A 72,089-nucleotide genomic window follows, 5' to 3' on the forward strand; every position below is an offset into this window, starting at 1 on the left:
GAAAGAATGTAAGAGCCAACGGAAGGGTAGGACTCCTTACAATGCACTCTTCCATACACAAAATGGCCTGGATATCCATGACCTCACAGTGCCTGGCACTACCTACACAAGACCATCATAATAGAAGGAAAAGATGATGACATCAAGATAGAAGAGAGACTAATCGAGAGAGGGAGGGGGATATGATGGAGAGTTGTGAAGGGGGAAGTATGGGGGCAGGGAATTCTCATGGTCTATTGTCTATAATTGTGGAAGTTGTCAATAATAAAAAAAATGGATAAGATTATGTCACTGACAGAAAAATGGATGACCCCGGAGATCACCATGGTAAGTGAAATATGACTCAGAAGGACAGGTTGCGGAAATGCTGTAGCAGTTCAGAGAGCTTGCCACTTAAGCATGAGATCTGCGATAGACTGAGTTTGACTCTTCAGGACCCATGGAAAAAGCCGGGCATGGCCACATGTGTCTGTAACTCTAGCCAGGAAAAACTGCGAGGTGTTGCTGACTGAAAAATCAAATGGCAGCTCCATGTTGAGGGAAGACACCTGACTCTAGGAAGTACACCGATGAGCAATAGAGAAGGGTACCTCGAGTTCTTATCCAGCCCCTGCAAGTATGTGTATACATGCACACACATTTGAACCTGCAACACATATGTGTGCATACATCACGCATAATGCACCACACCACACACTCACACACACACACACGCACACACACACACACACACACACACACACACAGATCCAGAGAGAAAACTATTGTGTGTTTTGACTTATCTTTGAGGATCTAGATCCTTTCCCCGCAAAAAAGGCCATGAAAGTAGAAAGTGGACTATGTATGAAGAGGAGAAGAATTAGTGAGGGGCCAAGAGAGGACAGTTAGAGGTGAATGCGATCAGATAACTTATATATGTGTATGATGATGTCAAAATATTGCATGCAATTTTATGTCATAAATATATACTTATTTAAAAAAAGAACTAGGGGCTAGAGAGATGGCTTAGCAGTTAAGCGCTTGCTTGTGTAGCCTAAAGACCTTCGTTCAAGGCTCGATCCCCCAGGACCCACATAAGCCAGATGCACTAGGTGATGCATGCATCTGGAGTTCATTTGCAGTGGCTGGAGACCCTGGCATGCCCAGTCTCTCTCTTTCTATCTCTGCCTCTTTCTCTCTCTGTCACTCTCAAATAAATAAATAAATAAAAATAAGCAAAAAAAAACCTTTCCTTAAAATAAATGAAAAAGAAATTAGGGCTGGAGAAATGGCATGGCAGTTTTGGCCCTTGCCTGCTAAGACTAAGGACCCACATTTGACTGTCCCAGACCCACATAAGCCAGACACACAAGGTGGTGCATGCATCTGGAGTTAAATTGCAGTGGCTGGAGGCCCTGGCATGCCAGTTCTCTCTTTCTCTCATAAAGATAAAAACAACAAAAATGAAATTATAGGAACAATTTAAGGACAAAGTGATACAAAACGTGAACTAGCAATATTAACCCCGAAGTGTTTGTCTGACTGTGCACAGAGAAGCTGAAGTCTCCTGAAGTTCACCTCATAGGAGCTCACCACTATAGATGGTCCAGAATTCTTGGTCAGATATCCACCTTGTCTTATGTCAGTTGGATAGCTCCAAGGCATGTTCTGAGATCTTTCTTTCCAGTGAGCACACAACAGGATTAAGCTTTCAGTGCCCAGGGTGTAATAAGCTTATTATCATAGCCTTTAACCAGGATTTCTCCCATCTATACCTTCTCAAAGTTGTGTTTTCTGTAATCAAAAATAATCAGCTCTCATCCAAATCATCACTGGCTGCCTGTGAGGGATTCAAGCTAACATAGAATACCACATAGTCCCCACATACACCTTCTAAATTTGGCAAAAATCTACCCATATATACATATTGGTTTTTTGAGGGAGGGTCTTGCTCTAGCTCAGGCTGACCTGGAATTCACTATGTAGTCTCAGGGAGGCCTTGAACTTATGGCGATCCTCCTATCTCTGCTATCTGAGTGCTGGGATTAAAGGCGTGCGCCACCTTGCCAGGCTCAGATTTTTTTTAAATGTACTTCAGAGAGATGCTTGTAATACACACACACACACACACACACACACACACACACACACACACACTGTTAGACTTACTTTTAATTTATAGATGGCCTTACAATAAAATAATTGAAGAATAATCTTCATATTAACTTTCTATTTTCAATTATTTAAAATTTGAGTCCCATGGATTTTTTTGTCACTTTGTATGACATTTTACCTTTTTTTTTTTTTCCTTTTAAGTTTTATTTGGCATAGGCTTTTCTTGTCACATATGGTGAATGCATGCAAAGTCCCTCTGGTAGGAAGTTATTCTTTTATTTGATAATTTATTGTCAGGGCTTTCTTTGGAGTATGCAGAGTACCTCCTGGGGGTTCACTGTGGATGGCAAGATGTTTGAGAAATCTTATGTGGATCCATGCTGAGGTTTGATATTCTCTTATATATTAGTCTGGCTGAGAGCACAGAGTTGATACTAAACAAATGCTAATTAATAATAACCTAATAAAAATGGATTTGGGGCAAACAAATGCACTTCGTAATGACATCCTAGATCTTTCAAATAGCATTCATCATGTCTATTTTAGTCTTCTAAAACTCAAGCCAGTGTTTCAAGCCAATTCCGTAGGAAAGAGGAGGTTGGAGTTGGGTGTGTTGCTTTTTCCACAATGTTCCGTCTTGTGGATAGTTTCAACTGCTGGGCTGCTATGAAGTAGCTGGCAACTCACTGGGATTTCACACACCATTCTAAGAAATCATGTCATTGGAAGAGAAGATAAGGGTTTTATTTGATTAGTACCATCCTAGAGATAGGCTAGTGGCACACACCTTTAATCCCAGCACTTGGGAGGCTGAAATAGAAGGAATGATATGAGTTCAAGGCCCCCCTGAGACTACATAGTGAATTCCAGGTCAGCCTGAACTAGGAGCAAGACCCGACCTTGAAAAAACAAACAAACAAATAAAACCACCACCAACAACAAAAACATCATGGAAACAAACCATGGACTTTCCTGCATCAGGGCCAAGATCAAGGTCAAGAAAAAGAGAGCAAATGTGGCATTGACCATTTCTTCCCCATCATTCACTGTTTCAATTTTCACTCATTCCTTCTCTTCCATAGAGACCTCTAAGAATCACTTATTTCATGTCCTGCACCTCGTCCTTCCTAGACCTGCTTCTTGTCTCTGACCTGCCCTGTCTTTGATGTACTGAGTATCCAAGGTGACCTACATGGTATACATTCACTGTGGAAGGTTACTCAGCATTAAGAAGAACAGAACCCTATCATCTACTATATGACGGCTAAACCTGGAGGACACTGAGCTGAATAAAATAAGCTGGGTGCAGAAGGATAGCTATTGCACGATTCCATATACATGAAGTACGTAAAACAGTCAAGCTCATACTAGCAGGTAGGGGATATATAACAGTATATAGTTACTGCCAGGAGCTGGAGAGAGAGGGGAAAATGTGAAGTCATCACTCAATTGATCTAGAGCTTCAGTTATGCAAGCTGACGAAGTTCTAGGGGTCTGCTGCCCAGCATGATATATAGCTAGCAATGCATTGTACACCCAAACATTTTTCCCTGGAAGATAGACATTATGCTAAGTGTTCTCACAACAATAAAAAATAAAAGTAATCAAAGGAGAGGAGATATTTATATTCCAAATCCACAAAGCTCTTCTTGGAGCTTGAATTGACTGTTCAGGAAAGAGGGATAATGCCAATTTGGTGTCATTTGGAGACATAAATATGATGATGTTTAGTGGGTGTCTGGCATGTCACCAACAGTCAAGGGACATCAGCTTTATTCCCAGGACAGAGTTGGCTTGGTGGACAGAGTCAGCCTTTGAGCCTGCTGGTGAGTCTTGATTCCTTTTTTGCTCCTGGCTCCTTGTAGGATTTAGTCTCTCTACCTCAGTTTTCCCATCAGCTAAACAGGGACAATAGTATGTCTAAAATATATTAGGATTTAATTTAATGAGGCAATGCACATTAACTGCTCCATAGATGCTACTTTATTGTTTTGTTTTAATCACTACTATTATTATTAGGGAAATGAGTAGCCCCTTCTCATTGGCTCTTAATTCAGTTCTAGAATTCTATTATTCTCTCTTCCTAGGTGGGAAAAATGGGTCTTCATTGCTAAAGTTACCAAGGAAAATGCTGATCACCCAAAATAGCTATTGAGCAGTAATTTTCAAAATACATAGTAAACCCAAGCTATACATGAAAGGCTGTTAAAGTAGGTCACTGCCAAGGGCTGCTTAAAGAGGGTGCTACTGGGGTGATTTATGTCTGGGGGGATTATTAATTAAACAAAAGAGGGTCTGTGTTTTTGAAAAATGCCTCTGCCACAGAAGAACCGTGCCTGAAGAGACAGAAAGGGATGGGTGCGATTAAAGAGTGTGTCTCTATCTATCTGTTTATTCCAAAGATTATGCATCGAACAGATTTTGTTTCTGTATTTATTGCTTTGGAAGTTTTTCACAGATCTCTGTGTTGAGTCTGGTCTGCTTTGGCAAACTTGCTGCAGAGCAACTGATTTGAACATGTGTGATTCCGTGTAAATAAGAGACAGATGGAGGGCCATGGACTCCCTCTCTCTCTCTAGCTCTCTCTCTTTCTCTCTCTCTCTCTCTCTCTCTGTGTGTGTGTGTGTGTGTGTGTGTGATGGGCAGAGAGCAGTTCTAGATAGGTGACCAATAGGTATCTTCTTGTATAGGATTTCTTTTGGGGAGCTTGGAAAGAACAAGGACTTAGGGGTATATGTGTCCCTCAGCTAATGAGTCTCTTACAGGAATGTGAAGTTTGAAGCTGAGAAGATAGCTCAGTGGGTGAAGTGCTGGCTCTTCAAATGTGATGTAAGATCATTCCTCAGTACCCATGTACAAAAGGGGGTAAGTGCTGGGGAAGCGGGGGCAGCAGTATCCCTCCATCTCGCTGACTAGCCAGCCCAGCCTAACTGGTAAGCTCCAGTCTACTGAGAGACCTTATCTCCAAAAGGAAGTGGACAGTATTCCTGAAGCTAATACCTGAGATTGTCCTCTGACCTCCTCATGCACGTCTCCACACGCGCAACCACACACTGACAAAAACACATACACATGAAGCCCCCCCACGCCCCACAGCAGAAAAAAAGAACTTGCCGTTACAAACATCACTGATGAAGTCCTCTCCTGTACCTCTCCCCTCACCCTTTGACATTGCCCCCTCAAGCTTTCTTTTTTCTTCAGACTTATGACCCCTAGCCATTATCCTTCTTGATTTTGTCTTGTATTCAGTGAAAAATACATACACTGAATTTTTTTCTGGTTATACTAATAAGACATAAGTGTAGAAGTTTAAATAATTCAGATATGTAAAAACAATTGCATTTAACACAAAATAAGCATTATTAATATTTTGGGCTACAGCTTTCTTAATTTTTTCATTTACTTCTACCCCAGGCTGACTTGGAACTCAATCTGTAGCCTAGGTTGGCCTCCTAAATTCTGGGATTAGAAGCATGAGCCACCATGTCTGGCTTTACACATTGACTATTTAATGAGTAAATCTAAAAAAAAAAGATATATCTGTGTTTACTTGTTTACTTTGAAATTGATAAGTGTGATTTCTATTAGTTAAAAATATTATATATTTTATGTCATACATATTATTTACCAAAGTTTTACTTACTAGTTTATCTTTGACTATATCTTTGTCCATAGGATGCTATAGTTTTTGTGAAAAATTTCTTTTAAGGTATCTGTGACCATTGCCACTTCATCTTGATAAAATCGAGTCACACAAATGCGATACTTCATATACACAGGACAAATGCAAAGTTAAGCGCTAAGGTGTGAGGGAGAAGCCACTCGATTAGGTCAGCTGATGACAGCATCCGCCCGGCCGGGGAGAGTGCTCTAGGCCGGTGGCGGTACCGCGCGTTTGCTCCACTTCCACGCTGGTGGTGTGGGACATCTCTCCCTTCAGAAGGCTCTGTCCTAGTGTGGTGAAGGGCCTTAAAAGTTTGGTCAGGCGAAACTTGACTGCAGAGAGCAGGACTTTTTTCCAGAAAAGGAAGGGCTCTTTCGGAGTATGGGCATTGCTTTTGATGTTTTGAAAAACCCTGATGTATGTGGATCAAAGATGAGATCGATTTGTGGTTTCCTCCAGGGATAAAATCAATGAGTGTAACATACAGAGAGGCTTCCATTTAATATAAGGTAGGACTTTCTATCCATCCATCAGAGGACCTGCTAGGCTGGATTGGGTGCTGTCAGTCCTTGGGTATTGGATGCACTTCAGTTTGAACTGTCTTCATATCATTGAAGGTTTCACAGTGCATTCTGAATGGTTGAACATGTTTTTTCAGCGGGAACTATGCCACCAACACAGTGATTTAACACTCTGTTGCTGTTTTATTTGGCTTATAAACACCCCTGCTTTCAGACCCCTGCCAATCTGCTCACCTTCACTTCTCACTGTGCCCTTTCACTCCTCTCAGAAGTAGCATGGATTAACAGAGCCCTTGGTGCTCAAGAGCTGTGTGTATGGAAGTGGGGTACAGTTGTATGAACTATTTGTGGGTCAAAATATCCAAGAATCAATCTCATGGGTATGCTTGTAGAGATGTGCATTCATTTTTTTCCCCTTTTGTTTTTCAAGGTAGGGTTTCACTTTAGCCCAGGCTGACCTGGAATTAACTATGTAGTCTCAGGGTGGCCTTGAACTCAAACTCACAACGATACTCCTACCTCTGCCTCCCGAGTGCAGGTGTGTGCCACCATGTCTGGCTTTACACTAATATTCTTTTTTTAGAAAGATACTGGGGAAAAAAAAATCTAAATATTCATCTTGCCCCTGCCTTCAAAATCACTTAAGGATTTTCTTTCTGATTTTTCCTTTTCTTCTTGGTGCATGTGTGTGTGTGTGTGTGTGTGTGTGTGTGTGTGTGTGTGTGTCTGTAGTGTATGAGCCTGTGTATGTACACGCATGCTCTAATGGGTGTATGTGCACATGCATGCACATGTGTTTGGAAACCAGATGTTGGTGTCGGATGTCTTCCTCGACAATGTTCCACTTTATTTACTGAGAAAAGCTAGGTCTTTCACTTGGACCCAGAGCCCTGGCGATCTCCTGTCCCCTTGTCCCCTACCTCCTGAACACTGCGATTACAGACAGGTCACGGTGGCCACCTGGCATTTACATGGGTGCTGGAGGATCCATACTCAGGAACTCATGCTTACATGACAAGCACTTTATCCAGAAAGCCATCTCCCCAACTCCAGGATCATCTTTCTGAATTTTGTATGTGTTGGGTGGGGAAGGGTCATGCCAGGAGGTCATATTCCCTCACCTCATGCTAGGCTTGTAAATAGACACGGCCATTTGGGTGCTAACAGAGACCTAATTTAAACTGCCAGTTCACACAAGCAAATCTTTAGGTTAAGAACTATTTAGAATGAGTCCTAAATCCATTCCTTCATCTCTCTTCTCTGATCCTTTCAGCCTGTCCACACTCTTCTTTCGTGTGGCCTTCCTTCCTTGGGCTGGAATTGTAACTTTCTGGAGTTCCCATGGCTCAGATGGATTGTCTCCAGTTTCTCTAGCCTCAGTTCATAAACAGGTGCCAGGACCAACGAGAGAGGCAGACAAGCAGGAGGGGGCTATGGGTACTGTTTCTGCATGCGGATGGTTCACTTCCAGGACATGGTGGTCCTTCAGAAGAAAGAGGATGGAAGCTGGGCCTGGTGGTGCAGGCCTGTAATCCAAGTTACTTGGGAGGCTGACACAGCTGAAGATCACAGATTCGGGGCCAGCTTGGGCTATAGAGGGAGATCTGAAAAAAATACAAAAAGAGGGCTGGTGATACATCTCAGTAGAGACCTTGCATAGCACAAGCCTAGGTTCCATTTCTTGTATCACAGGAAGAAAGGAAGAGGAGAGAGACAAGGAAAGGAGAGAAGAGGATATCACCACCCAGAAGTAGGATTGGGCAATGCAACACGTACCATGATGTCCCGAGCCAGTATGACAGATCAGCTATGCTACCATCTCCACTTAAACCACTGACATTTTCTTTTTTAAGAAAATCAAATTTGTTTATTTATTTGAGAGAGAAAGAAGCAGATGGAGAGAGAATGGATATACCAGGGCCTCTAGCCACTGCAAATGAACTCCAGACACATGCATAATCTTGTGCATCTGGCTTTACATGGGTACTGGGGAACTGAACCTAGGTCCTTAGACCTAGGCAAGTGCCTTAACTTCTAAGCCATCTCCCCAGTCCAACCACTGACATTTTATTCTTCATAAGGGAGTATTAATTTGAGGGCATGGCAAAAGATGTCCTACTCACTTTTGAACTTTGTTTGTGCCTGAAAGAGCATCAACCATGAAAGCAGGGGAAGAGGAAGTGGGTGGACAGAAGAAATGGGGGAGGAGAGACAAGAGAGAGAGAGAGAGAGAGAGAAATGGGGCAGTGCACAGGATCTGAGCACATTACCTATATTTATGAAAATATCATCATTAGACCTCTTCTTTTGTACAATTAATATGTGTTAATTAAGAAGCAGAACATACCAAAGCATACAAAACAGGAGAATGAAGTGTAATGTGTACTTTTATGGTTTGATAGTAAATGACATAATTTTCAAGATGCTAAACAAAGATACCGGAAGGGGAAGTGGAGAGACAGAGAGAGAATTCTCCACAGAGGCGATCACATTTGGTTTGTTCATTCACTCCTTACTGGACATCTTTAGGCATCTTTAAGCTGCATTTCCTTCTCGTCAAGCAAAGACAAGGGTTTTGTCAGTAATCCCCCTTTGCCTCGGCCTGTGAAACAGTCTATGCAGTGCATCACGGGCAAAATTTGTGTTAAAGATAATTGTAAATATGCTATTGATAGTAACTGATGTTTCCCCAACATTGCAATAATGCTTGTTTTGTTTGCTTGAGAGTTTATTACTTTTTGATCAATAGAATGTGAGATTTGTGGGTGAAATTAGCATAGTGAATAGCAATTAGGCAAAAAAAAAATCAATGACATTCAGACAAATAAGAGACATGGAAAAGTCCCATAGGCACGTAGGCTTCTCTCTCTCTCTCTCACACACACATACACCGCTTATTTAAAAAAGAAATGGAAGTGCATCTAATTTATATAATTCCAAAGCATGGGGGTGTGGGGGACATGTATGTGTGAGACTTACAAAGAGGAAAATGACAGGCACAGAGAAGCCATCTGCAGATTCTGTTTTTGAGGAAACTCAAGATTGTATTTGGAAAACCCTGCAATGTCAATATGCATTAATTCCATTTGCACTCTCTGTAGTTTTAGTTTAATTAAGAGTCACTGAATCTCCCTGCATTGCCCACTCTCTGTTCAGTCCTGGGGTTCAGAAGTGAAGCAGATGGAACTCCTCCCGTCATTGTTCCACGAGCGACCAGAACACAGTGGTTACTGCTATGCCATTGAATCAGCCAGTTAGATCAGGCAAGACCCCAGAACACCTTGTGATCCCACCAACTCCTGGGACTAGGACAGAAATCCCTGAAACTATACTTGCTTTTCAGTCTTTTCCCCATTTAAAATTTTTTTCTTCTTAATAAACTTTTAACTTGATTTTTTTTTTTTTCTGATTTTGTGAGGTAGGGTCTCACTCTAACCTAGGCTGACCTGGAATTCACTATGTAGTCTCAGGGTGGCCTCGAACTCATGATGATCCTCCTACCTCTATTTCCTGAGTGCTGGAATTAAAGGTGCGTGTGTGGTAGTGTACATACATGTGTGTGTAGATGTGACATTTGTGGTGGCCAGAGCAGAACATTGGGTGATCTTCCTCTATCACTCTTTTGTTTTGTTTTCTTAGGACGGAATCTCTCACTGAACCTAGAGCTGACATTTTAGGTCAGACTGGCTGTGGAACCCAGTAATTCTCCTGTCTGCCCTACTCAGGATTGGGGTAACAGGTCCAACTTTTTATTTGAGTGCTATGGGTTGAACTCAGGTACTCACGTGCAGTAAGAGCAAGGAGCAGGTTTTGTTACCCACTGAACCATCTCCACTGCCTCTGTAGTGTTTTCTGAATACTTACAAATGCAGGGAACCCATAACTTCCCATGGTAGAACATGGTAATGTAACATGGCTCTGATGGTTAGGATGTGGTTCCTAGCAGGAGAGACACCTGTTTCTTTCTCTGCCACCCTCTGTCATTGGGTTTGGTTGTTTGTCTAGAGTCAGACGAAATAGGGAAGGAAAGCAGGAGACTTACTCATTGTCTTGTAAACTTATAGGCCATTTTAATGTGTTTTCTTTTTTAGGAACAAATGGTCAAGACCAATTATTATCATAATAGTTTTTGAGCCTCATTGTGTTTCCAGGCAGTGGGGTAAGAATTTTTCATGTCTATATTATCTTACTAGCACTTACAACAATTTGCACAGAAACTTTATCATTAACCTCCTATTACACATAGGGAAGCTGGGAGATGATGAGTTTAATGAATAAGTCTCCCAACAGTGTTCGAGCTGGGATCTGAATGCAGAGAGTCTGGTCCCAGAGCCTATAGTTAGGAATCACTGTCTACGGGCCTGTTGCCCTTGATACAGGGAGTGGACTTGTGTATGTGAACCGAACCTTCCGTAGGATCAGCCTTGGGTTGCTCGGTCAGGCTTTTCCCTCTGGCTGTTGGATGTGGTGGGAACAGCCTTGAAGCAAACCATGCTGAGGCATTTTCACTTCCCTTTTCTTCTGCTCCATGGACAGGAGACAGGGGTTTAAATAATGGGAAGAATAATTTTCATTTCTTTTGTAGATTTATCTTCTTGGGAGCCTAGAGAAATCCATAGCTCTGAGCGCCTCATATGTTGTTTGTCTCCCTGCTCCCAATTCTGTGCAAGTCTCCCATCTGAGCCAAGTGCTGTGGCACGTGGCTGTGATCTCAGCACTTGGCAGGGGCAGGGGGCCAAGCTCGAGAGACTGAAGTTCAAGGCCAGCTAGGGCTACTCAGGGAGATCCTATCTCCAAAAAGAAGAAATAAAAAATAAAAGTAGGGCTGGAGAGATGGCTTAGTGGTTAAGCGCTTGCCTGTGAAGCCTAAGGACCCCGGTTCGAGGCTCGGTTCCCCAGGTCCCACGTTAGCCAGATGCACAAGGGGGCGCACGCGTCTGGAGTTCGTTTGCAGAGGCTGGAAGCCCTGGCGTGCCCATTCTCTCTCTCTCCCTCTATCTGTCTTTCTCTCTGTGTCTGTCGCTCTCAAATAAATAAATAAAAAATAAAAAAAAATAAAAGTATTCCCCCCATCTAATGTGCCACCTCTCTCACCCAGTACCTGCACGCCAGGTCCTCATCCATGCTTTGTGAAACACACCATGTGGAGTCTCAGCTTCTTGGTGGTAGTGGCCGTATCTCTTTTTGACTCTGGAGACTAGCAAATGCAGTTCAGAGAAGTCGCCAAGCACATAGTAGTTGGATTAAATGTAATGATGGGAATACAATATAGTTCTCAGCTCTTACATGTTGTGGTGTTTTGAGGAAATATTCCCCGAGAATATTAGTACAGTATATTTACACCGTTACACAGTCTCCCTGTGGACTCTGACAGTGTATCTTGGTGCTTGAGGATTCAGTGGGGTTCACTGCCATGTTTGAGAATCCTAACTATATATCATCCCATCTGATAATTCCTCACGGAATATCTCTGTAGCTGAGAATTTCCTTCTCTTGCATGCCTGTTCAGAAATCAATGTTTAGAATAATGGTCCTGCTTGCTTCTGAATTGGGCTGGTTAATAACCATTGCTGGAGAAATCAATCAAATCTATGATATCTTATTACTTACACTAATTTAATCACAGGGAACAGATCACTGTTCCAGTTCAAAGGGCAGAGAAAGTGCGTGCCTGTGTGCTTCTGTGTGTGTGTGTGTGTTAGAAAGATAGATAGATAGAGAGAGAGCCACAGGGATATCTTATGTAAAGAAAGCAATTAAAGCCTACAGGGAATGTTCTATTACTGTGTATCTCTATGACACATTATTATAGACAATATTCAGTTGAACTTTAATTTGTACCTAAAAGCATGCCACTTTTATTCCAATTTGATTATGAGAATATTTTGTGTTTTGAATAATCACTGAGATCAGAGAAGCCAATTGCTAATTCACTAATCATACACATTAATCAGTTTGATTTCAGAACAATTGCTGACATGTGATTACTGCAGCCAATCCAGTGGCTCAGTCCTAGGCAAACAATTAGATTATAGATGTGCAGGATGTGGACCGTGAATGGGAGGGATCACTGATGATGACAGCTGATTCTCTCCATGCACATCACTTAGTGTCAACCTGTTGTCCTCTCTCCTGTCACACCAGTCCTCCCCTTGATCTCTAATGCCTCAGCCTCCATGACAGCTTTCCTGAGACCCCCACCACCAACTGGATGGCAGCACTGGGCATTCCAGCTCCATTTCTTCCTGTGCTTCTGGGATGTGTAGAACTTCTCTGACTTACACCATGCGTGGCAGAGCTGTTTCCTTCTGACTGGACATGGCCATTGCTGCCTTGAATCAGAGAAACTGACCAGCCACATGAGACTCTCACATGATGGAATCTATTCACATTGCCTTATGGTGGGGGGAGGTTTATGAGGCTCACAAGGCCCATGAGATTCACTAGACTTGGGGGGCTTCATAAGAACCTGACGAGGTCTGCCACCCCCTAGCCGGAAGTCATATAAGAGGGACACATCGGACTGTGGTGAGATGATCACTTGGAGTCCAGGGCAGAGACACTCCTGAGTTCGCAGATGGCAATGACCAAGAGGCTTCAGTATGCATGCTGACATCCCTTCCTGTGTCCCTTTTGTGGCTCTGACTTAGTGCTTTCTTCATGTTTTAGGAAGTGCACTAGTCTCTGTTTATACATCCTAAGGCAGATATGCCAAATTTCATCTCAGGACCCTAGGCCTGATAGATTGGCAGTAGCTGCTAGAGTACCATGTTAAGAAAGAGCCTAAGGTCATGTGTGGGGTCAACAGGAAAAGAGATCTGTGACCAATTAGTTAGGTCTGATATGGTGAAGCGTGATCATAACCAAGCCAGGTGTTTGCCATTCTTTATCTACTGACAAATGCTGTTTCTTCTAAGTGATTGGTGTGAGTCCTGGCTTGAGGTAGCACCTTATTTCTATCACTTGTCACATTTGTCACCAAGAAAGCCACAGTGGCCACCTTAGGAACCTGTTCAGCCAGAGTTTTGCCCTTCAGATTTTGAAATTAATTCTTTGGGTCCTCAAAGGCCGGAGTCAGCGAGCAAGATAAACGATGTTAAAGAGTATAAATCCAAGTGGAGCAGAAACATAAAGATTGCAGGGAGAGATCAGCTCATGCCATTCTCCCAGATTCAGGCTGGGAACGTCACGATGCGCATTCACTTAAACGAGCCTTGTGGCTGTATCTTCGATAAATCAGGGCGGAGGCATCGCAGTTCAGTGGTGACGCTGTGCGCTCACGCGTGCTCAGGGGACACGCGTGTTTTCCTTGCTACTGTCTCTCCCATTGCCCACCCATCGTAACACAATAATGTTGAGTTTGAATAAGGAAACGAGCACATCCTTAAGTTAATGCTGCAGACCCTCCAGCTCCCTTCAGGACTCAAACCAGACAGAACTGACTGTAACGAGCCGCTGTTTCAGTTCAAAGTGGAACCATGCCGAAGAGACACGTTTTGTTTTTGATACTTAGGACACAGAATTGTTGGGACTTGGTGGCGCATAGGATGGCTACAGAAAGGGGAGCCATGGAGTAGATGGTGGTGGCCTTCCTCGTCAGACATACTCTTACTCTACTGTCATTGGCTTGTGATTTGTCCGTCTACCCTGCTAACCCAGGTAAAGCTTCAAGGGGGGCCCGTACTTGTCTTCCCCATTATCATACCTCCTGAACCTGGCCTAGATGCTGGTGCCTGAGGTTTGTAGTTGATACTGAGTCCATTCGTGGACTAGCATCCCTTATCCACCGATGATACAGCCATTTGAACAACACTCTACCTTCCGATTGAGGGCAGTAGAGAAACATCCTGCCCCAAAGCAAAATCTAATCATTTGTGATGGGGATAAGTTACCTCACCTACCTCAGAATTGCTCTCTGGTCTGCCGGGGGCCTGCCAGTCTTAGCGTGGGGACTAAAAGACAAGTTTTGCATGAGTTTCAATTACGGAAAGTCTATATGGAGTTTATGAGGCCTAACCCATAGCTGGTTCCTGTTCCCAGTCAAAGGCCAATGAACGGTCAATAAACCCTGCAAACAGCTTTCCATTATTCCTGATGGATTTCTCTGTAAGATGACAGGGTGTAACAATGATCAATAGTGGAACAGCCATTCCTGGAGACCCCTGGTGCCAGGTATAATATATTGACAAAAAAGGGAACATCAGAGTGGCTTGTCGGTGCGGTGTCTGCCTGTGGTTCAGGGTAAACAGAGGAAAGCCTCTTGCAGATAGGATCGACTATGTCTGAGTGCTTGCAGTAGAGCCTGGCATATGGAAATAAGTGCCTGTGACTGCTAGGACCACCGTGGGGCATAAGACCATCACATTGAACGGGTTAGGAAGAGCATGGTGGTGTGGATTAGAGCCTTAGAATCCAATTAGTTACTACCCTGTCCTTGCTTGCCCTCCCCTCAAATTAGTAGAAAAGGCATTTTTGATTTCCTGACTGATGAAGATAGCCTCTTCTTTGCCCCCCTTTTTTTTTTGAGGTAAGGTCTCATTCTATCCCAGGTGACCTGGACCTCACTCTATAACCCACGCTGGCCTCACACTTGTGATCTTCCTACCTCAGCCTCCCGAGTGCTAGGATTAAAGGTATGAGCTACCATGTGTGACTGGATAGCCCCTCTTATAATAATTACAGAAATGCCTCATGCTTCCTGTTCTATTCTGACCCTTAGAGAGTCATAATTGAAGATCTTTACTAGGTACGCTGCTGCCCAATGGGGGATGTGATGACCCAGGAGGGCACTCTGTCTGCACCATCCAACAACTGTCCGATTGATTTATTGGTTGGAATTGTCCTCATAGCTCACCTATTTTAGCACCAGATGGTGGTGCTATCTGGAGAGGCTGTGAGCTGAGGCCTGGCTGGTGACGTGGGTCTCTGAAGGCCCACACTTAAAATCCTACTTTCCAGATCCTGCTCTCGTTCTAACTTAGTTGCTTCCTGTCTGCCAAGACGCGAGGAGGAGCCTCTGCTCTGTTCTATTGCCGTGAGCTCAGCTGCGATGGATTGAAACTGAGCCAGGACACATCTTTCCTCCCTTAAGTTGCTTCTGCATGGTGTTTTGTCACAAAAATGAGGAAATTAATGCGATTAGTGTGTCTAAGATAGTCTGAAGACACGAAGGTTTGCATGTCTAGTTTTTAGTGCTCACAAGGAATGATTGAACACTGTTCCACTAACAGATATGACTGATCTACCTTTGGGGCTGGATTAGAATATGTACATGCTGTTACAGTTAGGATCATTTAGACATTGGTCTTCAGTCCTGGCTGCATGGTCATCAATGAATTAAATTAATTAATTAATTAATTGAAAATTAAATTTATTAATTAAATGAACTGGGAAAGTTGAAAATCACCAATGTCGAGGATTCACTCCCCCAAAATATTTTTTTAACTTGCTAAGGTTAGGCATGGAGTTGAAATTCACTTCTTGAGTTTAATAGGTAAATAGTGAAAATGGCCAGATACCTTTATATTACTGCTGTATTGAGATATAATCACCTGATAAGACAAAGAATACATATTTTATGGTGCATAATGTGATATTTTATGTATGCAAACATCAAAAAAGGATTTCCATCAATAACAAATTATGGTAATTAATAAATCCATAATCTAATATAGTTGCCATTTGTGTGTGTGTGTTGAAATCTTCTCTCTTGGCACATTTCAATGGCAGTTTAGCATTTGATGAGTGACCTGATACTTCAGATCTACTGAAGAGCATCTCAAAATACTCTGCCCCTCAGAGGCTTGTACCCCAGGTAGACCCTGAAAGGCTGCCGTTAGGTGTCAGAGCAAAGAGAAGTTTCAGAGCTTCAGGTTTTAGAAAGCAACCGGGGCGGGGGTGTCCCCAAAGTCTCTGACCCTTCTGAAATAAAAGGAAAAAGGGGTCTGTGAGATGGTTCAGCAGTTAGAATTCTTTGCTTGCAAATCTTGCTGGCTCTAGTTTGATTCTTCAGTGCCCACGCCTAGCCAGACGCACAATGTAAAGCATGTGACTGAAGTTCACTTGCAGTGGTAAGAGGCCCTGGCATGTCCTCTCTCTCTCTCTCAAATAAATTAAATTAAGAAACCAAGAAAGTAGTGGGTGGGAGGAAATGGTTTATGCTGGCTGGTGCACACAGGGTTAGAGGAGGAGACCAGTACAAATCACCCTGGATAGGCCTCACTTGATGCTGTGGAGAGACAGACAGACAGACAGACAGACAGACAGACAGACACACACACACACACACACACACACACACACACACACACACACAAATGGTCCTGTGTCCTTTCATATGGGGTCAAGCTCAAGATGCCTTTTTGCCCTGTAACAGGGTACAAAAAGAGAGCCATATACAACAAAACGTTAAAGGAGAGAGAGAAAGCGAGAACTTACTTGTTCATGAGGACAACAAATATTTCCTAGCTATCCAGAAGCAACACTTTATTTAGAAAAAGGGGCCTGCATTATGATTGGTGGGTATGAAGCAGGAAATGGAATTATTTCATTAAGTAATTAACTGACCTATAATCAAGAGAGATTGTTCAATTAAAAAGAGAATCGCATTTCTCTTAACACCATGAGTGCATCTGTGATCGTGCATACGCAGCTGTGGCTCTGACTTTCAGTCCCGTAAGAATGGTTATTTGACCAGTGAGTCCACTGAGACCTGGGGGAAGTAGCCAGAGACATATGAAGTAACATAGAATTGAAGCCAACACCTTGTCCCTGGAGTAGTTTGCAGGAAACCTATTGGAGTGCAGAATCTCGCTTGCTGCTGGAGAAAGTTCCATGAAGATCTGACGCTTGTCTAGAGGATGAGCAGAGAGGTTAGGGTGAGGCTTCTCGTTGCCCATTCTCCCTCCCAGTGTTCCCGAGAGCCCAGCTCTGAAGCTAGGTCTCCCACACTGCTGCCTGGTCCCCACTGCCTGGAGCCTCAATTGGTATCAGACTGAGACAGAAGCTATCTAGGGACCCAAGCAGCAATGGTACCATAAAATTCTACATCCTAGGGCTGGAGAGATGGCTTAGCGATTAAGCGCTTGCCTGTGAAGCCTAAGGACCCCGGTTCGAGGCTCGGTTCCCCAGGTCCCACGTTAGCCAGATGCACAAGGGGGCGCACGCATCTGGAGTTCGTTTGCAGAGGCTGGAGGCCCTGGCGCGCCCATTCTCTCTCTCTCTCTCTCTCTCCCTCTATCTGTCTTTCTCTCTGTGTCTGTCACTCTTAAATAAATAAATAAAAATAAAAATTAAAAAAAAATTCTACATCCTAAAAGGCAGACCAAATGGTTGAACCTTCACCAGGCCCTTAGAGGGAACACCTGAGTCACAAGGCACTGGAGAGGGCATAATGAAGACTGACCTTAATCTTCTACAGCTTCTCTCTTTCTCTCTCTCTCTCTTCTCTCTAACTCTTTTATATTAGTTATCTTTTTCTTCCTTCTCTTAGTGGACACTGCCCTGTAACTTCCAGTGCCAGCAGGTGGGTATCATCCACAATGAGCTTTTGATCAGAGAGAGACCTAAAAGGTTTCCTAAAAGAAAGACAGATTTCTGTCATTGTACTTGATGACCCACCAAGGTTCGTGGTAAGGCCCTACTGCTGAAGACACCATATGCGCTTGACACGAAAAATGGAATGACATGGCTGGAAATTGGAAGAGAGGCAGTCCCCAGACAGTCAGCGCGTCTAGTGCCAGAAGGTGCTACATGGGCGACTGGGGGAAAATGAACAATATCTGTCCAAGCAACTCATGGTCTAACCTACTTAGCAGCAAATAACCTGTCGTGATGCTCACACAAGTGCAATAGTGCTGCACAGCCATGGTGGGAAACAAACTGCTTGTGATTTGGCTAACTGATCTGCTCAGTGGAATGTGACCCATAGCTGGAGCTTGGAAACAAGTCAGAACCATATCCAAACATGAGCCCGCTCTCCATTATCAAGCTACCACCAATTGTGGACTACATGAGGGCCTACACCTATTAAATTCTGTATAAAAAAATAAGGGTTATTCCATTTGTCTGGTGCTAATTTTATTCTCTGTTGGAGAATCTGCTTCTCTTTATCAGATAGATGCAGAACCTAAGGACAGAACCACCCCATCATCACTCAAAAGGGCCCCAGCTGAAACTAAGAATAATTGGCAAAAGAAGCAAGGGTGCTGTTTTCTTGGTAAACCAGGTACCAGCACAAGGGTGTAGGAGATTGACACAGAGAACAGTCAACTCCTACCAAATCAGATATCCAGAGACCGAGAGGCCCCCAACACCTCATCACTGAAGCAGACCAAAAATGAACCCAACATGGCTCAGGACAATTTTTCCAAAGAGGAAGTGGAAAGAATGTCAGAGCCACATGTTGGGTCATGATGTGCAGAGACATTTATCCTACCCATAACTGTGGGCTAACTCCACAAGGCACGACCCATATACCTTAACAAGGAGGGGTCAGGGGGAGGACATGGACAAGCCTAACAATGGTACCAACTTGACTGTACTCACTGAGTACAAAACTAGTTAAAACTACTTGATAAAAAATAAATAAATCCATATTAATGTGAAAAAGAAAACAAGACGGAAGGGAAGTACTGACACCTGAGGTTGTCCTTTGACCTCCACACGGGCACTGTTGCACACACACATCTGCGTGCATGCTCACACACTTATGCACACACCCCTGAGTCCATGCTTGCCATAAGATAAAGGCTTGTCAGAGGACAACCTGTGCCTGTTTACTGAAGCTCAGAACCTGTGCTGTGGAAATTCCTCCTCCCTCCACACCCCCAAAAAATCTACCTGAATTTATGGAGCTTTTGGATTTTCTGAAGCCATTCCTTCCCTAAATTCATATTTTAGCAACATTTTGCCTTGAAGAGATTTTTTTTGTAAATTTTTCTTTCAGCCAAAAAATGTGAAAAAGTGGTTTATGTGGTAAGATGTTCTTATTGGTGAATTCATTAAGTTTTTAGAACTATTATGTCTGCAGATTCCCTTCCCTCTTCATTCCTTCTCTTCCCTTTCCCCATTTTTACTAAAATTTACATCCTTCCTGCCTTTTGGTGCTAAAATGCCCTGTCTTTAATGAAATAATGAGAGTAGCTTGTTTGCTTCCATGACTATTCTTGCTGCTAAAATCCTTACTAGGCAAAATAAAAAGTTGACCACTAAATGCCAGTCTCTCAATTCTTTAAAAAGTTTAGTACTTGAAATAAAAGTCACAGAGCCACCAGCCTACTTAACGAAGTCCAAACCACTTATCAAGGCATAAATATTTAACGCTCTATTAATTGAACCCTCCTTTTGTGATAATTCGGCCTACCCACAATGTGGTTCTACACTGTGTCTCTCAGGTAAATTAGGATCTCCTGAGAAGCTGGACACCTGGTGGAACATTGTTTCTTTCAGAAACATATTCTTTAAGACACAAACTATTGGGTTAGGTTAATTTTTAAAGCACAGCCTACTTTGAACTTAGGTGTTTGCTAATTTATAAATAATTAACACAGCCACGCATCCACTTAGACACACATGTGGCGTGCATGCTCGATCACATGGCAATTCTCCTGCTGGCATTAACTTCATCCCCCCCCAATCCCAACACACACTGGAGTGAACCCCATCCCCCATAGACACACAGAAACATGTGGTTTCTCCAGGACCCACAGCCCAAGCAACAGACTCTATGATGTCCTTAAGCTGAGACATTTTTGAGTGCTCACGGAATGGCATGACGCCCCATCCATCTCTGCATATCTGCTTTGGGGATCTCTTCACCCCAAATCCTTGAAATAAATGTGTGGTCTGATAACTGAGAAAGGGCCAACATGGGCACTGGTTACATATCTCATTTGTGCTCTACCTCCCCTGTTGAATTTGTCCATGGATAGATGCCCATCAGAGGCCCTCATCTGAGGAGGCACTTGTCTTGTCTCTGGGAGGGTATCTTGGACTTGCTTTAGTTACTGAGCTAGCTGGGATGACTCACTCTGGGTTTGGTGACATCTGCCTCTTCAAAGATTGATAAACAGGACTCATAAGCATATGGTGAATGGTTAGGACCAGCTTCTTGAGCATTTCAATTCTTTGCACTTAGGTAGCTAACCTGCAGGGAAGCCATGCAGGTTACATGACGCAGACTTACTGCTAGCTTCTCAAGTGTTCTTCCTTCAGATGACAAACTCTAGAAGCCCACAAGTTGTCAATTTAGGGTACCGCACAGGGGGCACAACCAACTGACTTCAGAAGAAAACCTTGTGGGGCTGGAAAGATGGCTCAGTGGATAAAGTGTTTGTCACACAAGCATGAGAGCCTGAGTTTAGATTCCCAGCACTGGTATAAAATGGGCACGACAGTGCATGCCTGTAATCCCAGTGCTGGGGAGGCAGAGACAGAGGATTTCTAGGGCTTGTTCGCTAGCGAGTCTAGCTGAGACGCTAAGCTCTGGTTAAGCAAAAAATGGTCTTAAAAAAATCGGATGGAAGGGACTAGGGAGATGGCTTAACACCTAAAAGGCACTTGCTTGCAAAGCCTGTCAGCCTGGGTTCAATTCCCAAGCACCCACATGTGGCCAAATACAAAAAAAAAATCGTGTATGTTTCTGGCATTTGTTTGTAGTGGCAAAACAGCCTGGCACACATATGTGCATACATGTGCACACACACAAATAAATAAACATTAAAAATATACTTTAGAAATAAGGTGGGAAGCAAGCAATTAAGGAGGACACCTGACATCAACCTCTGTCTTCCAGGTACATGTGTACACATATCCACCCACATATGTATGTGCACCCGTGCGTGGGCATGTGTGAACACATTTGAGACTGGGCAAGCTGGTGGGGGTGTTTGCTGATGGCCGCATTTTTCACCTGTCTGTCTTCTGTGTGTTGAGGTTTCCTTACTTAGGCCCAAGGATGCATGGCTCATCCTTGGAAATGTCTAGGAATCTTGGCGAATCTGTTGGAGTATCTCAGAACTTGTTCCTTCATGTGCATGTCCCTCTGCTTTGATCTGTCCTTAACAACAGGGCTGCAAAGCATGCAAAACATAGAGGTGTTTATTTATTTATTTTTAATATTTTTATTTATTTACTTGCAGGAAAAGTAGAGAGAAGGGAGAGGGAGAGAGACACAGAGAGAGAAAAGGGCATGCCAGAGCCTCCAGCTACTGCAAATGAACTCCAGATGCATGTGCCACTGTGCATCTGGCTTTATGTGGGTAATGGGAAAACAGGGTCATTATGCTTTGCAGGCAAGCTCCTGAACAGATGAGCCACATCTTCAGCCTTAGAGGTGTTTGTTATATTGTAAGTTACCTGCATATTGTTTTTCAAGGGCAAAAACCAGAACTCATGTACCTCCAATACTGACTGGCATGTTTTACAGGAGATACCTAGGAAGCCGTTTGTTGAATGCCTGTGCTTTGGACTGCTGTGGTGTTGGGGATGGCATCCTCACTTTATACTGGTTGAACAAACGTGGTAGAGGATGTTTCATTCCACGAAGAGGAACCTGGAATATCTCTGATTATTTTTCTTACTTGCTCTTCCTCCAGATAGGAAATTTATCTGGATGGTTGAGGCAGAAACTTGACTTGTTCTCCATCCATCGGAGCTCAAGTTCCCTTCTCACCTCCTTGATGTTCACAAAATGACACCAGCGCTGTCATAGGTGATAGTCCTGTGGCATTTGGGGTCATCTCAAAGTAGTATCCTAGATTACTTGATCATATGCATTTGCCAGTGACAATAACATAGTGACATCGGCTCTTCACTCTCTTTGACCATGCCTCCCAAGAAGCATGATGTTGAAGACAGGTTGGTCCTTATCCTTCTCCATTGTTACCCTGAGATAATCCAGGGGCAAAGAGCAAGGCACGCATACATCATGCTGTCTCTTGTATATGTTCCTCCAACAAATGGTATGTATACAGACTCTGATAGGAAGCAGATCTTTGAAGCTTAGTCCATTTTAATGATGCCATAAAATGGTGTTTATTATAGCACATATGGATTCTTTATGAAGACTTCTGGAAGAAATTTTTATCTGGTCCCAGGGCCGTGAAAGGTTAGCTAACTAGAGTAAAAGAGCTCTAGGCCCTTTATGAACTATGTAAACTTTCACATATGCTTCATTTATGTGTCGTGTACATGTGTTAATGTCTGTGTTTATTTCAGGAACTACTCTCCATCCTTGAAGACCTGTTTTAAATATATGCTCTGTGAGGAGACGTTCTCAACTTCTGCTAGGATGTTAGGAACTCCTCAGTCCAAGCTCCCAGATCATGTCTGTCTTTAGAGTCGTGGGTGTTGGGTTTACATGTCCACGGCTACCACTCTCACCTGGGAGCCTGTAGCAGAGAACAGCACCTTCTGAATTGTCCCCAAAACCTGGCACAGGACGAGCTGCACCATCACGCAGAAGTTTTATCTAAGCTGGTGATTAGTGAGTTTTCATGTGCTCTGTGTGAGTGTGATTTCATAATGCAGTGCTGGAAAGAGGCAGGTATTTGAGGACAGAAGGACAGAATGTGTTGTCTCCTGCTCAAGACCGTATCATTCTGTTTCCTCTTTCTGGGAGAGAGAGAAAGAGACAGAATTTCTTAATCAAGACTTATCTCAGTGAACAGAAAAAGACTGAGTCTTCTGACTTGGAAGTTAGATTTGACCCACACAATTATACCACTTTTTACTTTGCGAACACTTGCTCATTTGTATTCTTTTCTTAACAAATCTGCCACAGGGTCATTTTCATGTTTATATCTTGAAAAAGGTCTCAGAGATTTAAAAAAAAAAAACACAACTATAACTCTGAGGTTTGTTTTTGTTTTTTAAAACACAGCTGTTTCAGATTGTTTTAGTCCTGATTTGGTTTCAGTTCTGGCCTTTCTTTGGCCACTTCCCTTTTCCTTTCTAGGAGCAATACAAGCTTCAGACATGTTGTAAGGTTGAACTTTGTTGAGCTAAAGCTTCAGACATGTTGTAAGGTTGAACTTTGTTGAGCTAAGCAGAAAGCTGATGGTGTCCCTTCCTTCACACTGGCAATGAAGGGCCATGGTGCATGCGGTTTCCATTCTCCTGACCCATGATGCACCACCACAGAGTGGCCCATTACTGTTCCAGGTCTGTGGAAGTTCACGCAACGTCCCTACCAACAGCAGTGTAAAGCAGGGCTGACTTCAGGCCAATAGGATCTCTGTGCAGTCGTGGTTTGCTTTGGATTTTGAGCCTCTGGGTTTAGAAAATTAAGAGGTGGACACTTGGGGAGATCCACAGTGGAAAATACAAAATTTTTTCCCCCCTATGTAGTAGAAAAATCTCAAGTTACTTTTAATTTGAAGGGAAACATTTTGTAACATATTTCAATTTCAATTTTTTTAAATTATGTTTTTTAATTGGCATACAAAATAATAGATGCCATTATGACATTTCCATACATGTATATAAGCCTCTATTATCTGCTCTTCCCCCTCCTGCTGGTCCCCTCCTCTCTCTAAATAGTTAGCCTTTGCTCTCATGTTCCATATGCATGCATATATGTTTATATTTTATAGTTATTTTATAGTTAAAAGGAATTTTTTTTCATATAAAAGGAAGCATGCGATTATCCTCTCTTATTTCCCCCTTTTTATCCTTTTAGGACCCTACATCACACCCACAATTTGCTTTTCTACTTCCATGCCATGTCTCTCTCTGTATAGCTTGATTCTACATGAGAGGGTAAGCATGAGAGATTTGCCTCTATAAGTCTGACTTATTCTGTTCACCATGATACTCTCTAGTTCACTGTAAATGACACAATTGCATTATTCTTTTCAGTTTTGTACAACTCCATTGTGTATACGTACCATATGTTCTCTATCCATTAATCTGTTGATGGGCATCTAGGCTAATTCTCATATATGAGATTTGAGCTTCTTTTTTTAAAAATTATTTATTTATTTATTTGAGAGTGACAGACACAGAGAGAAAGACAGATAGAGGGAGAGAGAGAGAATAGACGCGCCAGGGCTTCCAGCCTCTGCAAACGAACTCCAGACGCGTGCGCCCCCTTGTGCATCTGGCTAATGTGGGACCTGGGAAACGAGCCTCAAACCGGGGTCCTGAGGCTTCACAGGCAAGCGCTTAACCGCTAAGCCATCTCTCCAGCCTGAGCTTTGAGTTTCTAAAGCTGAAATCAGTCATCCTGGTGGCTGCTGGTTTCTTTTTAAATCTGTCTACTTTGTATGGGCTGAATGTTCTTGTCCCTGGAAAAGTTCACACTGAAGCCTTAACCCTCAATGCAACCCTATTTGACAATGAGATAATGAGGGGGGAATAGGATTGGTAGGATTAATATTCTTTTAAGAGGAGATGTGAAAGAAGTGTTCAACTTGCTAAATGTTTTATCAGTGGACTAATGTGGTATATAACCATTAGATGTTTTAAACATTTTATTTATTTATTGGAGAGAGAGAGAGAGAGAGAGAGGGAGGGAGGGAGAGAGGGAGGGAGAGAGAGGAGCACACCAGGGCCTCCAGCCACTGCAAACGAACTCCAGATGCATGTACTACCTTGTGCATCTCGTTTACGTGGGTACTAGGAAATTGAACTTGGGTCCTTAGGCTTTACAGACAAGTATGTTACCTGCTAATCCATCTCTGCAGCCCCATTAGGTGTTTTATCAATGGAATAGTCTGGAATGTAACCATTAGAATATTCCATCAATGGAATAATATGGTATGTAGCCATTAGGATGGGCTTTTCATATTTTCTTCTTTTAAATCACATGGTTCTCTGGAAATTTGTACACACTATCTGTACAGATAGTTCATTTGTTTATAGCTGAGTAGTAGTGTGTGGTAGAGAGGCACCAGTATTCTTTATTGCCTATGCATTGAAAGCCACTTGAGTGGTCTCCAAATTTTGGCTATGATGAAAAAGTTTCTTTGAATATATTTGCACATGTTTTTTGTGTGTAGTGGATATGGTGGTGGTGAAAAGGCCTAAGTGAGGTCAGGGGAAGAGACTGAGTAAAGGAAAGGTGGAGGGAGGGCTAATCAAAATCTAAGAGGCTATAAATAAGACATATAGAAACCTACCTTTTTGGACAATGGAACACACCGGAACCATAGATTGTTAATAGAAAATTTTCAGTGCCAGGGATGGGATACCTTCCAAGGAGTTGTTGGCCAGGGAGGTCCCTGATGTCACCAAAACATTACAGGCCATTGCCAAGGCCCTTGGTTTCCCATGAGGGATAGATGGTAAGACCCTATTGCTGAAGACTCCACATACTTGGGCTACAAGCTCACTGAGAAGTCCTGCTGGAGCTGAGCTGAAAGCCTCCTCCATGTAGACTAGCTGACAGAAAGCTGGAAAAAGCCACACTACATATAGTTCAATGGGAAATAGAGAAATCAACAATGAAGATACTCTACAGTGGACACTGCAAGCCTTATATTTGGCTTGCCAGACCAAAATAACCAATGGGTGCAACAGTGGCACATTTGTTATGGGGGAAACCAACCATCCTCTAATTTGACTGGAGGCCTGCTCCATGGGAGAGAATATATCCCTGATACTTAAAACCTATAGCAGGGATAGTCATGAGTCCTAGGGGTGTAACCTTTGCTGCTGTATGGCTGAATGTATATACTATGCTCACTAAACTGCCCAGTAAGCACTTTTATTAATGTTCATATCCACATATTAATGCTACTTTCACTTTTGGTTAGAGAATCTTCTCTTTTCAGATGGCATTGACCTTGAGATGACTCAGAAGGCACCATGGTGCTGAGAAGAGATGACAACGGAGTGCTCAACACTGCAATATCTCTATCACACCTTCCAAGGCTCAGGGTCCATTGTGGAAGAGGTGGTGGAAAGAATGTAAGAGCCAAAGGAAGGGTAGGACTCCTTACAGTGTGCTCCTCCAGACACAAAATGGCCTGGATATCCATGACATCACAGTGCCTGACACTAACTACACAAAACCATCCTAATAGGAGGAACATGACATCAAAATAAAAGAGAGACTGATTGTGGGGGGGATATGATGGAGGGTGGAGTTTCAAAAGGAATATGGGGGGAGGGAGAGGATTACCCTGGGATATTATGATCATGGAAGTTGTCAATTAAAAAAATGTAAAAACCTAAAAAAATACATGTGCATAGCTGCTCACAAGTGCATGGGTTCCAGAAATATAGCTACATGGGAAAACTCAATATTGATAGAATGATCCAATATACTTTATTATTATCTTTAAGACTTTTATCTATTTTAGGGCTTACATATTTGCATATAAATTTTAGAATAAACTTGCTTATCACACATATTTCACAAATATTTTGACAAAAGTTACATGAAGCCAATTGACCAGTTTGAGGAGGACTGATACATTGATAATTTTGTCTTACAACCCATTAACAGAGCACATTATTCTGAATATTTATGTCATTTTTATTTTTTATTCAGCTCTTAATAATTTCAGAATTACTTATTATGCTTATATATTAATTTTAATTATTTTATGATGATTGTTAATGATATAATATTTTAAAGATTTGTTTCCACACATCAGCACTTTCATTTTATTACTTTTATGTTTTCATTTCTTAGGATTTTCTATTTAGTTAGTCATGCTATCTGTAAATAGAGGTAATTTTATTTCTTCCAATTTCAATTCCTTTATTTTTTCTTGAATTATTGCAGTGGTTAGAACTTCCAGATAGGGAAGCTGACCCAGAATATGATAAAAGGAACCTATGCAATCTAGAAGCTGAATCTTGTTAGTGCAAAGTTGCATAGTGGAATGCACTTCCAAGCCCAACGCATTTCCTTTAGTGCTCTTTTCATTTGATCAGTTGGATCTTCGGACACACTTTTGGGACAATGTTGTCTATACACAATTTTTTAATGCCCTCATAGCTGCATTTCCAGTGTAAGGGAATTTTCTAATGGGATGACAGAGGGGAATCAGCAGCTGCTACAAAAATCAGAGCTTCTCTCAGATCATAGAAGGAGCTGATATATCAGTGGATGGACTCAGAGGGGTCCAGAGAACTTGGATGATTTGGGCACATTTGTGAACTTATTAAGGTAATGAAAGATGTTCTTGATCAATTACTGACGCTTTGAATACTCACATATAGATGTATGTGTGTGTGTGTATATATATATATATATATATATATATATATATATATATATATATGTTTTTTTTCAAATATGCTGTTCATGAAGAGTCTATGACCAGTAAGACATGCATCATCTCAAGAGAATGGTACATGGGAAGATGAGTTCTTGAGTTAAAATACAAAATAAAACAGCTGGGCACATTTATTTTCAACAACTGAAAACAGAATGCAGGCTAATCTTGACATTTTAATAAATATTTCATTTTATTTATTTATTATTTGAGAGAGAGAGAGAGAGAGAAATAAAGAGAAAGAGAATGAAGACGGGTATGTCAGGGTCTCTAGATACTGCAAACAAACTCCAGATGCATGCACCACTATGTGCATCTGACTTAAGAGTGTACTGGGGATTCAAACTTGGGTCCTTAGGCTTTACAGGCAAGCACGTTAAGCACTAATCCACCTCTCCAGCTCTAACATTAAGTCTTTTAAAAATATTTTTATTTATTTTCTTTGAGAGAGCAAAAAGATGTATGTGTATATATATATATATATATATATATATATGTGTGTGTGTGTGTGTGTATATATATATATATATATATATATATATATATATATATATAGAGAGAGAGAGAGAGAGAGAGAGAGAGAGAGAAAGAGGGGAAGAGAATTGGCATGCCAGTGCCTCCAGCCACTGCAATCGAACTGCAGATACTTGTGCCCCTTTGTGAACATGTGCAACCTTGCATGCTTGTGTCATTGTATGTCTGGCTTATGTGGGACCTGGAGAATCGACCATGAGTCCTTAGGCTTCACAGGAAGTGCCTTAAATGCTAAGCTATCCCTCCAGCCCTGCATTTTTTTGAGAATTTTAATATGTTAAAATTATTCTCCCATGCCCCTTTTTTACTCTACCTTCTTCTCTTACCAAGTAGTCCTTTCTCTGTTATGATGCCTCATTCTTTCTGTCCTTCTCTGTCTTCTATGTCAAAATGTTGATGGGCATAGAAGTCCTCTCAAAACAATACAGGCTATTGCCAATGTTCTTGGTTGCCAACCAGAGCTAGGTGGTAAGACTCCATTGTTGAAGACACCAGATGATTCTGTTCTACAAAACAGAGAAATCAAGCTAGAACTGACCTGCAAATTTCCTATGTTCTGGCTAGCTGTAATAGTGCTAAGAAGTGCTATACAGGCTACCGGGTGAAGAAAGTCATGACCAGGCTTATCCAGCAGTGGACCCTGAAACCTACACAGCTGACCAGCCATGCACAATGTGCCCACTAGTGCCATGGTAAGATCTCTTCATTCCATGAACCTGACTCTATAGCAACTGCCCATACTTATTTGCTACCTATTGCCTAAGAAAATACTCCTGAAGTAGTTTCATGTCTTGGGAAATCCACTGTAGATTATGAATAACAGCCACAGAAAAGCTACGAGTGCCTGAGAGAAATCAAACGCTAAGCACAGCTCATTCACTCAATAAGAAATAATCAGTTTTTTTTTTTCTTCTTTACTATGGGTATACTTGCATGGACTCATCATGTGTTGGTACTGTCATTTCCCTCCTCCCTGCCCCCATTCTGCTGAGGGCCTTTCTCAGTGGGGTTGCTGGTATTCCCCACAGAGTTGTTGGTATAAGTTCTAAGAGTAGCCGTCAGTCACTGGGGAGGGGAGCAATGCTTCTGGGCATGATGTCCCAAAGTGTGGCTCTTACAGACTTTCTGCCTCCTCTTCTGCAAAATTCCCTGAGCCATGGTGGGTATGTTTTATGACTACTTCAGTGATGAGCTCTCAGGAGCCTCTGGGTTTCTGCTTTGCTATATGTTGAGTATCCTCAGCATCGGTTTCCTTCACCCTAGTGCTGACTGTCAGTCTCGCCATGGAAGCAGCATTCTTGCTCATCTCGCCAAATCCTCTATGGTTCAACCTGGGCCTTGGCTGAAGTGAGAGTCAGGTCTTGCTACCCTAAAACAGAACAAAACAGTTTCTCCAACAGAGAATGAAGTGAGCATAGGTTAAATGGGATGAGCATTGTTAATTTAGGGATATTTTGAGGACTGTAACCCTTCTTTTGGTCAAAGACTAGTGGGAGCTTGTTGGAGACCATAAATTTGGTCTCCATAGGATTCTGGCCTGGTTCCTGGTTCCAGATGTAGCCTCCTTTCCACTGAGCAGATCTCTTAGCCAATCAGGAAAAGCCATTGGTTACCCACCAAGCTGGGTGCCATCATTGCATCCTGTACATCTTGTTAGGCTGGTTGCTTCTGAGCCTTTTAGACCCCTGTGTGCTCACACCATTGTTGGGTACTTTCTCCTAGTAGCTCATGCAGCACTTTCCAGTACTAAACGGGCTCGCCATCTGGGGACTGGCTCCCTTCCGGATCCAGCCAGGTCTCTCTGTGCTCTGTCAGCAGCATGTGGTGTCTTCAGCAATACGGTCTTACCTTTTACTTCAGGTGTGTAATCACAGGCTTTGACAGAAGCCCATCTTGTTTTGTGGACCTTTGCAAACATGTCTTAGTCCATCTGTGTTGTTGTAACCAAATTCCACAGACCAGCACATTTATTTCAAAAATCCCAGAAATTATTTTTTTTTATCAGAGTTCTTTCAGCTTTGCAGTCTAAGACCAAAGAATAAGAGGGTAAAGTTATCCGATGAAGGTTGTTCTCTGCTTCCAAGATGACATCATATTCTCCAAGGGGGAAGAGTATTGGGTCTTTACCTGGAGGAAGGTTGCGGGGGTATCAGAATGAACTACCTCTGTCAGCTCTTTAATAAACACACCTAGCTTTACAAGAGACAGTCTTCACAACCTAATCGCTTTAAAAGACCCTATATCTTAACCTGGCACATTGGCAATGCCATTTTGGAAGGGTTACATTCATATATCATAGCAGTTTGGAATCACACAAACTTTGATTCAAATTTTGACTCCTACGTTTACCTAGTCAATAGAAACCTGCTAAGTCTATTTTCTTCCACCCTACATAAGATGGGGCTGACTATCCCCATCACAGAATTGCTGAAATAAATGAATGAAGTAAATCATAGGAGGCAGATTGTACGATGTCTGAATAAGGGTAAACACTTAGTACAGGTACCTGCAAAGAACAACCCTCAACCTGCGACTCACTTTTTTGTAAATAAAGCTTTATAGGAACACAACCATGCCCATTCGGTATCTGTCGTCTATGGCTGTGCTTACGCTGTGTCAGCAAAGTTGGATATTCATCAAAGGCCACATGGCCTCGAAAGCCATTTACTGAATAGATTAAAAATATTTTCCAGGGCTGGAGAGATGGCTTAGCGGTGAAGTGCTTGCCTGTGAAGCCTAAGGACCCCGGTTCGAGGCTCGGTTCCCCAGGTCCCACGTTAGCCAGATGCACAAGGGGGCGCATGGAGTTCGTTTGCAGAGGCTGGAAGCCCTGGCACGCCCATTCTCTCTCTCCCTCTATCTGTCTTTCTCTCTGTGTCTGTTGCTCTCAAATAAATAAATAAATAAAATATTTTCCAAACTCTAATTCTTAATAGATTTTGTTTAAAAAGTTTAAATGCTCCTCTGTGGGAAGATGAAAAATGATTAGCATATAATTTTAGTGAATCAATGATAGAAATTTGTGCCTATATTTTGTAGTTAAAACTATGTTAACTGGGTTGGAGACATGGCTTAGAGGTTAAGGAACTTGCCTGCAAAGCCTAAAGACCTAGGTTTGATTTCCCAGTACCCATGTAAAGCAGATACTCAAAGTGGCACATATGTCTGGAGTTCATTTGAAGTTGATGGAGGAATTGGCATACCCATTTTCTCTCTCTATCTGTCTTTCTCTCCAAAAAGAAAATAAATTAAACATTTTAAAAGTAAAAGAAACTATCTTAACTGTACAATTAAATATATAGAAAAACTTCAAAGAAAGAGAAAATAAACCCAATTCATTAAATTTGGGTAAATTTTAGATTTTCCTCTCTCAAAAGTCTTGTAAATAAATTTGTTGGTCAATAATCACTAACATTTAAATCATGCTACCTCTTAAAGAATATAGGTTTGTGCATCTTCTGTTGTGTCAGAAACATTTTTTAAGGATTCCATGGGTGCTTGGGGAATTGGCTGGCTGAGTAGTTGTTTTCTGAGTTCAGGCATGCATTGTTAAAAAGACAAAGGTGGGGCTGGAGAGACAGTTTAGTGGTTAAAGTGCTTGACTGCAAAGCCAAAGGACTCAGGTTTGATTCCCTAGGACCTACATAAGCCAGATGCACAAGGGGGCACATGCATCTGGAGTTCATTGGCAGTGGCTGGAGGCCCTGGCGTGCCTATTCTCTCTCTTTCTATCTGTCTCTCAAATAAATAAAATATCTTAAAACAAGACAAAGGTGCTTAAGTTCCTTCTTTCCTCTCCCATAGGCAGAGCTTTAACATTTCTGGATATAGGGTCTGCACTTAATATAAATTCAAAGTGAGAATCTACTCTGCTTTTCATAGAGCCATTCTTAGCTGTCAGAAGTGGATTTCTAGCAGCATCCTGGTTAGTTTCTGAAAGGCCTGTACTTCTGACAAAACTTCCTGACTGTACATAATGTTTTGATACATACACGCATACATGACATGACATTTGAAATATACATTGTATAAACATATATTGTTTCACAAAGGAGATTTAAAATTTTTTGCTAGTTATAGACATACTCAGTGTGTAAACAGCGCATGTTGGTACCATCCTTACCCTCGTCCATGACCCCCCCTAAAGAGACCCTTCTCATTGGGGATGCTGGTTATCCCCATGGGAATTGTGGGTCATGCATTGTGGGAGTAGTCATCAGTTATGGGGAAAAGGCAATGTCTCTGTGTGTAATGTCCCAACTTGTAGCTCTAACAATCTTTGCACTCTCTCTTCTGTGAATTTCCCTGAGCCATGTTGGGTTAGTTTTAGGTCTGCTTCTGTAGTGGGCTCTTGGGAGCCTCTGTGTCTCTGGATCTCAGGTTTGGAAGGAGTTGAGTGTTCTCCGTTTCTATCTCCTTCACCCTTGTGCTGATATCAGGTTCACCAAGAAAGCAGCACCCTTGCTCCTCAATAACTCTATGGTTTCAGCTGGGGCCCTGGTGAGAGGCGATGGGCTGATTCTCTTCTCAGGTTCTGTATCCATCTGAAAAAAAGAAACCTATTCTCCAATGGAGAGTGAAGTCAGCACAGGTTAAATGGGATAATCATTGTTAGTTTAGAGAGAATTGAATAGGTGTAGGCCCTCTTATAGCCCAAAATGGGTGGGAGCTTGATATTGGAGAATGAACTCTTTACTTGGATGTGATTCTGTCTTGTTTCCAAGTTTCAGCTATGGGTTCCTTTCCACTGAGTGGATCTGTTAGCCAGTCCAAGATCAGTTGGTTACCCACCATGGCTGTGTGCCACTATTGCACTTGGGTGAGCATCACCTCAGGTTGTTTGCTGCTGAGTATCTTAGACATTGAGTTGTTTGGACAGATGTTGGCCATTTTCCCCCAGTAACTCATGTAGCACCTTCTGTCATTAGACAAGTTAACTGTCTGGGGACTGGCTCTCTTCCAGATTCCAGCCAGGTCTTTCCATGTTCCTTACTGACAGTATATGGTGTCTTTGGCAGTAGAGTATTACTATTAACTTCTGGTAGGTAGGTAATCAAGTGCATTGACAGAAGTCTGTCTTCTTTTGGGAAACCTTGTAAGTCTTTCTGATCAACAGCTTGTTGTGGATGTAAACTGTGTCCTCTTACTGGGAGTTATAGGCCAGCACTAAGGGAAAAGAAGGAAGAAAAAGATAGGTAATATAAAAAAGAATGAAAGAGAGAGAGAGAGAGAGAGGGAGAGAGAGAGAGAGAAACAGGAGAAAATTAAGAAAATTGAGGTTAGGCTTCATCTTACCCTCTCTAGGGCCCTTTGATTCACGTGTTCCCTTTAAGGTCCTGATGAGGGTTCAAACTTTCAGTCTGTGTTCCAGGATGTAGGATTTTATGGTACTATTTCCATGTGGGTTCAGTTTTCACAAAGGAGATTTTAATGGCACAAATTCCCCTTTCCCTTGAATTTCTTTTAAGACTAAAATTATCTCTCAAACTCATTTTCTTCTTGTTATATTTAACACAATTCTAGTTTTAGGCACAATTTCTAGTCTTTTTCTGCCTGATATTCTCTTTTTTGTCATCAGAGTGTTTTAAACCATTATTTCCTCATATACATTTAATGTCTCATTTTCTCTCTCTCGTCCCTCTGAGAATCCAATTATACATACATTGGACTGTTTGATATTATTCCCAGAGGTCAGTGAAGCACAGAGAATACCTTAATTTCTTGATTCAAATCGGACAATTTCCATGAACTTGTCTAAAAACTTAGTGACTCTTCTTTCTGGCAAGCACAGTTTTCTACTGAGCCTATAGGTTTATTATTTTTAATTTCAGGTGACTTTTCTGATCTTAAATTTTATTTTATTCATTTTTATGGTTTTTATTTTTTTGGATTAAGGTATTCATTTGTCATCTCATTTTCTTTAAGACCTCAATAATATTTTTCATAATTATGTGAACATCCTTTTTACTGCTAGTTTCAAAATATTAATTAGGGTATTTTTCTATGTACAACTTCCTGAATCATTGTATGCATAAAGAGTTGTTTTGTATGTTGGATATTGTGTGATGATTTTTTATAACAATGTTGGATTATTTTTTTCCTCCCTAAAGACAGTGACATTTTCTTCCAGAAGGTATTTAATGGATCAATAGCTATATAGCTCAAATATTTCCTAATAATAAATAATTAACATTTTTATTTTAAAACAATTCTTTGGCATATAGTTTTAACACTTATTAAAGATAAATCCAAACCAAATTTACATAGTAATAGAGGAATGAGATTTTTATTTTTACATGAGATTAAATCTTATCTAAATATTTGACACTTCAGGATAGAGTATCTTCAACATCTTTCTGAATTGGTTAATATTTTGATTTTATAACTATCAGCAATGAAAGCATTGTCTCACATATATAGGTAGTGCAAAATTGGAAACGTGTATGTTCACAGCCATTTCAGAGATTGTTAGAAATTCTGTCCTCACTCTGCACCAAAATTCATGGAATTATTTCTTTTTTTTTTCAATGATTTATTATATTGAAACGCAAGTCATTAACTCATCTGAACATTTCTTTAAATTTATCTATTTATTTTTATCTTTTATTTGGAGAGAGAGAGGGAGGGAGGGAGAATTGGCACGCCATGGCCTCAGCCCTTGATATCGAACTCCAGACGCCTGCGCCACCTAGTGGGCATGTGCGACCTTGCGCTTGCCTCACTTGGGTCACCTACATATTTTAAAATCAAAGATTCAACACAAATGTTTTCCATAATTAAGTTATTATGCTTCTATGAGGACAGAGTACTTTGTGTGCATAGTAAAAAGAAAAACATTACAATTTATAACATACAGTGGGCCTGAATCTGAGCCATATGTTTCCGGCAGCACTCCCTGCGTCGAGGCAGCATGAGCATCGCAAAGCATTTTGTGGGTTCACAGCGAAGGCGGCAGCGAAGTCACGTGATGCGACCCTGGACAGTGCTGCGAGAAACCTCTCGGGCTCATTATGTGCTTGCTTTTGGGTTAATTGTTGGTTATCGCATGCTCAACACTTTTGTTGTTGCCCAGTATTTTGCGACCCTCAGTTACACGATTCCATCAGGTGCTGCCATTCACAGAAGACAGGAGATGGCCCAGTGGTTAAAAGCACTTGCCAACTAAGCATGGGGGCCTCATGCTTGGGCTGGAGACTGGCAAGTCTGACTATCCATAACCCACGTAAGAAGCTGGGCATGGCCCAGCACGTCCAGCACTCAGCGGGCGGGGTAGGAAGATCACCGGGGCTCGCTGCCAGACCGCAGCTCTGCGCTGAGGGAGACACCTGTTTGAAGGACAGAAATACACTGCACGTATGAGCAATAAGAGGACACGGATGCTCTCCTCCGGCCTTCACACACATGCACTTGGCGTGTTTGCCTCTTCACACACATGTGGACACACCACACACATAATCTACACACACTCACATGCAAAACTTAAGACGCATCTGGGTTCTCGGGTACGATAGGGCAGGCCTTCCTTACAGGGTCAGATAAGAAATATGTTAGGCTCGGTGTACTGTATATGTCATCAGGCACATGGTCTTATCCATTTTATCTTACAACCTTTTACACGTGTAAAATCCAGTCCTTTACCAGAAAAAAAAAAATCAGGCTGTACAATTTAGGCCTTAGTATAATGGTCATTATGATATTTCATTTAAATATCTCAGCTGTTAGGAGACCTCATTCTCACTGGACTGGAAGATAATCTCTAAGCATTGGGTCAACGGTCATGTTTCTGCTTCATTCTCAATCTCTTGGCACCTACCTGTTTCCCTTGATAGGCCTCATGAGCCCTGCCCTTCACCTGTCCGGCTGGCGTTCTAGCAGGGTGCTTACATGAACCCCTCCTATTAAGCTTTCGGAACACCTTCATTTTGTTGTCATGGTACATACACTATAACTGATTCAAACCCTGAACATCATTGTCTGTCTTCCTCCGAGTCAGTTAAGACCATCCTACAAGTTGGTGCCCGTCTTGTCATTCAGTTAGGACTACCCTGTAAGCCCCTCACGCCCTCACTCAGGTCCACCCCACACGCCGGTGTCCGTCTTCCCACTCAGAGTGTGTCAGTGTGTGTCTCCACTCAGGACCCTCCTGCTCTACGTGAGCTCTTCCTCCTGTTCTTCAGAAAACCATCCACAGGCAGAGATCACAGACGTATTTAAGGGTCCCTCTTGTGTGTTTCCCTTACTTACTATCCCACGAGTAAAAACAATTGCATCATATGTGGCTCTCCACTTCATGGTATGGGGGTGAGTGCAGTGCTGATTGCTGTGTCTTCACAGCCATGGAAATCCCACAGTGGCGAACGAAAAAAACGAATTCTGAGTTTATCATTCTCATAGTTTACATGCTCAAGGGGCCCCCATCAAACCAAGGATTGAAAACAAGCTCCTAAGCTTTCTATTTAAGATTCTTTGTAATCTGTTGCCCATTTACCCCTTTTGTTCCACATTTTATCAGGAACCCTGTGCTTCAGTCTTACTGCACTTTTTTTGTTTTGTTTTTCAAGGTATGGTCTCACTCTAGCCCAGGCTGATCTAGGATTCACTGTGCTAGTTTCAGGGTGACCTTGAACTTGTGGTGATCCTCCTGCCTGTGCCTCCAGAGTGCTGGGATTAAAAGAGTGTACCATCACACCTGGATTTTGCTGTGCTTTTAACCAGTATTCAATCATATCTTCTTTTTTTTTTTTTTTTTGCCTCTGCGAATTTGTTTGGCTGTTATGTGGTCATACCCTTTATTCATTCTTTGTCTGACCGAAGCCCATCTCACTCTTCCTTTTCATGTCACTGCTTTTGAACTGATTTCCCGAGCTCCCCCTCAGGTAAGTTAGCTGAATCTATAGTTTCCATTGCCAATTTGCGCATCCTGAAAACACGACTCTAGTCACAAATATTGGCTGCAAATTCTTTCTCTTCCTGTGGGTAGAGAACTGCATGATTTAGTTCTGGTGTAAACCCACAAAATTCACTGGGCACTGCTCCCTTGAAGCACGTGTACTCTATTCAAAAGGGAGTCCCATTTGAACTGATCACTATATGGGAATGCAGACCCAGTGCCATTAAATCTGATTTTTCAAGAGAAGCTGGAAATCAGGATTTTTACTTGTGATTTGCTGATATTGTGTGTGTGTGTGTGTGTGTGTGTGTGTGTGTATACACATGCCTGTATGTGAGTGAGTGTTTGTGTGTGGGGTGGGGGAATTCTACATGGAGGCCAGAGAGCAACCTTGGGTTGATCCAATTTTATTAGAAAAAGGTCAGCAGGGTCATTCTGTGGCCTGGAAATCACCAAGGAGGCTAGCCCTGTGGCCAGCAGGTTTGAGGGATCAGCTTGTCTCCCCTGCCCCAGTGCTGGGATTACGAGTGTGTCAACACACCTGACATTGTGTGTGTGTGTGTGTGTGTGTGTGTGTTGTGTATGCACATATATGTCCTCTTGTGATACCCATATGCTCGCCCGAGGTGGGGATGCTCTCCTGGGTAGGCTGGAGCGGAATGCCAGGTGAATCACCCCACTGCTCTTCTGCCTGGTCTTGTTTGGAGTTTGAGGGGCTCCCAAGATTCTAAGTATCTGCTCACCTGTGGGGCTGGGGTTATAGAAGTACATAGCGACACCCGGCTGTTGTATATGTGATCTGGAGATCTGAACTTTGGCAGTCTCAGACCTCCGTCAGGTACTCATCCTTGCACCGACAGACCACTTAACCACTGAGCCATCTCTCCAGCCCAGCATTCTTTTATTGTTACATTTTTAATGTGTGTTTTGGGGATTGACCTTAGATCCTCATGCTTTAAAGACAAGTAATTTGCCAACTGAACTACCTTCCCAGCCCAGTTTCCTGATTTTTAAAGTATACACATGCGCCCCCTCCCCCTCCATACCAAAAAAATGACTCTTTTTTTTAGCTCTGTGGGTTCAATTTATCTCTCAGATTGGAAAGTGTTTTTTGAGGTAGGATCATACTCTAGCTCAGGCTAAGCTAGAATTCACTATGTAGTCTTGGGGTGGACTGAAACTCATGGCAGTCCACCTACCTCTGCTTCCCAAGTGCTGGGATCAAAGGCATGTGACACCATGCCTAGCTTTCATATTAAACATTTTAACCTCTTCCCTAAGAAATTGGTGAGATAGGGCTGGAGAGATGGCTTAGCGGTTAAGCGCTTACCTGTGAAGCCTAAGGACCCCGGTTCGAGGCTCGGTTCCCCAGGTCCCACGTTAGCCAGATGCACAAGGGGGTGCACGCGTCTGGAGTTCGTTTGCAGAGGCTGGAAGCCCTGGCGTGCCCATTCTCTCTCTCTCCTTCTATCTGTCTTTCTCTCTGTGTCTGTCGCTCTCAAATAAATAAATTAAAAAAAATTAAAAAAAAAAGAAATTGGTGAGATAACTCAGGAGACGCTTTACATTTTTTAAAAAAATAATTTATTTGACGGGGGGGGCGGGGGAGAATGAGCTTGCCAGGGCCTCCAGCTATTGTAGATGAACTCCAGATTCATGCACCCTTTTGTGCATCTGGATAACGTGGGTCCTGGGGAATGGAGCCTGGATCCTTTGGCTTTGCAGGCAAATGCCTTAACTGCTAAGCTATCCCTCCAGCCCCACATTACATTTTAAAAAAATATTTATTTATTTGAGAGAGGGAAAGAGGGATATATATATATATATATATATATATATATATATATATACACACACACACCACACATATACATATACATATACATATACATATACATATACATATACATATACATATACATATACATATACATATACATATATATACACACATACACACACACACACACACACACACACATATATATATATGTATGTATGTAGAGAGCGAGAGCGAGAGCAAGAGCGAGAGAGAGACAGAGAGAGAGAGAGAGAGAGAGAGAGAGAGAGAGAATGGGAGTGCCAGGGCTTCCGGCCACTGCACAGGAACTTCAGATGTTTGCTGTACCTTGTGCATCTGGCTTATGTGGATCCTGGAGAATCAAACTGAGGTCCTTTGGCTTTGTAGACAAGTGCCTTGTTTCTGTATCCCAACATTACATTTTTAGATTGGATGTAATGCTGTTGGCAGTATTAACCATTCGGCAAGCATTGGTTAGAGCCTCGCACTAAGACCATGCTCTTCAGGGGTGTTCACTTACCTGCACCAGATGTGATGTGTAACTCCATGACACTAACCACCTATTTGTAAGTTTACAGAACTTTGAAATTTGAAGTGGTCTGAGAAGCTGTTCTCAGAGTCTGTGGGAGAGATAGAGAGAGACAGAGAGAGAGAGAGGGAGGGAGGGAGAAAATGGTAATGGGCACACCAGGGCCTCCAGCCACTGCAAACAAAATTCCAGATGCATGTGGCACCTTGTGCATCTGGCTTACGTGGGTCCTGGGGAATCGAACCTGGGTCCTCAGGCTTTGCAGGTGAGTACCTTAACCACTAAGCCGTCTGTTCAGCCCCTGGGTGTCTCTTTTCTCCATGACCACGAACAGTTTACTTTTATACAGAAGAGCAAAGTACCTTGTAAGGCGATTCACTTCATTACTGACACCTTTGTTATCTGAGAGGTTTTCATTATATTAAACAAATCTAATTTCCCTGGTAAGTATTCCTGTCGACTCTTTGGAATTTGATGGTAGTATCTTAACGCCTCTTCTGCTTCAGTATGCTAATTATTTCAACAAAGCTACCAAAGTGTCCTCTGATCCAGTGTCTTGTGAACGCCTTGCAAAAAGAAGCAGTGTCTCCTGTCCTTTCCTTTTGTTGTGGTTTCTAGATGCTTCCTTTTCCCCCAAGCAGATTCTGTGCTTTTTATGTGCAGCACTGTTGCAATGTGAATAGAACCCTCCAGACATTTATGGAGAGCACACGGAACAAGTGTGAAAGGGACAGTCACACAGCCATGGCTGGTAAATGCAGCCTCAGGTCTCACCCTTGGACATTGCTGTGGTGTGAATGCAAAATGGCCTTCCTGCCTCTGCCCTCAGGTTCATGGGTTTGAATATTTGGTCCCCGGGTGGTGGTGTCAGTTGAGAAGGTTGCAGAGCCTTTAGGAGCCAGAGCCTTGCAGGAGGAAGAGGGCCCCCGGGGGCGGGCCTTGAGTGTTTAAAACCAGGCCCCATTTCCTGTTGCCTCTCTGCTTCCGGATTATGAATGAAATGTGGCCTTTTAGTCTTCAGTTCCCATCGGCCCAAAAGACTATATTCTCTCAAAATGTAAGCCAAAATAAACCTTTCTTGCTTGAAGGTGCCTCCAGTTGGGCATGTGTTCACACTAACGTGGTGGTTACACAGAGCAAGCCAGCAACCCTCTTCCTTTCCTGTTGGCTCAGTTTTCTTTATCCACGGTTCCCATTTTGCTCTGTGACTGCTGGCTTACTGACTTAAGTGTCGCATGTATACCTCTGTTCTGTAATTGTATTGCATTAGGTATGGCCCGTTCTTCAAATCCATTTAAGTATTTTTGTCACTTTTGACTTATTTGTGAATTCATTCATTCAACAAACATGTATCAAATACCCTTTCTTGTGTCAAATACTGGGCCTATGAACGTAACGGTGCTTGGAGATTAATTCTAGTTATTTGTTATATTCATGGCACAACTTCAAACCATGTTTTATTTTTTTTTTGTTTTTAGATAGACAGTCTCTAGACAAGGCTGACCTTTAACCCTCTATGTAGCCAAGGATGGCCTTGAACTTCTGATCCTCCTACCCCACCCAAGTGCTGAGATTATAGGTAGGCCTGTACCACTGCACTCAGTCCCAGATATATACAGATGAAAATTCCCTTGTGTCTCTTAATTTAACACAGTACAATAACATAATTTAAAAGGAGAAACATGAGATATTGTATTATAATAATGCTGTAGCTATCTTTGTGTTGCTGAGACAAAATATAATTAACCAAAAGTAGCTGATGGGAGAAAAAGGTTTAATTTTACAGTCTTGAGGGTAAGCTCCACCATGGCAAAAGCTTGGTAGAGCAGTCAATGGGTATCACTTTTGGCCACAAAAGCTTTCAGGAAGCAATAAGAGTGAGCTGAGCTCTGGAAAAGAGGACCCTGCTAGAATACCCCTAAGCCTGCCCCAAGAAACACATTTTCTCCAGTAAGGCTTCATTTGCCAAATTGCCACCAGTTAGGGAGTAAGCGTTCACGGCCCACGGATCTATTTGGGACATTTGATTCGAACCACCACAATCAAAAATAAAATAAATAATTATAAAGTAATTACATAGTATACTAAAAATACACATTGAAATAGAGTTTGATAAAGTAATTCACATTTATTATTTTTTTATTATTTATGAGAGAAAGAGAGGGAGGGAGAGAGTGAATGGGCACACCTGGGCCTCTTGCCACTGCAAACAAATTCTGGACATATATACCACTTTGTGTATCTGGATTTATGTGGATACTGGGGAGTTGGATCCAGGCTGTCAGGCTCTGAAAGCAAGCACCTTCAACTGTTGAGCCATCTCTACAGCTCTGCATTTCCTCCTGTGTTAAGATAAAACACTTCTCAGTCAGGAAGACAGTTCTCGAACATGATAAGTAGCATCTTCTGACCAGTGGCAGCCAGCATTGAGGTAAAGTAACTGACATGGGGACATTCTAGGTTTAAGAGCACACCACCTGGGAAGCTTCAAGCAGCACAGTAGCGATGAGCAGAAGTAAATGTGGCCATGTGGGAGATGGCTCAGCAGTTAGTGGCGCTTGCTTGCAAAGCCTGCCAGCCCAGGTTCCATTCCTAAGCCACCCACATAAGCTGGATGCGAAAAGTGGCCCAAGTATCTGATATTCATTCGCAGTGGCAAGAGGTCCTGGCATGTACACACACACACACACACACACACACACACACACACACACACACATATTAAAAAGGAGTAAAAGCTTTAAAGATTGAAAGACGGGCTGGAGAGATGGCTCAGCACTTAATGCACTTGCCTGGAAAGCCTAATGATCCAGATTCAATTCCCCAGTACCCTGTAAAGTCAGATGCACAAAACAGCACATGCTTCTGGAGTTTGCTTGCAGTGGCTAGAGGCTCTGGCATACCCTTTTTCTTTCTGTCTCTTTTCTCTTTCTCTCTCTCTCTCTTTCTGATTTCAAATAAAAAAGTAAATAATCATTTTTAAAAAGATTGACAGGGAAGAAACCAAAAGATCATTATTTTATTTTATTTTTTTTTGTTATTTTCAAGGTAGGGTCTCACTCTAGCCTGGTTGACCTGGCATTCATTCTGTAGTCCTAGGCTGACCTTGAACTCACAACAATCCTTCTACCTTTGCCTCTTGCATACTGGGGTTAAAGGCTTTAAACAATATGATTGTTCATGTTGAAATGCTAGTAGCATAATGTACTTATAACTATTACAAAGAATAAGAGATAACACTGCCTATAAACCCAATGTATAATTTTTCTTTTATGAGAGAGAGTGTGTGTGAAAGAGACAGAGAGAAATTGGTGCATCAGGGCCTCCAGCCACTGCAATCAACCAGTAGACATGTGCACCGCCTCTTCAGCATGTGTGACCTTGCATGCTCGTGTTGCTGTGCATCTGGCTTATGTGGTATCGGGAGAGTTGAACGTGGGTCCTTAAGCTTCACAGGCATGTACTTTAACCACTAAGCCATCTCTCCAGTCCATATATATTTTTTAAAGAAACACACACACACACACTCTCACATACACACATCATGAACAATTAGAAATTGTGGCCTGAAGTATAATTTATAATAGCAATAAGATTGTAAATGGCTTAGGAATAATATGTTCAATACTTAAGGGAACATTACAATTTACGGAGAGTCATAAATGGAAATCTAACAGGAAGATGTATTCTGTTCATGGATAATAAAGATCTATAGTATAAAGGTGTTAGGTCCAAAGAATTCTGACTCTGGGGAAAAAAAAAAACAAAAAAACAAAAACAAAAACAAACAAACAAAAAAAAACATTGCAGCAGAAACAATGGGATCAGCCAAGGACTGCATTGCATCATGGTCTGAGGAAAACGGGAGGAGGGACCTCATTGGCTAGGATCTATGATGGGGTAAGACGGTGGCTTGTTGAGTGAAGGAAGGCAATTTAGTGTACATGGTAAACTTTTAATACCCCTAAGAAAAAAAAAGAAGGTCAAATTGCAGGCTGAAGAGACAGCTTAGTGGTTAAGGTACTTGCCTACAAAACCTAATGACCTTGGTTCAATTCCCTAGTGCCCATGTAAAAGCAGATGCATAAAGTGGTGCATTCATCTGGAGTTTGTTTGCAGCGGTTAGAGGCCCGGGCATGTCCATATTCAACCTCTTTCTCTCTCTCTCAATCATAGGGACTTTGTATATTTAATGGAGTGAACGATAAAAGCTACTACTCCGTTGCCCCGGTGAGTATCGCTGGGGCTCTGATAGAAAACAGAAGACGCAGTGCAGTGGAATAAATGGTGCAGGAGAAGCTGAAGGGCTCTGTTTAGGGATGAGAGGAGGGCAGGGAGAGACCATTAAAATGGTGGTGAAACTACTGTGGAAAAGCAAGTGGAGGAAGTCATTGCAAGCTCTAGAATGAGGAGTCGAGGAGAGAGCATTGTTAAAAGAAACCAGTAAGAAAGCCTTCACTATGCGCAGGTCAAAAAACTGTATGTTAGGACCTTTGGAGGAGGCACACAGGTGCCGAAGTGAACCACAGCCCAGCATAGAGCGATCTGGTGGAAATTAGTACTATAGTCTTCCCTCTTACCCTTTAGTCACCTATGCAAGCCTTCCGCTGCATAGCTCCTATTGGATGTGAAAAAAGTGATCTCATTGGCCAGTTCTCACTGCATGTCTGAGAGGTCATCCCACTGGGGTCACCCACAAAGACCAGCAGCACTGCACAGAGCCAGGGAGAAGGACAAATCAATGAACTTGGAGAGGCAAGGAGAGACGATCCAGCTCACAGCTGTGGGTCTCCACACAGCTTTTGCAGTAACTGCTGTGCTAGTTTGAATGTGGCAGTGTAAATGTGGACTAGATGTTTTATTCAAATGGACTTTGCAACTGCAGTCCCCCACAAGGGCGGTTCCTGCTACAGTGGGGAGGGTCGCTGGGGATGGATTGGGTTCCAGCCCAAAGGCATGGAGAGAGAGCAGTTTGGGTTCTGGCAGTTCGGTGCTTGCTGGCTTTTGATGTTTGCTGGCTGCTTGGTGATTTCTCTCTGCTTAGATCTATGGCAGGTAGCCAGCTTCTTACATTACTGATGGAACTTTGCCTGGACTTGTTAGGTGAAGAAAACCTGTTCCTCCCATAGACTGTGTCTGATGGGATGTTTGTCACAGCAGTGAGAACTGACTCCAAGAAACGTCTTCTTCCAGGCCTCATTCACAAGTGAGAATCAACACTGAGGAAAGGTCATAAAAAAAAAAAACATTCAGGGCTGGTGGTCTTGCTTAGTGGTTAAGGCATTTGCCTGCAAAGCCAAAGGACCCAGGTTCAATTCCCTGTAACCTACATTAGCCGGATGCACAAGGGGGCTCATACAACTGGAGTTCATTTGCCGTGGCTGAAGGCCCTGGAGTGCCAATTCTTTCTCTCTCTCTCCCTCTTTCTCTGCCAAATAAATAAATAAAATTAAAAAAAAAATTCAGAACAGAATTTTATGGAGAAGAGTCCTTTCCTGAACTGCATTGAAAGAAGCAGAATTTGACTTGAGAATCAGTCCATTGATGAACCAATATGAGCACCTATTGGCTTTGATAGTCTCTTTGTGTACTGTAAGGGACCAAACTGATCTTTTTTCTTAAAAAAATTAATTAATGTATTTATTTTGAGGGGCTAGAGAGAGAGAGAGAGAGAGACAGAGAGTATGGGTGCACCAGAGCCTCCAGCCACTACAAAGGAACTCCAAGTTCATATGCCACGTTGTGCATCTGGCTTACATGGGTACTGGGGAATCAAACCTGGGTCCTTAAGCTTGGAAGGAAAGTGCCTTAACCACTAAACCATCACCCCAGCCCCAATGTGATCTTTCAAAATTCCACTTTACTATATACCTATGTGCCTATGTAACTCCAGCTACAAGGAGCCACTGAATTCGGCATGTGCAGTCCCCTCGTTCCATCCTCCTTCCTATGCTGTAGTTAACTGCTGTGAGGAATGGAGCTTTGTGCTAACTTGCCTCACTTGGGTCTCAGGTGCGCCATCATTGAAGAAATACTTACTGAGAACCTGCTGTGCACAAGACACTGAGTTAGCGCAGTGGGAGGCCAGCAGCAAGTGAGACATTCTTGCTCACTAGAGCCTCCAGCTTCACAAGAAAACAATAATAAAATCCTAAGAATACAATGCTGAAGTTGTTATCTTCTTTCCTACCCTTATAATTCAGTAATTTCCCACAAACTTCTGTCTCTTTATTGAATGTATGTATATATGCAGGGATGTAAGTATACATATGTGTGCATAGCATGTGTAAGCCAGAGGTTGGCATTAGATGAATTCCTCAATTGCTTTCCACATTATTTTTTAATTTTTATTTTATTTATTAGAGAGAGAGAGAGGAGGGGGGGGAGGGAGAGAATGGGTGTGCCAGGGCCTTCAGCCACTCTAAATGAACTCCAGATCCATGCACCACCTTGTACATCTGGCTTATGTGAGTCCTGAGGAATTGAACATCAGTCCTTTGGCTTCGCCGGCAAATGCCCAAACTTCTAAGCCATCTTTCCAGCCCCTCTCTACCTTATTTTCTGAGGCAAGGCCTCTCACTTGAACCCAGAGCTTGCTGGTTTGTCTAGTCTAACTAGCCAGCTTATCCCAGGAACGCGGTCTCCACCTCCAGAGGAGTAACCTTATAGGTGGGCTGCTGCACCCACCCAGCACTTTCATGGTTGCTGCAGATCTGAACTCTGGTACCTATTTTTGCACAGAAAGGTCTCTATCCACTGTACCATCTCCCCCGTCTCCCCCACTTTATTTTTGGTTATCATTGTTACTTGGATCTTCTTTTATCTTGGTGAGTACAATTCTAAGACCCTGGGAACTGGGAAAAATGGTTTAACTAATATGTTGGTGCTTATTCAGAGGTCTCTTAACTATATATGCTTTTGCTGGAGGGAGAGGTAGGATTCAGAATGGAGACTTCTTGTGCTGCCATTTAGTGGCTGTTTATTACTCTACCCTGAGTGGCTTCAGGCTGAGAGACACCATTCACAGGACTAGAGGACTGAGCATATTTTTAAGGTGTGATCTGTGGGACCCTCTACACATTAGCTTGAGGACGCATAGCTTATGGCATTTAATGTTCTCTGTTCGGGACTCTGATCATAACCAGAGGTTGCAGTTTTGACCTTAACCTTAACCTCAAAGCATCAGAACCCACCTATTCACAAAGAAAGAAGATGCCGAGGAGACCCATGGGACTTGGTGAGGAGAGGACTATCTTTCAGGTGGTTATACATTAAGATCCCCAAGTCCTGGGGGTGTGCTGTATAGTGTACAGATCCCCTGGGCTCAGAACCCAAGGTTTAAGTAAAGGATCCTTAACTGCTTCTGTTCCCCCCCACCTCCCCTGCAAATTCTCCAGCTTTCTAGCTGTGGGCACTGGCCAAGGACTTAGGTAGACAAATTCCCATCAGCTGTGTGTTCATCCTAATCCAAGCGAGCTCCAGAGGAGGGCCCACAGACACGGCAGGTTGAGTCAGAGGTCAGTTCATTGTCTGTTTCACCACAAACCTAAATGCTGCCATGTCAGGGCAGATACTGGGTCCCTTACGAAGCCCTGGATTTAAACATCTATCATCTAAGGTCAGCCCAGCATCTCCTAAGAGTGGTTAAGTGAAGTCTGGAATATAATAAAAATTAACATCCTTTTAGAAAATTTCAGCATGCGTGTACGATGTGTAAGTGCACACATGGAATGGCACACAGACGGAGATCACACGGCCACTCTCAGGTGTTGGTCCTCACCTTCCTCCTTGTTTTAATCAGGGTCTGTTGTTTGTCCTTCTGGGGCTACTGGCTGGCAAGCTTCTAGCAGATTCTTCTGTCTCCACCCACTTTATGGCTATAGGCATGCTGGGATTACAGATCCTAGCCCTGTAGCAGCTCTTGATCTTTATATATGTTCTGTGGGTCTAACTTGGGGGGTAAGTGGCTTATCCACTAAGCCATTCCCCCAAATTAGATTTTTTTGACACCGGCCTCACTCTATCCTAGGCTCATCTAGAACTCACTGTGGAGCCCAAGACTGGCCTCAAACTCATGACTAACCTCCTACCTCAGACTCTCTGGAGTGCTAGGATTGAAAGTTTGTGCTACCACACTCAGCTCAAATGAGCATTTTTAAATGGAATTTGGAATAAGAAAATTAAAAATAGAGGGGGGGGGGTTGGGGAGATGGCTCAGGGGTTAAAGGGGCTTGCTTACAAAATCGGAAGGCCCAGGTTTGACTCCCCAGTAGCCATGTAAAGCCAGATGCACAAATTGACATGTGTCTGGAGTTTGTTTGCAGTGGCAAGAGGCCCTGTTTTGCCCATTAATTCTCTCTTTCTCATGGCAAATAATAAATAAAAAAGAAGGGGATTCAGTAGTGAGAAAAGGTAGATCCTGTGCTTTCTCCTCTTCTGAGGGATGAAATGCTAATTTGTACACTGAAAATTCTGAGAAATCTTACAGTTTTTTTTTCTTAAATTTTTATTTTATTTTTATTTATTTATTTGAGAGCGACAGACACAGAGAGAAAGACAGATAGAGGGAGAGAGAGAGAGAGAGAATGGGCACGCCAGGGCTTCCAGCCACTGCAAACGAACTCCAGATGCGTGCGCCCCCTTGTGCATCTGGCAAACGTGGGACCTGGGGAACCGAGCCTCGAACCGGGGTCCATAGGCTTCACAGGCGAGCGCTTAACCACTAAGCCATCTCTCCAGCCCAATCTTACAGTTTTGACAGAAAGAAAAGAAAAAAACCAATTTGATGAAACCCATTTTTTTGAGGCAAGCACAACAGACTGCTTTTAAAAAGTTTTATTTATTTTTATTATTTTATTTTATTTATTTATTAGAGACAGAAAAAGGGAGCGAAAGAGGCAGATAGAGAAGAAAATGGGCACCAGGGCCTCTAGCCACTGCAAAAGAACTCCAGATGCATGCACACCGGCTTATGTGGAGCCTGGAGTTCTTAGGCTTCTCAGGCAAGTGCCTAGACCACTAAGCCATCTCTCCAACCCCAGACTGGCCTTTTTTATATGAGAGTGAGAAAGACAGAGAGAGAGAGAGAGAGAGAGAGAGAGAGAGAGAGAGAGTGAATTCACATGTCGGGGCCTCCAGCCACTGTAATTTAACTCCAGATGCGTGCTCCACTTTGTGCACAGGTGCAACCTTGTACTTGCTTCACCTTGTGCGTCAGGCTTACTTGGGATCTGGGGAGTCAAGTGTAGGCTTTGCAGGCAAGTGCCTTAACTGCTAAGCCATCTCTCCAAGCTAAGCCCACTTCTCACACAATTACTTTCTTATACCCTACCTTACCTCACACATATAAACCTAAAGGCACCGAGTTGCCACTCAGCAGGCAAATGTAGTTGCTGTCGACTGTGGGTCACTGTGTGCTGTAAAGCTTTCAGGTCAAGGGCTTTGGAAGCCGCCTTCAGAGAGCGTCTCTTGCAATCCCTCTGTGTATCCCAAAGCTTTGATGGACATGTAAGCAGCCCTGGCAGCTCTTTCTAGAGCGTTCTTCCTTCATGCACTGGAAGGGTATGGACAGTGAGCAGAGCGGGCAGGAGGTAAGTATGAGGCCCTGCCTTGGAGAACAATTTCCATAGATGCCGCCGGGACCCCAGCTCCCCGAGGCACACACAAGCATTTACATCTGTTTTTCCACACGGCTTGTTCCTTCAGGCCCAAAGCTGGGGTCTGGGGATTTCCATCTGGGCTCTGCCTATAATGGATTATGTGACCTTGGGGCAGTTACTTAACCTTGGGGTCTTGTTTCTTCAGCTGTAAAATGAGGGGAAATCATTGGGTGGTCCCAGTGGGCCTTCTTGCTTTGCTACTCTGAATTTTGTGAGCATAAAATTCCAAAATCCCTTTTCTACACCTCAGTACCTTTGTCTTGCAAACAAGAGACTATGGGCATTGGGGAAAAATGAGGTGGCCTGTAGAAAAGCTGGACGTAAGACTGTTGGAGCTGGAGGTTCAGTTCGTGCTTGCACTTGTACCTTGTTTCATTTTAAAGCTGAAATATGCTCTTTGCAAACATCCAGAACGCATACCAAATCAAAGATGTGAGTGTGAAGTCAGAAGCACGGAGGCTGGGCCTTAAGCAGTGCTTACAAAATAGAGTATCAACGAGGCTGCGGAGGACTGGAGCGATAGCTCAGTCCCTTAAGTGCTTGCTTTGCAAACATGAGAACCTGAGTTCAATGCCTAGAACCCACATTAAAACAAATAAAAGGGGCCTCCAAGAAAAGCAGCAGAGCAAGATCTGGTTTGAAACCTGGTCACCAACCTCACTTGAGCTCAGTTTCTTAATCCTGAACTCCTTCCTCGCCAAGTCATCCTGAGAGTCAAATGAGAAACAAGGCTGTGGGCTCAGACAACCCAGGTTGATGCCCTTCATCACAAAATACCAGTCCTCTCCCTTCTTCTGTGCTTCCCTTGCCAGGGTCTTGTGAGGAAGTAGTGGTCCAAAGCTTAAGGCCAAGCTCATTGTAAACATCCTATAAACATCAGTGAATAGCAGCAATGGTCTTGTAGTGTCTCTTTTCTTTTTTTAAAATTTTTTTAAATTTTTTAAAAATTTATTTATTTATTTATTTGAGAGCGACAGACACAGAGAGAAAGACAGATAGGAGAAAGAGAGAATGGGCGCCCCAGGGCTTCCAGCCTCTGCAAACGAACTCCAGACGCGTGCGCCCCCTTGTGCATCTGGCTAACGTGGGACCTGGGGAACCGGGCCTCGAACCGGGGTCCTTAGGCTTCACAGGCAAGCGCTTAACCGCTAAGCCATCTCTCCAGCCCATAGTGTCTCTTTTCTACGGTTATCACTGCTTGCTGCCCACACTCTGCTGGCATTCGTTTTCCCCAGCCATCTTTACCCATTAGATACTTTTTCAAAGTCACAGGATCACCAGCATTGTTGTCCGGCTTCTTGCTTGAAACAGGCCAGAATTCTTGACCTAAAGAAATCAACAAGCCAAAACAGCTCATCAGTTAGGCTAAACGGGCCAGTGACTCCCAGGGATCCTCCTGTCCAGCCCTGGTATTATCTGGGCACATCATCAAGCCCAGTATTGTTACATGGTTCTGGGAGCTGAATTAAGATCTTCATGCTTAGAAGACACACACATTTACCAACCACACATTTATGTTCTCAGCCCCATAACCTGATTTTTGGGAGCCATTTGTAAATTATTTTTTTGGCAAATAAAACCATCTCCTGAACTATCTTTGATCCTTTCAAACTTGGCATGTATTTGCCTCTGTGATTAAGCCTCGTTAGGTAAAACCAGAAAAGGGAGCTATTGTCAGAGAACTTTCTCCAAGTGCCTCTGAGCCAATGGCTCTGAGGGCCAAGACTCCTAAGAGACCGCACGAAGGGACGTCCAAATACTAGGGTGCAGGGGAGAGCAGATGGATGTCTGAGCCCTGTTCTGCCCCAGCAAAGACCTGCCAAGTGAGTATTGACACACTCTGTAGAAATAAAAGTGGTGGGTGAGTAGCTGCTGATTGGAATGGCAGCGTGGGTAGTGGGGGCGGGCCGGGCCCAGCAGAGTGACAGCTGTGGTACCCAACATTGTCACCGCAGACACTGAGGGCCTCTGTTCCTCCTGCCTGCCCACATTTGTGCACCTTGTCATGGCAGGGTGACAAGCCCAAACACTAGGGGCCTCCCTTTCTTATGCTAATGCTCAGTAATGACAGCTTCCTCAGCCCAACCAGGTATGACAGCCACCACAGGCAGCCACCACAGGCAGCCCGCCCCTGCCGCTTCTGGGCTCCCAGCTCCCAAGTCCCGGGCCTGGCTCAGGACAGAATGAGCAGGTGGACAGAGTCCTCTTTGGCAAGGGGTGGTGGTCTTAGGCCCCATGGAGCTGTAGCTCAGCTCTTGACCATTATCTACAGAGGGCCTCGCCGCGTCACTGTCTGTCTGTCCGCATCTCCTTCCGCCCTCCGTCTATCTACCTGCAACCATTTCCTTATGTTCTTTCAGCACACAGCAACCTTCCACACTTCTGTCTTCGGTCTTTGGACTTCCCTCTTCCCGGAACCTTTGTTTTTACGTGCTTTTTTTTTTTTTGTTTCATCTTTTTTATATAATTTAAATTTTACTGGCAGCTTTACTATACAGAACATATTGCAAAATTGGTCATATTCCCATGGGTTTATCTATCCTCTTGTCTCCTCTTCTCCGTCCCCTCCCCTGAAGGACTTTCGCGGTGGGGTATCAGCAGTTCACTGTGGGGTCAGGCTTGCGCAGTCACTTCCTGTGGGAAATCTTTGCTTTCTTCCCTCGATCCTTTTCTCAATCTTCAGAAATCTGCAGTGTTACCCACGTTCATAGTCACCTTATTCTTTTTTATTTTTTTTTAAATTTTGGTTTATTTTTATTTATCTGTTTGAAAGTGACAGAGAGAGAGAGAGAGAGAGAGAGAGAGAGAGAGAGAGAGAGAGAGAGAATGGGCACGCCAGGGCCTCCAGCCATTGCAAATGAACTCCAGATGCAAGGGGGTTTGTGCATCTGGCTAACGTGGGTCCTGGGGAATCAAGCCTCGAACCGGGGTCCTTAGGCTTCACAGGCACGCGCTTAACCACTAGGCCATCTCTCCAGCCCCATAGTCACCTTATTCTTGACTGACTGCTGCTCTCACAACTTTCAACCCACAACCCCAGGAGGAGGGTCCTCAGTGGAATGGGGGCAGAGAGGAGGGAAATGATGGTACCAACACACTATGTGTCGACGGCATACAAAGTTTCTACTTAATAAACATAAGTAAATTATTTGCAAGGAGACAGAGGGGTGGGAAGGCGTGCCAGGGCCTTGAGCCATTGCAAACGAACTCTAGATGGTTGGGACACTTTGTGCATCTGGCTGGGGAATCGAACCTGTGTCCTTAGGCTTTGCAGGCAGGTGCTTTAAGCACTGAGCCATTTCTCTAGCTACCATAGTCACTGTGTTCTGTAGAGATAGCTTCAGATTGGCTCTCCTATTGCTTATTTCTTATATCATACTGATTTCAGTCTTTGATATCTTGCCTGCTAATGGATTTCCTTGTTTGTTTCTTCTACTCACACAGAAACTGAAGTAGGCCCCTCCATCCCCAGGGCCTCGATGACTGAGACACAGTAGCTACTCAACGCATGAAAGCTTGGAGATAAGCAAGTATGAAAATGCCCCTGTCAGCATAGCGCCCCAGGCACTTAGTCTTGTATGAGAAGCCATGACTCCGAGAGCGTACATCGTCGCAGAAAAGCTGCTCACATGATTCCCCTGGCTTCCTGGAGGAGCTGGTGAACTCGTGTGCAACCCTCTACTTTTTGGTTTCCACTAAATCCTATCTGTCTAATCCTGTATTCTGTTTCCTGCCAACTCTGGTTATAGTTAGCTAAATGTTTAACATTTGCTCCTCCAAGCTGCTCCAGCCTGAGGGCTATGGGGAAAAAAAAATCATTTAAAAATCGTGTTTTCTTTCTGAAAACTTGTAAGGCTTTCTCTTTATCTTTGAAGTTTGGGAATTTCACAAGACACCTGGAGCCCGTGTCTTTGTTCATGAGTTCTGCTCGAGGCTCTGCAAACCTTCCCAGTCTCAAGGCAAGACCAGCACAGGCTCTGAGGTCCAGTTCTCTTCTATTTTCACTATCACTTTTCTCCATCCCTTTTCTTTGGTCTTTTTGAATGTCCCACTTGTTTCTTAGGAAGTCTGCTGGGTTCATCCTAAGACTCATGACTTCACCCTTGATTCTCTATGCATTTCTACATTTATGTGTTTCTGTGTGGTACCGATTTGTAAGGTGTTTATTCTAAGAACTCTTTCCAAACACGTCAAGTCTCAAGAGCAGTTCTTCATCTTTTCAAATCAAAATTCTGAAAGCCAATTTCCCCCAGAGAGACTGTTTCTTGATTTAATTGCATTTCTTTTTTATATTAATTTAATATAAAATATAATATAAATATAAATATTTATATATAATTTTTTATAATTGCTTCTCTTTTTTGTATTTGTGGATGTGTATGTGCTTATGTGCTATATGTGTGTGAATGTACATGTGTATGGTTGTGCATTCATGTGTGTGTGTGTGTGTGTGTGTGTGTGTGTGTGTGTGTGTTTGTGCACATGTATGTGGAGGCCAGAGGTTGATGTCAGGTCACACTGCACCTTCACATAATACCACTTTTGGGACTGCGTCTTTTAAATATTTTATTTATTTATTTATGAGAGAGAAAGAGAGGGAGAGAGAGGGAGAATGGGTATACCGGGACCTCTAGCTACTGCAAACGAACTCCAGACACAGGTGACACCATGTGCACCTGGCTCAAGTGGATTCTGGGGAATCAAACCTGTGTCCTTAGGCTTCTCAGGAAAGCACATTTACTGCTCAGCCATCTCTCCAGCCCAGGGAACATGTCTATGTAGCATGAGCATAGTTCTTTTTTTTGGTTCATTTTTTTTATTTATTTATTTGAGAGCGACAGACATAGAGAGAAAGACACATAGAGGGAAAGAGAGAGAATGGGCGCGCCAGGGCTTCCAGCCACTGCAAACGAACTCCAGACGTGTGCGCCCCCTTGTGCATCTGGCTAACGTGGGACCTGGGGAACCGAGCCTCGAACCGGGGTCCTTAGGCTTCAAAGGCAAGCGCTTAACCGCTAAGCCATCTCTCCAGCCCATGAGCATAGTTCTTAATAGAGGAGCACAGACGTTGGGCATTTGTCCTTGCTGAGCACTAGATTTCTGGAGCTGCAGCTGGATCCTCCCATTGTGCTGCCCTCCTGTCTAAGGCCACTCTTCTCTCTGCGCATGCTTCCCTGACACCTCTTTACGCCTGCCTGTAGCTTTCCAGAGGCAGTGGACTCTTGCCCTCACCTCCACACTGATACACAACTCTCTTTCTGTACTGCTAGTTCAGAAGGGACACCATTGCTCAGAGCTGGTTATTCCTGCTGTGCATGGCCAGTGAATGCTCAGAGGATTATCCTAGCCCGCTCTCCTTCAATGAGTGTGGCAGAGCTCTGTCTTTTTCTAGGCTGGGCTCAGAGTGGTGGGGTCTAGGCTTCTAGGAGTTCATGCAGTTGAAACCTTTTCCCCAAGGAGACAAAGGTTTTTTTTTTTTTTTTTTAATCTTTCCATTTTCTTTCCCCAGTATGCCATGGGATTTTCAAAGACCACTTCCCTTGTCATAAGGTCACTGTTCTGGTGGCAAATGGGATGTGTGAGTATATATCTTTGTCTTTATATGTGTTTCTGTTTCAGCATTGAATATGGTATCAAGCCATATAATCAACATAAACACAAGGTTATTTTTTTTGATTCGCCAATACTTTTTTTTTAAGCAGAAAATGATCCTAAACCAAAAAGGTTAACCAATGCTGATATGTTTGTCTCCTCAAGAAATATCACTGAGAACTTGTTGGCCAGACCCTGCTTATTATGGATTATGGGATGGGAGAGAGAAAGAGAGAGAGAGACCGAAACCTTTGTTTTAAGGACATTGTAACTGGGGCAGCAAGTAATAAAAGTTAACAAATACAGAAGGTAATTTCAGGTGGCCATTAGGACAATAGAGAAAAAAAGCTGGAGACAGAGTGTCAATGCCAGGTGTTGTGAGGGTACTTGGGGTATGCGTGTCTGTCAGGGCCTCTACCTGGGTGCTGAAGTTCCAAACTTGGGGTGTCATGTTTGCACAGAAAGTACTTTATTGATCAAGTCATCTCTCCAGCCCATAACATCACTTTTAGGAATATGATCTAAATAGAGGTTTTACTATCTCACCATTTCCCACTGACTCATGTTTGATAGCTTAATCGTCTGCTGGTAGGTGTTGGGGAAATTGCTGAATTCTGAAGGCTCTGACTTAACCAAAGGACTAGTCTTCTGATGGATTCGTAATTTGATATGACCAGGAGCTGATCAAAGAGTGGAACTGAGTCCTACTTGGAGGATGTAGACCTTCAGGAACATATTGTTGGTTGGTCTCTTACTGTTTCAACTTCTCTTTTTCTTGTCCTGTCAAGAGTTGGGAACTTTTTCTGTTCTACTTGCTTCCACTAACTGGATCTCCCCAAGACCTGGGGTCAAGAGACCATGAGCTGAACCTTCTGAAACCATAAGCCAAAATAAAATAAAACCAAAATAAATCTCCTTTTCAGTTGCTTATCATCACGGTGATGATGCAAAGTTAACAAATACCTGTAGGCAGCTAAATACATATAGCCAAAAAAGACACGTAGCTGACTAATACATCCAGCTAAAGCACATGCAGCTAATTGTTTTTCAGGAATGGTGGTTAAGAACATGCATTTCATAGATGGTGCTTGGAAAATTGTATGCAAAGAATGGAGCTAGAGCCTAGTTTTCATCAGCGATAAGAATCGATAAGAGCCAGGTGTGGTGGCGCGTGCCTCTAATCCCAGCACTCGGGAGGTAGAGGTAGGAGGATTGCCATGAGTTCGAGGCCACCCTCAGACTCCATACTGAATTCCAGGTCAGTTGGGGCCAGAGGGAGACCCTATCTCAAAAAACAAACAAACAAACAGAATCAACAAGAATGGGTTAAAGACTTGAGTGTAAAGCCTGAAATCATGAAAGCATTAGAAGTAGGCAGAGGAAATGCTCCAGGAATTGGTATAATCAGAGATCTTCTTCTGCAAAAACCCCAAAGCAAAAGACACAAAAGCAAAATACAGGCCAAAAGGGTATCATCAAAATAAAGAAAAGCTCCTCACAGTAAATGAAACCATCTAGAAAGTGCAAAGGCAGAAGGGAGAAAAAAGCAAACTATGCAATTGACAAAAGTTTCATATCCACAGGGTAGAAAGGCTAAAAGCACTCAACCCAACAAACCAGAACATAAATCATCCAATTAAAACGTGGGCAACTGACCTTTCTAAAGAAATTTTCAGAAGAGAACTTTCTGATACTAAACATGGATATGAAAAACTGCTCAACACCACCCAGCATTGGGAAAATGAAATCAAGACCACAGTAAAATACCGTCTTGCTTCAGTACTACAATTGTTAAACAACAACAAAAGCAATAACAAAAACAAGGGCATCAAGTGCTGATAAGAACACAGAGAAAAGAGAACCCCACACACTGTTGGTGGGAATTTCCACTAACTTAGCTGTTATGCAGAACAGTATCGGGGTTACTCACCAAGTTGAAACCAGAACTACCATACACTCTAGCGATTCTCACTGCTGGATGCAAACACATGAAGGAAATGAAGGTGGTCCAAATGGCATTTGCACTTCCACATTCCTTGCAGCACTATTAACAGTGGCCAAGAAATGGGAGCAGCCATGCTGTCTGACAACTGGTTACTACATAAAGAAATGGGGTGCATAGACACGGTGGGATACTTCTATTTGGCCACGAATGGGAATGAAACTGTATCATTTATGGATGGAAGCAGACTCATGATGCTAAATAAAATAGGCTAGACACAGATGCCACATGAACTCAGTCATATGTGAAATCTGACAATGATAGTCTCACTCCCAGAAGTAGAGAGCAGAGGCTGGGGAGCACAGGAGGTAGTGAGGGATGAGGAAATGGTTGGACAGCGGCTCCTGAGGTTACAGTTCTCTGTGACTAAGGACTTCGGCAGTAACGTTGTACAATAGGCTAACTATAGAGAACAATAATGTACTGTGTCTTTCAAAACATCAGAACTGATTTTTGACCTTTCGCCATAGCAAATTATTTGTGTTTGAGGAGCTAGATAAATGTAACCTGACTTATACGTAGCGCAATGTGTATGGATGTGCATCAAAGTCTCCCATGGTGCTACGTGAAAACGTATAACTTTTATTTCTTAGGGTAACAATTAAATGCATTTAAATATAAAAAAAATATCTGTGAGTCTGAATTTAGCTATCTTTTCTCTTTTATTGGGCATTTCTTTTAGGCATCTGAAGATTGTAGAATTTACAACATTCTGTGGAAAGAGAGTCTTTTGATGGTCTTATTAGACTCAAGTACTTCTTTGTTACTCCGTAAACTTTTAGTGGCAAAAATAACATTGATATGACAGGTTCGACGGGAGTTTTACTGAAAGATCAGTGACAAGAACTGGCTCTAGAAGATAAATAATCTTCATTTCACATGGCAACCCAGTGACAGATGAGGACAGATGGTGACAACCCTCAACCCGGAATTCTGCTTGAGTCAATCAATCACACATCCGTCAATCAATCAGTGACTATTTATTGATCTCCTGTTTTGGCTAAGAACACAGACCTTGGAATTAGATTCAAAAACCCAGGCTTACCATGTGCCAGTGACATCCCTGGGAGAGTTCCCAAACCCCTCTGAGCCTTGATCTCTTCCTGTAAGGCGAATAATGGCATGTATCTCAGTGAGCTCTTGCTGGGGCTGGATGAGGCGTATGTCGTAGGAGTCAGCACAGCCCACTGGTGCTCTTTGACGCTACTTTTGTGGCTGTTATTGTTCTTACTATTATGGAAGCACTCTCTGGGTGTCCCAGGTTATTGCATAAGCAAAGGATTATTTGTTTTTAATTGCTGTTTTCCTATTGAGACTTTTAGTTCCTTTTTCTCCGGGCCGAGTTTACGATGTCAAAGGGATAAACTTGATAGAAATGTCAGGGTGAATATTGTGCTTCAATTTGAAATGTTTCCCTTGGTGTTATATATTTGGGTCTTAATTCGTTGGTGCATTCAGAATATGACAGTATTGGGAGGTGGTGAGAGGTAGGAAGGAGCGGGACCTAGTTGGAGGCAATAGGTCACTGGGGTAGGGGTATATATTTGGGACTACATGTTGCCCTGGCCTTTCCTGCATTGTATTCTAAGTCTTTCCTAAGTACTGGTCTCATTCAATAGAATAGATCAGGATAGTCTATTCTGTTTGTTGTTATTGTTGTTGTTGTTGTTTTTTCTTTTCTTTTTCCATTACCTCTCTTTTAGCTCCTCTCTTCCCCATAGGCACCCTTTGCTATAGACGAATTTATGATCAGGACCTGAGACGCTGTATTGGTAACCTTCTCTTTATTGGGTCAAAATAGATGGCTGGAACTAACTTAGGGGAGGAAGGAGTTCTTGTTAGCTTGCAGTTCCATCAGCTAAGATTCATCACATTGGGCAGGCATGGTGGTAGGAGCTGGAGGAAGCTGGTCACAGTCACAGATCCACAGGAGGAGGCAGAGTGGAGATTGATGAATGCTTTGCCTCCGCCAGCAGTCTCCTTTGTATATTGTCCAGGACCCTGCCTGCAGATAAGGTAGGGATTTTCCACCTCAAGGAACCCAATCAAGATAAACTCTCCCAGATGATTCTAGGTCCTATCAAGTTGGCAACCTGTGGAAGCATAGCTAAATTTCTACTTCTTTTAAGGGCAGCTTGAAGTGACTGCAAAGGACATGCATTCCTCCGTGTCTCCTCATCCTTCAGGTTATGCAGGGGCAGAACCCATGTCGAGAAAGTGGTTCAACACATTGGCTGTAGTTCGGAGGTTCAGCATTGGAATATCTTCCCTATTTGAGGGAGAGAGGAGAATGGACATACCAGAGCCTCCTGCTGCTGCAAATGAACACCAGACACATGTGCCACTTTGTGCATCTGGCTTTATGTGGGCAATGGGGAATGGAGGCCCAGCTGTCAGGCTTTGCAGCAAGCACCTTTAACTGTGGAGCCATCTCTTGTCCACAAACCTGTGTCTCAGCCCTCACTGCATTAGATTGTGACCCGTGCTCATGTTTGAAAGCATTGCTCAAGGGCAATTTCACTTTCCCAAAGTGCAGTGACCCAGGTGTTAAAAAGCTTTGCATTTCCAGTCTGCTTAAAGTTGGCAGCAAAGAAGCTTGAACTTGAATGTTGGACGCTTTCACAGCTCTCTTGTCAATTTCAAGACTCCTCCTCACCCTCAGACTAACGGCATGCCAGGGTGGTTTTTGTTGTCCATATTGAGGATTGTGCTGTGGACAATGCGAGCTGCATCCTGGACAGTTACCTACTAGATGCCAGCGAGGTTCATCCCTACACCTCAGTTGTGATCACCAAAATGTCTGTAGACATTACCAGATATTCCCATGTGTACAAAATTGTCCCTGACTAAGGACTATTTGTCTAGTGTGCAGTTGTTGAGAATATAACTTGTCTTTTCTCACTAACCACCAAGGACATGATCCTCCTTTAAGAAAAAACCCCACCATATAACAGATGGAGAGCCTGAGAAGTAAACATCTGGAAAGTTCTTAAGATAGCACGTATCTTATCAAAATTGTTACATGGGTTAGGTATGCTCATTTCAATTATTGTTGCTATTGAATATAGATCATGAAAGGTCTATGCAACACTAATCAATTGCTATCATTTTTGTTTATTCCCATTCTCATTACTTTAGGAAATTCCCATCTCTTATGCCTTCATTTTCTGAAATACCTTAATTTTTCTTTATTTTATAAGAATCTAAATCTTCTCCCTATTAGAAGAAAATATCACCAAGCCCTTTTTGACTGGCTTTGCTGCAACACATAATCCTTCCGATTAGAAGAATGTAGCAAACCTGTTATTAAACCACCCATCTCCACCCCCCCACGCGCCAATCCTTGAGGAATACTCAAGCACACTTGCATATTCTCCATGGCTAGTGACTTTTTACTCAGCACAACCTGCTTTTATCCAGGAGAGCGGGTCTTTCCTTCCCTCCGCCCCATCTGAAATGCACACTGTGCTTCGCATATGTAAACAGAGATTCTTTGAAAATAAACTCTTCAGTGTTGGCGTGTGTCAGGATTGACGGCTGCTGTCCAAGCCCTTAATTCCATAACAGCAAACATCTGAGCAACGAGGGGGAAAGTCAGTAAACCATCCGGATGTTTCGTGGATGTTTAGCCACGCACTGGAAATTTGTGCAACATCTGGATGACAAGCGTGCACCCTGGCGTTCCATTGGGTGGCTTGGTTATTGTGTAGATGCAGGCTTTATCTTAATGTGGCCATAATTTATGAGTTCAGAATTTCTAATTCGAGTCAAAGCCTTCTGAACTTAAATCCATTCACCCTTGGCAAAATGTATGTTTTCTTTTTTCAAAGCAACGAGACTAGGAAAGTTTATTAAAAAAAAAAAATCTCAAAAGGCATTTTGACATCAAATAACTCTCAAAACCCAATGTTTTTGTGATTCAAATGAATCAGAAACATATGGATTACATTTTCTTTAAATTGCTCTCAAGATTAAAAATCAAGGGAAAAAGTGCCCAGGGCCAAGTATGTTTTGGAGGTTGTTCCAGGACACAGTATGGTGGAAACTGAGCTGAAGGTGTGAATAGCACCCACAATGCTCGTGGGATACCCGTTCCTTGCATCTGCTTCAGGACCAGAGTCGAGCCCTGAGCGCTTCTTCTCACTCTCTCAGGCAACCACGCAGACCACCAAACACAACCGTAATAACAAACACCAAACATGGAAAACATCTCCTCGTTTGCAGTTAGCAGAAAACAAACAGCATACTTCAAAGCCAAACTAAAGATGTCTCTTTTTCAAGCACACCCACCACCCCCCCCCCCCACACACACACCCGGCAGCGTCTGAAAACGATTAAAAGAGGAGAAATTACACTGGAAAAAGAAGCTGTTTCAAGCATTATTTGAAAGTGGGCAGAGATGGGGTTTCTGACAGCCAAGCCACCTCGAGCAGTAACCCAGCTCCTGGCTCCACATCCTCGGGCTCAGATATCAACCTCAGTAAGGCTCTGCGAGCCAGAGGAAACCAACCTGGAAGAGATGGTGTGCATGAACTTGGGAGCCGAGTGCCCCACTACAGAGGTCTTGATTTGATTTCTGTGAGTCATTCCTTTTGACTGACTTGTACCCACCAGGCCAGACTCAATTCCTTCTTGGGCGTGGCCATGTTCCAATTTCATTGCCTCTTTTATATCTTTTTTTTTTTTGGTTAAATTATTTTAACTTCCATTTCTGTTTAGTCATATAAAAATAACAGATCTCTTTTCCTAAGTTCACCATTCTTTACTCTGAGCAGGCCCTGGAGGCAAAGAAAGACCTTTGGAAGAAACACCTCAGTGTGGTTTGCTTACTCTCCTGGTTGGTGCTCCCTCAGAAATTTTCCACACCACTTTGCCTCTCTCCTTCTTCCCATTTTCCAAGTTTTTCATACCATAGCCTATATTTAGGGTTTTTATTATAGTTATGTGTTGTATTTATGATCCCCTTTTATCAAGTTTTATATCAGACCTCTGAAACTGTCACACATTTCAGAAGGCCATTTATTTGTTCAACAAATATTTATCGAGCTTATACTATGTGCCAGGAACATATTTACTAAAGATCTGTCTGTAAACAGGACAGTTTGGAGGAGATGAGTACGTAAATGGATAAATAACTTGGAGGGAAGGCCAAGGCTTATTGGGAATGGAAATCATGTGGATGTGGTGAGAGTGTTAGTGAGTGCTTTAAAGTGTGTGGATGGAAAGATGAGAGAGAGAGAGAGAGAGAGAGGGAGAGAGAGAGAGAGGACCCCCCACACACACAGAGAGAGAGAGAGAGAGAGAGAGAGAGAGAGGACCCCCCACACACACACAGAGAGAGAGAGAGAGAGGGAACAAGCACTTGGATGGGAACTATGATGACAGAGTCAGGAAAAGAGGAGAAGGGGGCTGGAGAGATGGTTTAGCAGTTAAGGTGCTTGCCTGTGAAGCCCAAGGACCCTTGCCATCATGGAGCTTCCCCTCGTGTCTTTAAGCCAAAATGAACCCCTTTTCCCTCAAGTTGCTCTTGGTCAGGTGTTTCCTTCCAGTAATGCAAACCTGACTGCAGCAGAAGGAGGGGGGATGGATGGATAGAGGGAGGGAGGGAGGGAGAGAGAGAGGAAGAGAGAGAGAGAGAGATTGAATGAGTGAGCAGGCCAGGGCCTCTAGCCACTGCAAATGAACATCAGACACATAGGCCACCTTGTGCATCTGGCTTATTTCAGGGAGTAAATCCTGGGTTCTTGGGCTTCTTAGGCAAGCGCCTTAACTGCTAAGCCATCTCTCTATCCTAGGAGGAGTATTTCTGGTAGAAGAGACAACAAGGACAAAGACCTTAAGTCATGAACTATATCAGACTAGTGAAGAAACACAGAGAAGGATGTGTGCCTGGCATCTCGTGTGAGAGAGGGTGTGGTGTGAGGCTAGGTAGGTGAGTAGGTGCCCAGAAATATGCCCTTCCTCCAGCCATACCACCACTTTATGGTTTTGTCATGAGATGGCGTCTCAGAAAGAAACACATCTTTTCATCTTAGAAGACTTTCTTTCTTTCTTTCTTTTTTGAGGTAGGGTCTCACTTTTGTCCAGGCTGACCCAGAACTCACTCTATAGCTCCAGACTGGCTTTGAATTCACAGCAATCCTCCCATCTCTGCTTCCGAGTGCTAAGAGAAAAGGCGTGCCAGAGGACTATTTTATCCAGCTATTTGATGGGCTTTAGGAAGAAACAGGCTGGTTTATTCAATGGCTGCCCCATTCTCAATCTTCCTTTTTCCCAAAACGCTTGTAGCATAGTGGGTCTCTCTTGATTTCTGTGCATGGGACTGAGTTTTTCTCATCAGTGTCTGAAAAGGTGGAATCTCTTTCCAAATCTTCTCCTAGCAGTTGAGCATTAGGGAAATGGAATTTTACCTACATCTTCCTAATGGTCTTTGTGTTACGTCAACAAGCCTCGAAATATACCGTTAGTGGAGCCAACACATATTTCCTTCCAATCCCAATAACACAAAATGAACATGCTTAGCAGAGTTGCATTATGATCATGTTCGATGCTGACGCTTTGAGATGGGTGACATGATGGTGTCTACAGGATAGTTGCTAAGCATCAAAGTCAATGCCAAGTTGAAAAAATCCTTGATGCAGTGTCTGACACATTATGAAATTTCCTCAATGTGCACCAGCCTTTATTACAAACCCGAAAGATGAATATTCGCCTCATGATTTTAATGTAAGCTGTCCCCAATAGCCTTGCGTGCTTGTAATTCAGCCTCATATTTAATTCTCAGCTGATGGAGCCTTTGAGAGTCAGAGTCCTTCTGGAGGAAGTGTCACTGGGACGGACTCTGGGATTCTACAATCAAGGCCCCTCTTGTCAGGACTCGCTAGCTCATTCTTGCTTCCTCTTTCCTGCAGCTGATATGCAGTGATGGCAGGCAGCTTCCTATGCCTACCATGATGAAACTTCCCTTCAAAACTGTAAGCCAGGGCTGGAAGGATGGCTTAGCAGTTAAGGTGATTGTCTGCAAAGCCAAATGACCTAGGTTTGATTCCCTAGCACCCACATAAGCCAGATGTACAAGGGGGCACACGTGTCTAGAGTTCTTTTACCATAGTTGGAGCCCTGGCACACCAATTCTCTCTCTCCCTCTTTCTCTCTGTCAAATAAATAAATAAATATAAACCTGTAAGCTGAAATCAACCTTTTCCTTCTGTCAGCTGTTTCTGGTCAGGTGCTTTGTCATAGCAATGAGAAGATAACTGCTGCAATTTATAATAACATAATCATGATAAAGGAAATACAACAGAAACTGTAGTAGTGGGGCACAATATGATTTTTGCTGCAACAGCCTTCAGGATTACTGACTATGTTTATGCCTGAGAAGTTTAATATTTCATGGCCAAATGTAGCTTACTAAGAATTAGAGGCAATATAGATGTTAGAAATGCGGAAAATAAAGTGTACCACTTATCCCAGAATCCCTTCCTAGCAATGTTGACTTTAGTTACCTGTGGACCTCTCAGCCTGACATCAGTTACTGGGGCGTATTAGAATGACTCCCCTAAGAATATGGAACGATTTTGGATTAGAGCTTGTATCAGTAGCACGAAGAGAATGAACACACTCCTACATCCACTTCAAAACATTAAAAGCATTTCAGAAAATTTTCAGTGTTAACATTGGCATTTCTTGGTGGGAAGATAGTGAAGTATTTCTTGAATCAATTACAGTAGATGAAATTCACTGTTGCTATTTTGGGCTTTATATTAGTTTCCCAGAGCTGCTGCAACTCTGCCACTGCCCTGGCAGTTTAAACCAACAGGCGTTATTCTCTCACAGTTCTGGAGGTCACATGCCAGAAATCTGGTGATCAGCAGGCCCAGACATCCCTTCAGGCTCTGGGCAAGAATGCGGTTAAATGCTTGCCTGTGAAGCCTAAGGTCCCTGGTTCGAGGCTTGATTCCCCAGTGCCCATGTAAGCCAGTTGCACAAGGTAGCACAAGCATCTGGAGTTCGTTTTCAGTGGCTGCAGGCCCTGGTGCATCCACTCTCTCTCTGCCTCTTTCACTGCCTGCCTGTCTCTCTCAAGTAAATAAATAAAAATAAACAATTTTTTTAAATGCTCTTTTCCTTCCTTTTCCAGATTCTGGTTGTTGCTAGCATTCCTTGGCTTGTGGCTGCATCACTCCAGTCTCTGCTTCTGTCTTCATGCTTTCTCCTTAGGTGTCAAATCCTGCCCCCCATAAGCATATGCGCATTGGCAGATGGGACGCATCAGGAAACCCATGATGATCTGCACATGTCAATGTCCTTGGTTTAGTCACCCATGAATAAATTTTCTATCTTTGACAATCATTATTAACTGATTACCATTTCATAAGGGAAAAATTTAAAAATTCTTTAAGTATGATTTCTTAGAAAAAAAGCACCATGCTAAAGCCAATATGACATCTAATAGCAACATTTCTATTTAGCCAAGTATTCATTTCTTTTGACAGTTCTGGACAAGGAAACAAGCTAGGCAGTCGTCTATTGGATGAAAGGCGAGAAGTGTGCAATAGTGGAACCTTTAGCTGGAGCTGGGAACAAAATCAGAGTCCAATGGAGACCAAAACCATAGACTCCAACAAGAAGCTCCCACTAGTCTTTAGCCAAAAGAGTGGCTACACCCACCTAAGTCACTCTTAATTAATAATGCTTATCCCATTGAAACTAGGCTGTCTCCTTAGCAGAATCCGTTTTCCTTTTTCAGAAAGCAGCTAAGACGAGGAGATAAACCACCCCTCACACATCAACCAGGGCCTGGGTGAAACCATAGAGGCACTGGCGAGATGAACAAGAGTGTTGTTCTATAATGAGCCTGTTAACCAGCTCCAGGCTCATGGAGACAGACACTGAGGCTGCCAACACAGAAACCCAGAAACTATTGAGAGCACAGTACTAAAGTATACTTAAAGCACGTCCACCATGGCTCAGGGAATTTTGCAGAAGAGGGGGTGGAAAGATTGTAGGAGCCGCACAATGGAAGGGACTGTCTGGAGGCACCCCCGCCCCCGCCCCCAGCTTTCCAGTGACTGACTGATAGTCTCACATCCATACTCTGCAAACCTAGTGGGGACACCAGGAGTCCCACTGAAGAGGACCCTCAGTGAAATGGGGGCAGGGAGGATGGAAATGATGGTTACCAACATAGGATATATCCATTCAACTTTCTACTTAATTGTTTTTTAAGTAAGAAATAAAAGAGAAAGAGAGAAGTAACTGTGGCTTTCAGAAGACATTATTTTTTTTTCCTAGAAACATAATTGGGAAGATATTAGTATTCAATATAAAAATAACTGGATATAAATCAGCTGAAGAAAGCCAATAACTTGTCTAGATATCCGTGAAACCCAGCTATAATTAAATATCACACCAGATGACATTCTGAGGAGAAGAGCAGCACCCATAGCCACGACCAACATCTATCACAAATGTTAATTTGGCATTTTAGTGGCATTCTCTTTCTCTCTCTCTCTTTTCATAGCAATCACAAACTCCAAGTAAAGAGGACCTAGAAATTTGCAAATGACTTGCTGCAAGACAAAGTTACCAGATCAACCAGCATTTCGGGCCCATCCCTCCCCACTGACACTGTCATTCAGGGCAACATGGGATGCCAAGCCTTATTTTGGTTGTTTGGCAGACATCCTGTGTGAACAGAATAAGACTGATGCGACGTACTCGTTCATCATCCTGTTTTCCACGAAGGTGTAAATGACTGATAGCCCAGCCACAAGTCCTCTAGGACTGTTGGGAATCGGTTTTTCTTTTAAAGAAACCCCTGGCAGTGCAGTTTAAACAGCGTTAGGTAATCGTGGGTGGGCAGTGTGACCTTTTGTGGTAAGAAAATATCTCCGATCCATATCTTGTGCTCTCCAGTGAGCAGAGCTAGCCCAGCCTCCTCTGTCTCCCTCTGCTATAGTTTTACAGAAGGCTACATAGTATAGCCTTCAGCTCTTTGATGTGGTCCTTGACAAGCCTATAATATGCAGCCTTCTGTAATGCCTCTACCTCCCCTTCACGAAGTTGGAAACCACAGTTCTTATCAATGTCATTATAAATCAGTTCATCTGCTCTTGAACTCCATGCAAATGGAATTATATGGTAGATATTTTTATGGCTGCCTTCTTTGTGAAAATAGCATTTCTTAGATTCATCCATGATTTCTGTGTTTTGTGTTTGCTTAACCTTTAACTACATGAGAAGGTGAAACATGAAAGATGACTCAAGAGGCTCACTGGGAGGTTATGAGACAAGTGTCCTATGACGTTTGGTAATTGCATGAACATCCAGAAACACTTGGTTGAGGAAGCTGTAGTGCCAGAGCTTCATTGCATGATCTTCAAGGCTAGGGTTTAGACCTACTTTGAAAGCTCTCCAAGTGTCCCAAGTAATGTCACCGAGGGGGAGGACCACTGCCTGGCAATAATGAGTGTGACATGGGCAGTGGGACCCCATGGTTCTTTCAGGAGATCACACTCTCCTCCTCTTATTCCATGAGAATCCCACTGTGATTGGAGTACATGCAAATCATGCTTGTATGCACCATACCTTTGAAATGCAAGTCAGGAATCCCAGATATCTCTATTTTTTAAATTTAGTATATTTAAAGAGAGAGAGGGAGAGAGAGAGAGAGAGAGAGAGAGAGAGAGAGAGAGAGAGAGAGAGAGAGAGAGAAAGAAAGAGGAGAATATGAGCTTGCCAGGGCCTGTTGCTATTGTTGATGAACTCCAGATACATATACCACTTTGGGCATCTGACTTTGCATGGGAGGGTGGGGAACTAAACCCTGTCTGGAAGACTGAGCCTCCTCCTCAGCCCCCCTATCTGTTTCTTCTCTGAGGAGAGTGTTGAGTGCCAGGGCTGGAGGAAAAGTGAGCCCTGTTGACCTCTCTATACTAGGCTGATTCCTGAAGACATGCTGAAAGTAACCTTTGCCATATTAGTCAGGACAGGAAAAGCTCTGCTGTGGTAACAAATGAATTTTAAAATCTTTTAAAACTTTACTTCTTTTATTTATTTAACACATACACAGATAGATAGATAGATAGATAGATAGATAGATAGATAGATAGATAGATAGAAAGAGAATATGCACACCAGGGCCTCTAGCCACTGAAAATGAACTCCAGACGCATGTGCCACCTTGTGCATCTGGCTTTACATGGGTCCTTGGGAATTGAACCTGGGTCCTTTGGCTTTGCAGGTAAGTGCTTAAATGCTAAGCCATCTCTCCAGCCCACAAATTAATCTTAAAGTTAATAAAGATGGACTTCTCAGTCAGGTTACATGTTCAGTATAGATCTGCAATCATTCAGAATCCCATGCTGACAGTTTCTAATAAATGGATTGATTGGTCCTTGAAGTTACGACAGGAAGGTATGTGAACACAGAAGGCTGTCAAGGGCTGAGAGTGGTTCGTGTCAACTCTTAGAGCTTGCTGCACCTCAGAATCATCAGGGGGAGGTCTTAAGATATACCCCATGTCCATTAAATGAGAATTTCTGGGGATGAGAATCATGTCTCAGCATGTTTTAGCCCTCACCCAGGGGATTCAGATGCACAGCCAAATCTAAGACTCACTGACTTAGATTGTATGTGCTCACGCCTCATTGGCTTGCTCTAGTCATGTGTCCCTTTCTATCTGACATACTTGTTTGTGATGTTGACTTTGGAATGTCGTCCCTCACACATACACATGTCATCCCACCATAATAATATAAGCCTGGACTGGGTCAGAAGCCATGGGATAGGGGAGAGGAATGGATTAATTGACATTTGACAATCCAGTCACTAGCTTTTCATTCTGGTACCCTTGACATTTGAAATGGGATTCCCTGTAGAGGATTCTAATCCTTATTCTAGTAATAGTGGGCCCTATTGGAAGTCTTAACCAAGGGACCAATTAGATCAAATCTAATCATTTTAAATTGGGTCAACTATGATATAGTATGAACAAGGATGGTACTAGGCCAGTTAAGAAGTCTCCGAGATCTAGGCAAAAATGGTCATGGCTTGGATGATATTGACAAAAATATAGCCTGTAACAATGAGACTATAGAGTCTAATTATTAATTGTACCATATAGGTGAGGTGTGTACAGGAATTGTGTCCTTCTGGAACAAACAACCCGACATAGACTGGTGGAGAGATGGAGGGCAATACCAGACCCAAGTGTAAATAAGTGAAGAAATAAAGACATGTGCTTTGATATCACTTTCAAGAAGTATGCCTTAGGCTGGAGATAATGGCCTAGCAGTTAAGCACTTGCCTGTGAAGCCTAAGGACCCTGGTTCGAGGCTCGGTTCCTCAGGACCCACATTAGCCAGATGCACAAGGGGGTGCATGCGTCTGGAGTTCGTTTGCAGTGGCTGGAGGCCCTGATGTGCCCATTCTCTCCCTCCCTCTCTCTCTCTCTCTCTCTCTCTCTCTCTGCCTCTTTCTCTCTCTGTCTGTCACTCTCAAATAAATAAACAAAGAAAATTGTAAAAAAAAAAAGAAGTATGCCTCTTTTTTTCTGTGAAAGAACATTACTGATCCATTTTTAGTGGAGGTCTAGCCTGCCTACTCTCTTGTCAACAGCAGTAGTACATTGCTTTTTTCAAGTGCCTACTCCAGGTAAAAGATCCGATACTATTAATATTCCATCTTTGCATAGCCAACTCAATTTAACAAAAATGTCTCTACCGTGGAAAAAACATAGAGAAATATGTCTCAAGATGAGGAGAATGAGGGCTCTCTGGGGGAACTGACTTGTCCGTCACTGACCGCATGCACGTGGTCCACTTGAATCTGGCTCTTTGTGCACATAGCCTCTCAGCTGCGCTCTGGGAAGAAGGTGGGTGCTGGTATTCAGGCTGTGCTGTGCTCCCCATTCAACTGAGCTGACCTACCTCCTGGCTCCACCTGTCAGCATGCCTGCTAGGCTTAAACTCTACGTCATACCCAACATTCAATTGAGGAATAAAAACCTCAGGATGTTCAGATTAAGAACCGAAATGTACTTGTGATGGTGCTGGATTTGTATTAGCTGTAATATTGCAGTTTGAAATTCCCTCGTAAACTCTTTTCTGTTTAATTATTTTTTTAAAATTTATTTATTTATTTAAATTTTTATTTATTTATTTGAGAGCGACATACACAGAGAAAGACAGATAGAGGGAGAGAGAGAGAATGGGCGCGCCAGGGCTTCCAGCCTCTGCAAACGAACTCCAGACGCGTGCGCCCCCTTGTGCATCTGGCTAACGTGGGACCTGGGGAACCGAGCCTCGAACCGGGGTCCTTAGGCTTCACAGGCAAGCACTTAACCGCTAAGCCATCTCTCCAGCCCTAAAATTTATTTATTTGAGAGCGACAGACAGAAAGAAAGAGGCAGATAGAGAGAGAGAGAGAGAATGGGTACGCCAGGGCCTCCAGCCACTGCTAACGAACTCCTGATGCATGCACCCCCTTGTGCATCTGGCTAACATGGGTCCTGGGGAGTTGAGCCTCGAACCGGGGTTCTTAGGCTTCACAGGCAAGCGCTTAACCACTGAGCCATCTCATACACACATATTACATTTTGGTTACGAGTACCCCATGGTACCCTCCATCTCCCCCAGTCTCACAGTACTCTTTCTTATATACCAGGGAAGAAAATGATTCCACCTCCCTAGCAACCTTTACCTCTCGTTATCTCACTGACTCCCACTATATTTCAAGGAAATATTGCATTATGTGAATCAAACTTTAGAAATAGTGAGCCAAGGAGTGATATACTGATTTACTTAAACCTCTGTTTCCTATATACACATTCTAAGCACTCGCCCCCACTGGATAAGAAGTTCACTGAGGGCTGGAGAGATGGCTTAGCAGTTAAGCGCTTGCCTGTGAAGCCTAAGGACCCCAGTTCGAGGCGCTATTCCCCAGGACCCATGTTAGCCAGATGCACGAGGGGGCACACGCGTCTGGAGTTCGTTTGCAGTGGCTGGAGGCCCTGGCATGCCCATTCTCCTTCTCTCTCTGCCTGTTGCTCTCAAATAAATAAACAAAAACAAAAAAATTAAAAAAAGAAAGAAAAGAAGTTCACTGAGTCTTAATGAGTACTAAATAATCTGGTATGCATTCAGTGATCACTAATTATTTTTCTGATTAAAAAAAATGAGTTTTGACCTATAGCAGTGACAACCTTTGAGCTCTCTCTGTTATGGATATTTCTCAGGCTGTCCAATACACAGGAAATGTAAGGTGGTCTTACATTGGCTCAATCTGTTCTCAAACTTAAAAAGAAAAAGTAATTCTACTTAGCGGGGCATGGTGGTGCATGCCTTCAATCCCAGCACTCGAGGGGCAGAGGTAGGAGGATCACTGTGGGTGAGACCCTACCTTGGACAAAAATAACATCTGCTTAAAGGTTTTCAGTAAGTTCATGAATGTATATATAGTATATTTTTTAATCACATTCACCCCACTATCTTCTCTTGAGCCCTTCCCACTCCTGTTGAACTTCTTCCTCCCAACAAGATGGAGCCCATCCTCCTTTCATGTCTTTTTATTGATTTTTTTGGTTGCAGTGGGAGGGGAATCATTTTCCTCCGTTGTGTAGCTGCTGTTAAGTTGCCCTGGCCCCAATATGTATCCCTCTATCCATGTTCATTCAAACAACTCTAGTTAAACTGATTTTATTAAAGAAAAAATATTAAATGAGATATAATTCACATACTATAAAGGTCAACCTTTTCAAGTATATACTTTAGTGGCTTTAGTGTGTTCACCAGGTGCTGCTGTGGAGTTCCAGAACCTTGCTGTCAGTCCAAGAAGAACTTCAAATCCATTAGTAGTCACTTCTGGTCCCCTCCTCTTCCCAGGTGGCAAACATTTTTCTAGTTCTCCATGGATACGCCTTCTCTGAACACGTCATACAAGTGGAAGCATGAAACATGCTGCCTCATGTGTCTGGCTTCTCCCACTTAGCTGTCCAGGTTATCAAAGCTCACTGAAGTGATAGCATTTGTCAGTATTTCCCCCTTTTAAAGTGGAATATTGCTATGCTCTATACATGTTATATTTTGTTTATCTGTTTGGCAGTTGTTAGACTTTGGGGTTGTTCCCACCTCTTATCTTGCTGTTATAAATCATGCTGTACCGTTCTCATAGGCTTAGGGCACTTAGAAAGTGTGAATAATACTCCTGAGTTTACAGAGGGCTCACAAAATATTTGGGTTAACCAAACAATGAGATCTGGTCCCAGATGGTGACTCACCTTCCCTTTTATAAACCTGCAGTTATCTTGCTTCTAGCTAGCAAGGCTCATCAGTGCAACCAAACCTCACTTGAAACACAGTGAACTTCTTTTTTTTTTTTTTTTTTTTAAATCAACTCATAACTAAAGGAAAACTAGAACACATTTAATCAGATTCCAGCTCATTTTATGGACAGCTGCAATAAAAATGTCTAGGTTCCCAGGTTTCCCTTAGTAGAGACAGGTGCATAGGAAACTGCCCAGCTCCAGTGGGCGGATTTGTCCTATTATTTTTTTTTTAGCAGGATACAGGA

Source organism: Jaculus jaculus, chromosome 8 (assembly GCF_020740685.1).
Source record: "Jaculus jaculus isolate mJacJac1 chromosome 8, mJacJac1.mat.Y.cur, whole genome shotgun sequence".
Classification (NCBI taxonomy): Eukaryota; Metazoa; Chordata; class Mammalia; order Rodentia; family Dipodidae; genus Jaculus; species Jaculus jaculus.